The following is a 72,089-nucleotide window of genomic DNA, read 5'->3' on the forward strand; positions in this document are numbered from 1 at the left end:
AAGTTCCATGATAAAAGGCCAAGATTCAAAGAGAAAAAACCTTTCTAAAGCCCGGTCAAAGCTGAAAAGTTAAAGTCAATACTGGCAAAAACAACGCATAAAAGTCAGCAGAACTTTCGAAGGCCGTATCTTTGGACTCATACTTCGGAATTGGGCCTACCTTATGTCAAAATGACCGGCTCAGAAAGTTCTTTCCAATGGTCTAAGCCTTGACCCAAGAAGAGTAGCAGAAGTTGGTGAAAAGTCTGTGGAATTCAAATCCGGTGAAAGGCCTCTGTGGACTGAAAAAATTGGGTTTTGGGCTCGATTTTTCGGCCCAAAACATGGCTCCTCAGCCCATGCACGAAAAAGTGGATCTGGTCTCCTCCATTTGTATGGAGAAGACTTAACTATGAAGATACCTAGATCTAGATTAGAAAATTAGGTTAGACTCCATTAATTAGTTAGAATAGCTTGTTTTAGATCTAGTTTTTACCTTCAATTAATTAGTGTTAGAACAAAGTAGATTATTATTTAGAATCAGTATTAGTTTTATAATAAAGTATTAGTTTTCATTTCAATTTAGTTATTGATTAAATTCTTATTTAGTTTTAGTTGTTTTAAATTCATAAATTAGGTTGTCTTCATTTTGATTCTTAGACTATTGTTAAAATTAGATTTATAAAGTTTAAATTAGTTATTAAATTATGACTTGTTATTATTGTTCTTGTGTTAGGAATGATTGTATACTGATATTAGGCTAAAACCTCCATTAGAGGAGGTTAAGGAAGCAATGTGAGGATGATTGCTTGTTAGAATAGTTGTTATTTAGAATAGAAATTTCACATCTCATTACTCTCACCATTATTCCTTGTGTTTGTTCAATTGAATTTGTTTAAGTCTTGAGAGTTAAGAGTGGAACGAATCTGTACTCTATATATATTGCATGAATCTATATGTGAGAGTAGGAAATAAAATAATTGATACCGTAAGAATGAAGTTAGAGTAATCTAGTTGAGTTTTTACGGGTAATCAGTCCCCTGGGGTTATATTACCATTACCCTGAATACTTTTTATTTCGAAGGCGGTGTTTGTTGACGTAGGATTAGGCACTGCTTGACCTGGAAACACGCCTATTTGGTTATTATTTTGGTTAGGAGACATGTCAATAACCTTTTGGCACAAAGACTGCATCATTTGCATTGTTTGTTTCATCATATTAAAGTTTTGATCATGTTGATCTTTCATCAAGTTGGAGTTTTATTGCATAATTTGATTTTGTTTTTCTAACAAGGTCACTACTACTTCGTCTGTAGATGGTTGAACTGGAATTAAGGCTTGTTGAGCGTTCATGTCTTGATGTTGATAGTTTTGAATCATGGGCACTAAACCTCTATTCTGGTTACCTAAGTTTCCTTGTCCTTGAGGTTGAGTTAACTAGTTGAAGTTTGATGGTTGTGGTGGTGATTATGCATAGATAAGAGGACAATAGAAGTTGGAATACTCAAGACTAAAACAGACATTACAACGAGTAGAGTTAATGTTAATGACAGGAGTAGGTTGTTGTTTAACAGAGATGGCATCTACCTTTTTAGTCAGGATCATGTTTAACCTTAAGAGAAGAAGGAGAGGAGCGGGAAGAGTCGTGACCTCCACAACTGTTGTTCCTCTTGGTTTGATCTTCTAAGAATTTATAAGCCTCCAAGGCTCCTTTACTAAGAAAACTATCCCAAGTCATGATATCAAGAACCTCCTTATGGCGATGTAAAAGCCCCTAGAAGAAGGCATGAACAAGCATGTCTTTCGTAAGATTATGATGCGGGCATTCAATGAGAAGATCAGTGAAACGATTCCAGGCCTCTGAAAAGGATTCATGAGGATTCTGGCGGAAGAAATGAATCTTTTGAAGCATTTCATCTGTCTTCAATGGTGGGTAAAACTGTTCCATGAACAATTGAACAAGATTAGCCCATGAGTCTACCGAGTTTGGCGTTTAAGCAGTTAACCAAGACACCGCCTTGTCGGCTACGGTGAAAGGAAACACCCTAAGTTTAACTTGATCTGGACTTTTGCTAGGATGATGGAATGTAGTGAGAACTTGTTCTATCCTACGCATATGCTGGTAAGGCTTCTCGTAGTCTAAACCATGAAAAACCGGTAACAAGTTAAATATATTAGGGGGAATTCGAAAATCCCCCACTAGGTCTGCAAGAACGATGCACGACTTAGGGCCATCGTTTAAGGCTTTATAAAAATCAGAGAGAGGAGTCTCTTGTTCTTTAGCCATTGATGCAGGTGTAGTGTGTGAAATTCTACATAGGCGTGTGGTATTTATGTTTAAGAAAAACAAGCCTGATTATACTAGAATTAAACTCCTCTGACAGAAGAAATGAGGAGTGAAAGAAGGAGTACCTGAATGTCTCCTTGCTACACGTTTGAATAACATCTTGTTTACGCCATCTCAGTGTATTCAAGAAGATAGAAACACTGAATAACTTGAACAAATGAAAGTTTGTACTAACCTGTGAAATCAGGCTAATTCAGAAGAGGGTGCGGGCACGCTTGGAATTGGCCTATAAAAGGCGCGGGGAGCACTCTTGCTTGACTCGAAGTCCAGGCGCTTGAGGGCGGGGCGCGCTCTTGCTTGACACAATGTCCATACGGTTGAGCGCGGGGCGTGCTCAAGAAATAGGCTATCTAGGGCATGGGCACGCGCTCCAAAAAATTTGAATTACAGTAGCTTGCTAAGACATCCAGTAAGTAGCCTGTTAAATTTCAGAACAATCGGAGCTATGAAAGTCCTTCTACTACCATGTAAAGTTTGTGAAACAATTTTTGGACACAATACAAACAACTGAATTGTTAACCAATCAAAACAGAGCCTAAAATCGCCAAAATTTACTGGAGACTCCTGACAGATCATGCGTATTCGTGTAAACATATTAGTGCAATTGGAGTTTTACAAACCCTCCTTATCGGCTGTTGTTCCAGAAATTAAGTGTTGCAAAACCGCATAAACACACTGGAAACAATCTACTAGTTAGGTGGTCAAAACAAATAAAAAACTCATCAAAACAATCCACAGAAAACTCCTGTTTTATGATAGATACTCCTGTAAAAAATTTAGAATTTTTAGAATTGCCTAAGTAACCTTACGCGTCAGTCTTTCTTGGAACTTACTGTTTGGAAGCTGAAATGCTGCACTATAAAGATGGTATTAGTTCACAAGGTAAAACAATTAGGAAAATTCTAAAAACATTCTAGTAAATCAATAATACCTTATATATTATACCTGAAAATTTTCAAAATTTTTAGAAATTTAAAAATACCTTTACCACAGTATTCTTCACTTTGATTCCGCAGACAGAAGGGAGGGCGGGCGCGCTCTGAACAAGGCAAAATGGAGGGTGTGCGTCCCTGTGTTTAAAATAGTGAACAATAACGAAAATATGAGAAAAAGGAAAGAAAAATGAAAAGGGTGGGTGGGTAGAGAATGGGGGATTGCCCCTTGGATTCAAGCAATTGAATTATTGTCCTAAAAGAGTTTAAGATGGCAGCAGTGCCATTTGATATTTACATATTTTTGTTAAACTAACTATCTATGTGTAAACAAAATAATCAATTAACTAAATAATTGTTTAGATCAAAATTCCTACTCTCAATTCATTATGCAATATATAAAGTGTACGGATTCGTTCCACTCATAAACCATCAAGACATAAATAGAATTCAACTAATCAAACAAAAGGACCAATGATGAGAGTAATGATTTGAATAAGAAATTAACTATTATGATGATACTATGGATTTATACTAAATTAACTAACAATATAATGATGTGAATCAGAGATAGAGAATGTTAGAGAGAGAATTAAATCTACTTTTAAATTCCTAGAAGTGTTAGAATAGATTGTTAAGAGACCCTAATCTTTATATTTAACCCAATTGGGTAAATCCAAGACTTTCAATTCTGGTAGTGTTACTGTAGCATGCATTTTCTCCAACTTATGCTTCTTTGATCGAGTCAAGGCTTGGACAATTGGAAAGAGCTTTCTGAGCCAGTCATTTTGATATAAAATGAGCCTAATTCCAAGGTCTGAGTCCAAAGATATGATCTTTTGAAGTTATGTTGACTTTTCTTCAACTCTCTAATCCAGCTTGACTTTCACTTAATAGTATTGACTTGAGCTTTTTAAGGGCTTTTTCTCCATTAAACTTGGGCTTTCTTCATGGAACTTCTCTAGCAATCACTTTAGCTCCGTTTAGTGCCTAATTAGTAACGAATTGACATTTATTCAACTCCGAAGCCTGAAATACTCAAAAGCACGTAATTAGTGATAAACCTATATTATTAATAACATAATTGGCTAAATAGAAATACTATTAAAGGGTTTAAACTATAGTTTTGGGCCCTTATCATCAAACCTAGAGAAAAAGTCAATTTGGGTACAAATGATGACCCAAAATTTGTCTATGTAGGGGCTGATTTAGACCCCAAGGTCAAGTAGCAACTTGTTAAATTTCTATTTCTCAATAAAGATGTTTTTGCTTGGTCGTATATCGATATGCCAGGAATCAACCCTCAGGTCGCTTGCCACAAATTAAATGTAGATCCAACTGTAAAGCCTATCAAACAATGACCTAGGAAACTAGCACTCAAATTTCAAAAAGCCATCAACGAAGAGATAGAAAAGCTCAAAAATGTTGGATTCATCAGAGAAGTCGAGTACCCGACCTGGTTAGCTAACATTGTAGCCGTTTCCAAGAAAAATGGCCAGGTACGACTCTGTATAGACTTCACCAATGTCAACAAGCATTGCCCAAAGGACAGTTTCCCCCTACCAAGAATTGACATACTTTTAGATCAAACTTGCGGACATGAACTTCTATCATTTATGGACGCATATAGTGGGTACAATCAGATACCACTTGCAAAGGAAGACCATGAAAAAATATCATTCATAACCGAACAAGGAACGTTTTGCTACAACGTCCTACCTTTCGATTTGAAGAATTCGGTCGACTTACCAAAGGCTTGTCACAAAGATGTTCAAAGACTTGCTGGGCTACACTATGGAAGTTTACATAGACGACATGATAGTTAAAAGCGAAAAGGCTGGCGATCACATTTCTCAACTGGAAGAAGCCTTTGAAAGATTGCGCCAAAACAAGATGAAGCTCAACCCAGCAAAATGTGTATTTGGGGTAGCCTCAGGGAAATTCCTAGGATACCTCGTCTCGCAAAAAGGCATTGAAGCAAACCCATAACAAATTTGAGCTCTCTTTGAAATGCCAGAACCAACTTCCAAGCAACAAATTCACAAGCTTTTTGGCATTGTTTCAGCCCTCAACAGATTCATCTCAAGTGCATCTGACAAATGCAGACCATTCCTGCAAATACTCAAGAAAGGCGCAATATTCACATGGACAGACGAATGCCACAAAGCTTTCAACGACCTAAAAGCTTACTTATCAAATCCGCCCGTCCTATCCAAACCAAATGAAGGAGAAACACTGGGCCTTTACCTTGTGACTACCGACTTTGCCATCAGCTCGGTCTTCTTTCGAGAAAGCGAGGGAATCGAAAAATCAGTCTATTTTACCAGCAAGACATTGACAGATTCAGAAAAGCACTACTCTCTAATTGAGAAAACAATGTTATCTTTGTTATACTCTACTCGCAAATTTCGACCTTACTTCCAAGCTCACAACATCAAGGTCATAACAGATGTACCCATCAAAACCTGACCACCGATAAACTAAGATAACTCATATATTGAACTTTGACTACTTTTACAACTTTTGGTGCTATTTCATGCAAAATCCAATGGTTTTCCATTACTTTCCCTGGTGACAAAGGACAATTAATATGGTCCCTGGTGCAAGCCCTAGAATTTCAGTGTGGGCCAAAGACCCTTGAAATCATAGAAAAAAAGAGAAAAACTGATCTCCTACTAGTGATGTCCTACTAGTGATGTCTAAAGTAGATGATGCTGTTGCAGGTCAGCTGGGAGGCAAGGGTAAGAATAAAACAAATTATCCAGAAAGGGATGTCATGGTCTAGTTAGTCCAAAAGGAATTTGGTGCAAATTGGTGTGCGACCAGATAGAGCACACACAGTAGCTTGAATATGATAAGAGAAAATTTTGATTCAACTTTTAAAGTGATAGGATATTTATAATTGTAAATTGAAATGTATAAATGTGTCTATAGTGAAAGGACCTAAAAGTGTCTATGTACCTTAAAGCTTAGGTATAGGTATGAATTAGTCTTTAGTGAAAGGAAAATAAGAAGTTTAAACGTTACAAGTTAAATCTGATAGATAAGATGGGAAGTGAGAATGATCGACTTCAGACAGAACAATTTCATGGCATAGACCCATACTAGTGAACTTGTGCTCACCAAAAACTCATTTTACTTTCCTTTGTTATTGTTTATATTTAGATCAACTACTACGACAGGCCTTCAAAGGACCTTGGACCCATACCCTTTAGGCATTTCCTTAGTATGGGGTGTTTACACCTGACTGTAGTTTGGGTTCATTTGGGGTTTGATGTGTGTGGTTGTCATATTCATGACCTAAGAGGTTAGTGGTGACAAGGGGACTGGATGCGGTATAGTACGGGGGAATATGCTGCATGGAATCAGATCCGCGATATCCTAACCATTTTGGAACCGACGCGAGACGTGGAAAAAGGGAGCGGAATCCTAACTGCAAGGTAACTGCCGTGAAACGTGGAGAGAGAAGAGACTACTAGATGAAAGGGAGATCAACGAACCAGAAGAAAGAGGAGGTTAGGAAAGAAAAAAGAGATAAAGGAGAGAGTGAGAGAGAAAAAGAGGGGGAGAAAAACGAGAGAAAAGTAAGGACTTGAGAGAAGTAATCTTATAGGTTATAATATCAGAGTATACATTTTGGTGCCGTCTGTGGGGAACAGTAAGAAAATGGCCACTATAGCGAAAAGAGGAGTAGGAAGACCTAAGAAAGTAGCAGTTAGAGAGGCGGTCGAGGAAATAAAGAGCGCTCAAATGGAAGGGGTAAGAGAGGAAGAAATATCAGACATGGCGGAAAAAGCTACCAGACTTCTTCAGGAGGAGATAGTTAGGCTAAGAAATGAGAATGACGAGTTAAGGAAGGAGAAGGAGACTACACATGGTGAAATGGAGTGGGGAGACCCTCAAGGCAGCGAAGTGGAGGGGGAGAATGAGGAGTACCCGCCACCGAACGCAGAACCAACGGCGGGCATCACTTTGGAGGTAGTACAGGCTATGATTAAGAAAGATAAGGAATGGAATTGCGTAGCAGAAAGAGCGAACCAGAGCGCTGCACAGAAGGAGGTTAACGAGCCTCAATAAAAATCCGCTGGCAGATTCGATATGGAATTCGGAAGTGCCTAAGAGGTTATCCCAGCCTAGATTTGAAAGATATGATGGGAAAGGAGATCCTACTGATCATTTGCACCATTTTCGACAACAGATGTCGTTATGGCAGGAGAGTAAGTATGATGGACTCCGCTGCATGATGTTCCCCGCCAGTTTTAAGGGGGGAACATCTGATTGGTATTACTGGTTGGCTTCGCGGAGCATCAAGGGGTTTGAAGAGCTGGGGCGCGCTTTTGTTGACCACTTCATACACCAGAAAAGAAGAGTGGTTGATATCGCGGCTCTATTCAACATCAAACAAAGGTCCGCAGAATCGTTAAGGGAGTTTTTGTGTAGGTTCAAGGAGGAGACACTGAGAGTGGAAAATATGGAGGAACATACAGCTGTCATAGCCTTCCAACACGGCTTGAGGTCGGGAACTAGAGTTCATGAGTCGGTTTCCAAAATCGAAATCACTACTTTGCACACTCTGTACCCGAAAGTAGAAAAATACATACAATATGAGGATATAATGCAAAGGATTGCGAAGGAACAGAAGAAATCAGTGAAGGCAGTGTAGGCAGTTGACGGAGATGACCGAAAGGGTAAAGATAAGATAGAAGAAAGAGAGAAAGGATCATAGAGAAGAGAAAACCGAGGTCCAGAGAGGACTGGGGATCGAGGTAGAAGGGATATCCGAGAGAGGAAGCCATACCGCAAAATAGAACAGACTCCTCTCAACAGGCCCTTAGAGGAAATCTTGCCTTTAATTAAGGGGCAACAATTTTATAAGGGTCCGCGGAGTACACCAAGTGAGATAGAAGGGAAATCATTCTGCGCGTATCATCAAATCAGGAATCATGCCACTAATGAATGTTATGCTTTGAAGTGGTTAGTGGAGAGAATGATTGAAAAGGGGATGCTCTGGGAGTTTGTCGCAGAGGTTCATCAGGTAGAGAGAGTGCCGGTGCCGGCTAGAATTTTAGGTACTATCAATGTCATCTTTAGTGGAGAAATCCTGGGAAGGAATGCACACAGAGACAAGATAAGAAAGACAGCGAGTTTATAGCAGGTGAATGAGATGGTGAGCACACCGCGGCTAGTTAGTGGAACCACGATAAGAGAGGAAAGCATAATGTTTAGTCCCAAAGACTTAGAGTCAGTAATTTCACCACATGAGGACGCATTGGTGATTATTATAGCGATGGGTAATTATTTGGTAAATAGGGTGTTGATAGACTGCGGTAGTTCAATGGATTTGCTATTTAAAGGGGCCATGGAGGAGATGAGCATTAGTAGAGATCAGTTAAAAGCTCCTCAAACCAATTTATATGGGTTCAACGACAATATGCCAGATCCCATGGGGGAATTGGTGTTACCAATAACAACAGGTCTGACAACTGTATTCACTCGGTTTATGGTGGTGGACACTAGTTCCCAATATAATGCAATTCTAGGATGAAGATGGATCCACGAAATGAAGGCCATTCCGTCAACATTTTACCAGGTGATTTGCTTCCCCACTAATGGGGGGACATATGAAATAAGGGGGCAAAGTGGCCGCGCAGAATACCTATCAGGTAACTATGAAGGGAATGGTCTGAGGAAAGCAAGGAGAGGGGTCATCACCTAAACAAGAATCAGCATAGCAATTACAGGAGGCGGCGATAATAGAAGTTTACGAGCCTCCGTTGGGACCAGAAACTTTGGATGAGATTAAAGTAGTGAACCTAGGGGTGGGAGACGAGGAAAAGTTTACATCAGTTGGGTCTAACGAGGAATGGAAAAGTAAGCTAGTGCAGTTTTTGACAGAAAATACAGATATATTTGCATGGGTGATTGAGGATATCACGGGTTTAGACCCAGAGTATGCATGTCATCACTTGCATATGTATACAGATGTTAAGCCGGCAAGGCAAAAGATGAGAAGTGTAAGACTTAAGTACGCGGAAGGGATTCACGAAGAGGTTATACGACTAAAGGGGGCTGGAATAATAAGGGAAGTAAAGTTTACAGAATGGCTGTCAAATGTGGTCACGGTACCGAAAAAGAATGGCAAAGTTAGGATGTGTGTTGACTTCACAGATGTGAACAAGGAGTGCCCGAAAGATTGTTACCCTATGCCCCGAGTGGATAAGCTAGTAGACAGAACGATGGGTTACAAATTATTTTCCTTCATGGATACGTCCATAGGGTACAATCAGGTCACGAGGTTCGCGCCAGACCAGGAGAAGACAACCTTTGTAGTGGAGGGTGGTACTTATTGTTACACAAGGATGCCATTTGGTTTAAAAAATGTAAGGGCTACCTTTCAGCGGTTAGGAGAAAAGATGTTCAAAGGAAAGATTCGAAAAGGGATCAAAATCTACATTGACGACATGGTGGAAAAGAGCATGCCGGAAGAGGAACACTTAGAGGGCTTATAGGAGACTTTTGGCATACTGCAAAAGCATAAGCTGAAACTCAATCCCGAGAAATGCACATTTAGGGTAACCTCAAGAAAGTTTCTGGGATACATAGTCACTCACCGCGGAATAGAAGCGAATCCCGAGGAGATTCGGTCATTAATTGAAATGCCATCCCCGCAGAATGTGAAGGAAGTACAAAGGTTGGCTGGGAGGGTTGCGACACTTAATAGATTCATTTCCAAGTCGTCGGACAAATTCCATCCTCTAAATCGTTTGCTGAGAAAAACACCAGATTTCTATTGGACCGCAAAATATGAAGGGGCATTCCAGGAGTTGAAGACTTATCTAGGAAAGGCACCTTTGCTATCGCGTCCGAAGCAAGGAGAAAAGTTGTATTTGTACCTAGGAGTTACCGAGTACGCGATAAGTTTAGTCCTGGTCAGGGTGATCGATAAGATAGAGAAGCCAGTTTACTTTTAGAGCAAAACAGTGCTGGATGCCGAAACCCGGTACAGTAGGATTGAAAAGTATACTTTGGCCTTGATATTTTCAGCTCTTAAGTTGAAGCCTTACTTTGAAGCACATTCAGTGGTGGTAGTGACAAATTTGCCTTTCAAGCAAGTGTTGAAAGCCGAAAAGTCAGGTAGAATGTTAAAATGGGCGGTAATACTAAGTTCTTATGAGATCCATTACCAAATCAGAACGACATAAAAGGCGCAAGCCATGGCGGAGTTTCTGGCTGAATTTCCTGCAGAGGACCCACTTGGGGAGAGAAAATGGTAATGGAATCTGAAGGGGAGGATAGTCGTGACCCTTTGGATCTTTGGGATATTCGCAATGTGTGGAGAGTGTTCACAGATGGTTTTGCTACTAATACAGGAAATGGAATTGGGGTCGTGTTAGTGACCCCGAGAACAATTGTTAGAATTATCTATGAAACCGGGATTCGCGGCTTCAAATAATGAGTCTGAATATGAAGCAGTGATAGCTGGATTGGATTTGGCCAAAGATTTGGGGGTGAGCGAGTTGTCTGTTTTTTCAAATTCTAATTTGGTAATTAGTCAGGTGAATGGAGGGTTTGCGGTCGCTTCCCAAGGATGGCGAGATACCTTGAGGTCCTACAGAGAAAGGCAAGCAGGTTCAGCAAGATAAAGTTCGCCCATTTGGGACAAGGAGAGAATAGACATGCCGATGCCTTGGCATATGTGGCAGCAGTTCTTCCTGGTATAGAGGGTCGATCTATTGAAGTGAGGGTGTTAAACAAGCCAAGTACATCAGTGGAGGAAGGGGTTTGGTTAACCATGGAGAGTGATCAGGGATGGATGGAACCCATAAAAACTTTCTTGAAGGGGGTAAAAATAGAAAATAAGCATGAAAAGGGAAGAATGGAATAGCTGAGTCAAAGATACACATTACTAAAAGGAGACTTATATAGGAGAAATTTCAGTGGACCATTACTAAAGTGTGTAGGTCTGCGACAGTCCTAAGAATTTCTTGCAGAGGTTCCCGAAGGTGATTGCAGAAGTCATTTCGCTAGGCGAACAACAACTCACAGGTTGCTATCGTAGGGGTATTTTTGGCCCTATATGAAGAGAGATGCCACAGAGTATGCCAAGAAGTGTGAGAAATGCCAGAGATTTGCACCATTCATACATTCACCAGCTGAGCCATGTGGGGATTGGATATTGTAGGGCCTCTACCCATGGCAAGCGGTAAAAGGAGATTTATGTTGGCCGCTACTGATTATTTTACCAAATGGGTGGAAGGCGTGGCTTTGCAACAGGTTAAGGAAAACGTGAAAAAGTTATTGTGGGAGAATATCATATGTAGATTCAGGCTGCCACATACAGTCATCGTAGATAATAGGACTCAGTTTACAGGGGGAAAAGTGTGAGAGTTTCTTCAAGCGTTTAGGGTAAAGCAGGGGTTCTCAGCCCCCTACAATCCTGAAGGGAATAGACAGGCAGAGGCATCTAACAAAATCATAATGGATAATTTAAAGAGAAAGTTGGAAAAGTGGAAGGGTGCATGGGCAGACGAATTAAACCACGTGTTATGGGCTTATCGTACCACACCGCGAACTGCCACTAATGAATCACCATTCGTAATGGCGTACGGAGTAGAGGCATTCATACCAGTGGAGATGATAGAGTCCACAACTAGAACACAGGCTGTTGAAACAGGAATGAATGAGAGGATACTATCTACTAATTTGAATCTCATTGAAGAAAGAAGAGAAATAGCCCGCATTCGGTTAGAGGAGTACCATCGGGCTCTACAGAGATAGTATGATAAACGTGTGAAACCGCAAAGCTTTATGTTGGGTGACTATGTACTGCGACGAGTTACCCCTGCCACCAAGAAAGAAAATGAAGGAAAGTTGGGTTTAAACTGGGAAGGACCCTATGTCATCAGGGAGAAGGGTACATCTGGAACTTATGGATTACAGACTACGACAAGGGGAAAAATTACAAAAGTCGTGGAGCATTAGAATGTTGAAAAAGTTCCATGATTAGTGTCTTTGTTTAGTCTTCTAAGTGTGGAGTAATTTAGATAGAGCTATGTGAACAGTGAAATGATATTTTGTATTCAATATTATTATGTCTATGAAATAAAGATACACTTCCTTTAATTGTATCATGAAATAGGATAAGAGAGAATCAAACTTGGGGGCAACCCCTAACAAGCTTCACAAATGTGAAAAAAAAACAGGGGGGACTATGTGTCCGAATCAACTTGGGGGCAACCCTAACTAGCTTCACAGCTGTTAAAAGAGAGCGGGGGATGAGCCCTTCGCAGACTGTGTGTCCGAATCAACTTGGGGGCAACCCTAACCAGCTTCACAGCGAACTAAAAGAGAGCGGGGGCAGATAATCCCTTCGCAGACTGTGTGTCCAAATCAACTTGGGGGCAACCCCAACCAGCTTCACACCTGATAAAAGAAAGCGGGGGGGATGAGCCCTTCGCGGACTGTGTTTCCGAATCAACCTGTGGGCAACCCTAACCAACTTCACAGCTAATAAAAGAGAGCGGGGGGGATGAGCCCTTCACGGAATGAGTGTCTGAATCAACCTGGAGGCAACCCTAACTAGCGTCATACCTAACTAAAAACGTGCGGGGGATGAGCCCTTCGTGGCCTCTACGTCCGAATATACTTTGAGGCAAATAAAGATAGCCTCATCAGAGCTTCCTCGATTGAGAAACAGGGAATCGCCATAAAATTTCTGGAAGATTAAATGGCTTAAAGTTTGACTTGGAAGAACTGTGAAGTATGAAATTGTAACATGCGGGAAATTAGAATGCGGATTGAAATATAAAACAACTTTGATTAAGACCTATTACACAAAGCTATTTGTTCAAACACAGGCAAAAAGATATTTGTTTAAACATAAGTTATACAAAACATCCGAAGGGTAAACTGCAAAGAAAGAAAGCCAACATAAAAAGTTACTGGTGCTCAACATTCACTTCTTCCTAAGGGAGATTTGCCGCCTCATCCACAGCGGTGCTGTTATCATCGTCCAAGTCAACGGGGGAGGTGTCAGTGCTAGGAGTGGAAAGAGGTAGATCAGCTGTAGTAGTCTCAGGAACCGCAGACGATGGGACTAAAGCGGGAGTATCAGGTACTGGAGGTGGTGGGGGAAGAAGACGGCCAGCTGCAGTAAGTTCATCAAGTTGCTGCTTTAACTCACGGGAAATCTTCTTCGCAGCTAGACTTCGGAACCGCTCCGCTGTTTCCTTCATAGCCTTGTCTAAGGCATCTTAGGAGGCAAGTTTCTCCATTTCTTTCTGGCTTTCCAGTTTGGAAGTGACCCCCGCTACATAGTTGCGGTGTTTGTCCTCGGCCATCTGGAGGTCTTTTTGGGCCTTGAAAGCCACGATCCGCAGTGTAGGAACCGTTATTTCAGAATGAATATTTCTACAAACCGTGAAAACCACGCACAACGGAATTAATGGTAATCACAATTTGGGATTGGAAAACATACCTGTAAATCAGCTTCTTGATAACTCCGAGAATCCAATAGCTATGAAATCCAAAATCAACCTCTTGATCTTCTGTTGTATTCCTATGCACAGAGTGGACGTTGTGTGGGCAACGATCTACCAACCTCTCCTTTCTCACTTGGCCTCTATCACTCACAAAATTGGATCCGATTTCTGGATCTATTTTTCTTGAACAAAACCTTGATTTTCTTGTGTAGAAGTCGGCCAGAGAAAGAGGTTTTCTTTATATAGGCTACAACAGGGACCATGAAGAGAAATTAAGGTTGGGCCTCCTGACGGGCTTGGGCTTCCCATGTTCACCCAGAACACATGGCCCAAGTCCGTCAACAAATGGCTCATTCCACTAAAGGCCATTGTTGCACTACCGCCCTAATCCCAAATTACGTGTCAGAGTTTATGGGCTCCATATTATATGCTCGTTGATCTCCCCGTGTTTAAGATATCGAATGTCCGTTAATTAAGTCAAGTTACTGACAACTATATTAATCAACTTCTTATGTCCTTGAGTAGTACCACTCAACCTCATTGTCATGTCGAAATAAATCCACCTGTAGGGTTTACATGACAATCTTTTTGAGCTCCTCAAGGGGACATCATCAACCCGACTTCCTGTGGGTCACAGATTCATTCTATAATCAACAACACACCTTACATACAATGTCATTACCCAATCCATCGAGTTTGTTGACTCACAAATGAATCTCACTCATTGATGATTTAAAGCAATATACAATGCACATAAGTGCCCGTTATTATATCCGGATTAAGAGGACAAACATCCATAATAACAAAGGTGTTTGTTCTCTTATATAGTCAGTATAAAGAGAAACAACCTCACTTGGTCATGTTCAATACACACAAAGTGTACTAGTGTAATCCTATAGTCAAGATAGACTAATACCATATTATACTACAACCGTACCAATGGTTTGTCCAAATCCATCTAGGTTGTGAACGATTACTTATACTTTTAAAAGATGCGATGGTATGATCTTCTGTGTGTTCACACCATATCATCTACAACATAAAGTATTAGACACATGCATATAACTAATAACATATATAATATGCATAACATTTGCCCATATGATTCTAATTCAAAATATAAAGAATTAGAGTTATTACAAAAGTAATGCTTTTAGTATATAACCCTATCACTGCAGATCATCCCTTTCCTTCTCCAGCCTAGCATTCTTAGCTTTCCAGCCATCAGGGCCATTAATCTCCTACTTCACAACATCCAGAGCCTCCACAGTATTGTTTAGGCCGCGCACCACATAGCCAATATCCAGGCTCAGCTGTAGAGACATGATTGTTATCAAATGTAGTAGGAGAGAAATGAAAAGGCAAAAGTAATAACAAACATAGCCTTTCCCAACCAGTATAAAAATGGCAGCCCTGTGTGACGCGAACGTGCCAGAGTCTCCATAGGCTTGATCCCGAGGGAGATGAGAGCTGAAAAACAAAGAACCTGCGACAGCTTGGTTGTCCAGGGCTAAGTCACGGGTTGTAACTTCGCGATCTCTAGCCTTGAATTGGGGATGCCAGACTTCGACTAGACAAGATGATAAGGGGCCCGCCAGTGTTGGATCCTATCTAGGGCGGCGTGAGGGAGCCAGAGACTGCGAAGTCTCAGCGCGTATACTGGTGTTGGGATGAGAAGTAGTGTTGGCCTTTTTCGTGGGAGGACTCTTATTTGAAACTTCGATGGGCGCATTGACATCAGAGTCGCTGTCCCAGAGCTTATATTTGTTAACATCCATACCCGCGGTAGTGGGAAGAGAGGAAGTGTTGGCAAAATAGTCTTCCCAGTCAGCCACCCGAGAATACGAGGGAGGAGGTCAGAGGTAGAAGTTTGCGCCTTGGAGGCAGCTGCACGTTGGGCAACAGCTCGAGAATGAGAAATTTTGGTAGTGTACTTGAATGACTTGTGAGCTTGGCGTTTCCTTTTTTGGAAGGGGAAAGTTTTGTCTTTCTTTCTTTGGGGGGCGGTAGGCGGTAGAGCGGGCCTTGGTATTTGCCAATGTCTTTTAGAGAAGGGTCAAGTAAGAGAGGATTGGCTTTATCGGGAACAATGCCGAGGACTTCACACTGGGCACTACCCAATTCGCAGAGGGATTGGAAAATCTTTGAAGAAATGCCTGTGTATATCTGTGATCGCAAATCTGTTTTCCAACCTGGATCACCAAAAATAAAGACAAGTTCCAAACAAGTTAGACAGAAACACTACGACTCAAAATGTCTTACTTACCACTTGTAAGGAAATGGAGATGCCTCAGAGAAACTTCCGAAGGAAGGTCCGCGGATATAAAACTCCCAGACACATACAACGGATAATGGTTCCACACCTTGTCAGAAGTGGTGATGTGGAGAATAAAAGACTTCTTCTGCGGACGAGTACAAAAGGATTGATATCCCACACTCCCAAGTTTAGTGCTCTTCTTTATATAATAATGAGCGATTATATTGTGGAGTTGGATTTTAGGGGTGTGGGTTTCGTTGTAATGATTGGCGGCGTACATAATACGCCAGAAGTTACCTATGCCTTGATATGGCGGAATGTTAAAATGGTTACATACCTCAACATCAAGAAGAGTTAAGGGAAAACGCAAACCAGCCGCTATCTATCCTACAGTAGTGACGAGATAGCCAGGTCGCAGTGTTACCAAATGAGGGAAGTGGGTAACGCCAGATACGTGTTCTAGAACCACGTCATTAGGTATGCCATAAGCGGCTTTAACTGCATCTAAGTTGGGTCTGCGATAGTAGGACGGTGGGGGAGGAAGAGAAGATTCCCTCCCAGAAGTATAGGAACAATAATTTTTGGATCGGGCGAGCCGCGGTTCGGGGGATTCAGATAGGTCTGCAGAATGGTTGCTAGATCTGGGGGTAGAGGATTCAGATCTATCGGATTTGATGGCAGAAGTATCCATCGGTTCCAATCCCGACATGATGAAATCAACGCTAAGATAGGAGTTTTACACAAAAAAGAAAGAAAGATGGTGAAAGAGTACCCCAAAATTTAAGGAAAAAAAGGTGGAAAACAAAAACGAGGGATTTAGCCAAGAGTACTGGGGAAAGGTTAGACACATGGAATCAGAAAAAAAGAGGAAATTTGAAAAAAGTGGAATCTCCCGAGAATTTTGGCAGGTTCGATGCGCGATGGGAATGCTATTTTTTCCACGTGGCAATAAAGGTGGAGCACGTACCTTGAAAATGAAAATGTGATGACAGAGTAAAATACTATGTGATGACAGTGCAAAAGAAGAGAGATATACCGCGAAGGGTATATAGAATGAGGAAATGTTAGCTCTCGGCCCCATCACTGTCTGCGGACCATCAATACAACCGAGAGAGGGCATCTGTGGTGCTCATATTCATGACCTAAGAGGTTAGTGGTGACAAAGGGATCGGATGCGGTATAGTACGAGAGAACATGCTGCATGGGATCAGATCCGCGATATCCTAATCGTTTTGGAACCGACGTGAGACGTGGAAAGAGGGAGCGGAATCCTAACTGCAAGGTAACTGCCGCGACACGTGAAGAGCGAAGAGACAATATATGAAAGGGAGATCGACGAACCAGAAGAGAGAGGAGGTTAGGAAATAAAAAAGAGATAAAGGAGAGAGTGAGAGAGAAAAAGAGGGGGAGAAAAACTAGAGAAGAGTAAGGACTTGAGATAAGTAATCTTATATGTTGTAATATCAGAGTATACAATGTGTTTTCTTGAACTTTTCCTTCCCTTTATAACAAAATTTCTTTGGGTGCCGGAGGAAGCATGCGACTTTTTTTATTCTTCGAGGAATAAGTCCTTTCTCAGGTAAAAACAAAATGCTGAGAATGGTTCTAAGTTGTTTTGACATTCGGGTTTTTTCATTAAGTAAGGTGGATTAAGTATCAAATGTTGCATACGGTGATTTGAATAAACAATAAAGGCAGGGGTGATCTTGGACACACCCATAAAAACACTCCTGTACCGATAGCTAACTTAAATTTTTGTCATACCCCAATAACTGCCTCAATCCAATAATATCTCCTAAATTAATTTGGGATATTTCCAATAGGGAAAAAAACATTAAAATAATAATAATAATAACACATCTTTTGGGTACTCGTTCTTTTGAAAAAAGAAATCAATAACATTTTTTTTTTCTTTTAAAAGAAGAAGAAGATGAACATATTCTTTTTCAATTACAAGTGAATAACGTAAAATATCTAGAGTTTAGTATGGAGTCCCACCATGTATATTAAATAAATGTCTTGTTTTGTTTTGGGTACATCTAATAAAAAAATGGTAATTTAGGAATATAAATATGTCTAAAATAATTTTATTTATTTATTTTGAAAGTTGGGGTACCAGAGTGTTTTTATGGGTGTGTCCAAGATCACCCTAAAGCAAAATAGATGTTAAAAATCAATGTCTAAGTAGGCTACCAACACTTATGCTTCAAGGCAAAGTGCTTGTCTCAAATTTGAAATATGAAGGACCTAAAAGGGTATCAAACGAAGTTCAGCTGCACAATGGAAAGGGGTAACCAAACCAGATTTAATTTTCCCTGTTTTCACTCATATTCAAAAAAATCGGTGAACTCGCTTCTTTTGCTGCCAGTCTGCCACACAACATGTCATCACTAACAGTCAGCAAAACTGTGGTCGAAAACATAAGTTTCTCTTATGAAGTCCACTATTATGTTCTTTTTCTATTTTTGTCCCCTTAGCACTCAACAGGGGCTAGAAAACACGTTCAAATGAAACACAAAACATTTCTAGTGTAAGGCGCACATTGCTACTAATTATTATTCAAGCAACATAAAGGATACTTAAGCCGGCCAAAACACAAATAGCATACTAGACTAGGGATACTAAATATCAAGATAGCAAAAAGAAAAAGTGAAGAACACACCAAAAACAGTACTAAATACTGATATAATGAAAAGGTAAATGTATGAACCAAAAATCTCCTTTTACAATCACTCCTCTCTCCGGTTTTTCTTTTTTCTCCTTCTTTTATCTTTCTTTCTTTCTTTCTTTTTATATCCCCCTCTTTTTTTCCCTCTCTCACTCCTGTCCCTCGATCTTCTTTCTTCCGTTCTCTCTCTTCTCTCCACGTGTCGCGGCAGTTATCTTGCAGTTATGATTCTGCTCTCCCTCTCTCCACGTCTCGCAGCAGTTCCAGAGCGGTTGGGATACCATGGATCTGATCCTATGCAACCTGTTTCCCTCTACTATACCGCACCCGGTCCCATTGTCACCACTAACCTCCTAGGTCATGTATACGACCCATACAGATGCCCTCTCTCGGCCTTATTGATGGTCCGCGAACAACAAACGGGCCGAGAACTAACATTTCTCATCTCATACACATTTTGCGGTATACTTCTCTTTCCTGACCCTGCCACTCTGTCCCCCTATCTTCTTTCTCCCAGCACGTGTCCCATGTGCTCCCTCTGTATTGCCACCTGGAAATACGGCGCACGCGCCTCGTACTTTGAGTTTTCGAAAATTAAGACTCCACGTGTCTCCCTTTCCTTGGTTCTTTTGTTGGTTAATACCCTTTTGCCCCTGCCCCTTCAAATCCCGCTCAAACCTCTCTCTTCTCTCAAAACCCCCAAAACAGCAAACCCTCACCATCTTTTCAACTTCCTTTTCTTCAAACTCTTCCCACTTCTTCCCCCTGTTATTTCCTCCGGTAGCTCTCCAGCATGGTTCGTGTTCTTGACCTCCATTGCCTTGGCTCTCTCTCGTTACAGGTTTGTCTTCCCCTTTAATCTGTTTTCCTTTCCTCTCATTATTTGTTTTATTCGCTTTTGAGGGTGTTGCTTCCTCACTTTCTTCCTTTCTAAGATTGCATATCTATCTTTTTGTAAACTCCCCTCGTAGCACCGACTCCATCATGTCTGTATCGGAATCGGAGGCTACCTCAACCACCCAATCCTCCGCCACCAAATTCGATAAATCTGCATCTTCTACCCCTAGATCTAGTCACCACTCCGGGGACCGATCTGAATCCCCGACTTCTGATTTTACTGAGCCCATCGCCGTTCCCTCTACTTCCGGGAGGAAACCTTCTCTGCCTCCCCCACCATCCTACTACCGCAGACCCAACCTAGACGCCGTTAAAGCCGCTTATGGCATACCTAGTGACATTATTCTAGAACACGTGTCTGGCGTCACCCACTTTCCTCACTTGGTAACACCGTGCTCTGGTTATCTCGTCGCTACTGTAGGACAGATAGCGGCCGGTTTGCATTTTCCCTTGACTCTTCTTGACATCGAGGTTTGTAACCATTTCAACATTCCTCTGTGCCAAGGCATAGGTAATTTTGGCATGTTATGTATGCCGCCAACCACTACAATGAGACTCACTCCCCCCAAAATCCAACTCTGCGATATCCTTGCTCACTTTTATATAAAGAAAAACACTAAACTTGGGAGTGTTGGATATCAATCCTTCTGCACTCGTCCACAAAAGAAGTCTTTTATTCTTCACATCACCACTTCTGGCAAGGTGTGGCACCAGTATCCGTTGTATGTGTCCAGTAGTTTTTCATCCGCGGACCTCCCTTTGGAAGTTTCTCTGAGGCATCTCCATTTCCTAACAAGTGGTAAGTAAGCCATTTTGAGTTCGCAGTATTTATGTCTCGCTTGTCTTTAATTTGTCTTTATTGTTGGTGATGTAGGTTGGAGACCCGATTTCGCGATCCCAGATATACAACGGCGTTTACTCAGAAATTTTCCAATCCAGCGAACTAGGGGAGTGCGGTCGCGGACGCCCACCGGCATTGATCCGAAAAAGCCACTCCTCTCTTACTCGACCCTTCTCTAAAAGACATTGGCAAATACCAAGGCCCCCTCTATCGTCTGCCGCCCCCCAAAGAAAGAAAGCCTAAGCCATCCCCACCTCAAAAAAGAAAACGTCCGGCTCACAAGTCCTTCAACTATACCACCAAAATCTCTCATTCACGAGCCGTTGCCCAACGTGCCGCTGCTGCTAAAACTAAGTATACTACTGCGGACACCCTCACTCCTTCGTACTCTCGTGTGGCTGAGTGGGAAGACGATTTTGCCCATACTCTTACTCATACTTCTACTCCCCCGCCTGCTACCGCTATGGATGTGAACAAGTACAAGCTTTGGGACAGCGACTCTGATGGAGATGTGCCTGTCGAAGTTTCAAACAAGAGTCCCCCCACCAAAAAGGCCAAACTTACTTCTACTGCTCCTCCTCATAATACTGGCCGCAATGAACCTTCGTGGTCTGTTATATCTTCGCGCCGCCCCAGACAGGATTCCTCTTCAGCTGGTCCTTTAACATCTGGCCCTGTCAAAGTTTGGCATCCCAAGTTCAGGGCTAGGGATCGCGATGTCACTACGTGAGACTCAGCTTTGGAAAATCCAGCTGATGCCGCCTCTTTGTTTTTCAGCTCTCATCTCCCTTGGGATCAAGCCTATGGAGATTCTGGTACCGTCGCTTCCCATAGGGCCTCCATTTATACTGGATGGGAAAAGGTGTGTGTTATTAACTTTACTTGATCATTATCCTTTGTACTACCCTTTATACCCAATATGTCTTTGCAGCTGAGTCTAGATATTGGCTATGTGCTGCGTGGCCTTACCAGTACCGTGGAGAATTTGGACGCGGCGAAGCAAGAAATACATGGCCTTGATGGCTGGAAAGCAAAATATGCCAAGTTGGAAAAGGATAGGGATGATTTGCGGATCACGGGAGTCAAGGCCCACAAGGAGCTCCAGGTGGCTGAGGACAAGCATCGTGACTACGTAGCGGGGGTCAATTCTAAACTGGAAAGCCTCAAAGAGATGGAGAAACTTGCTACTCAAGCTGCTGTAGACAAGGCCGTAAAAGAAGCCGCGGAGCGATTCCGGAGTCTCGCTGCGAAGAAGATTGCTCGTGAATTACAACAGCAACTCGATCAGCTTAGCGCTGCAGGTTGACTTCTTCTAGTGCCTCCTCCCATTGCAGATACACCATCTGTGGTATCATCGACTATGCATCTAGCTTGAAGCTGCCAAGACCACTACCCATGATGTGACTCCTCCCGTTACTAATGCTGACCCTTTTCTAGCGGAAATGAACGTAGACATCAGCACCGCTGCCGGTGAAGAGGAAAATATTTCTCATGAAGAATTGAATACTGATCCTCAGCAGTAACACATTTGGGCTTTCTTTCTTTGCAGATTTCTTTGTGATTGTAATTTCGGTGTTGAACAATTATCTTTTGTATGTGTTTGGACAAATGTTTCATCGACACACTACATTTGCATAGTATGTGTCAATTAACTTGCGATGTACTCTTTTTGCACTGTAATTTCCTATCTGTCACACTTTCCGATTTTGGGGTCTTATGATTTGTTATGCATTGAAGCCATGGATCTATATGGAACTTTGATTCAATATCTTTTTCATCATATTACCAGGAGCTACTGATAAGAGCCCAAAACTGTAGTTTTAACCCCTTAATAATCATACTGTTAGACCAATTATGTGAATAATAAGTAAGAGTTAATACTGATTACGTGTTTTTATGCATTTCAGGCTTCAAAGTCCATTATGTGCGAGAAATGTGTCACTTTAGCGAGATAAAGGAGCAAAAGTCGTGAGAACTTCGAATTCCATATCTTTGGACTCGGACCTCGAATTGGGCCTACCTTATGTCAAAACGACCGGCTCGGAAAGAGCTTTGCAATGGTCTAAGCCTTGACCCAATCAGAGGAGCAGAAGTGGACAAAAGTCTGTTGAAGCCGAATCTAGTGAAGAGGCCTTTTGAATTTGAAAGAATTGGGTTTTGGGCCCGATTCTCGGCCCAAAACATGGCTCCAAGCCCATGCACGATTTTTGGATCTGAAAACATATAAAAACAAAAGCTTAGCTCTGTTAATGGTAGATAGGTTAGAGTAAAAAGTAGCCATTAAAATAGCTTCTAGATCTAGTTTTATTTAATTGTTTTGATTAAGTGTAGTTTAAAAATCCAATTATTGTATTAGATTAAACCCTTGAATCTTGTTCTTCATTTTGATTAGATCAATAAAGTAGTATTTCTATCAACTTCGATTTTTGTCATTTCCATTTCTAGATCTAATTTAAATTCTGTCCTTATTGCATTTTAGTCATTAAATTAGATTTCATTATTGTTTAATTAAGTAAATTTCAATTCTTTATATCATGTTTAGTTTAAATTTAATCGGAAATGATTGCGTAATGATTCTCGGCTAAACCTCCATTAGAGGGGGTTGAGAAACCTTGATGAAAGCTTGATTCCGATTAACGTAGATTCGTCGTAATTTCCTTTCCACTCTAGAAAGCGTTTAGTTCACCATGAGAATGGGTTTTAATCGTTCACATGCTAGTTATTAATTGGTAGAAATGCCATGTGTAATTAGGGATTAGGAAGAACCAATTGTTTCTGGGCGAGTTCAATTCGGATTCTGACGATTAAGTAGTTAATAGGATTAAGTCGAAGTTAAGGTGGAATCAATTCCCCTCTAACTCCTTATCATCGAATCAACGTAGCATTCCCTTAGTTATTCCTATCGTCGACTAGTTGCATTTAGGTGGGTAGTTGCATCGTAGTCTAGTTGCCTTTTAAGTAAATCTCTCATTAGACTTTAAGAAGAATACTTACACGTGAGAACACAGCATGCGGAAGGACTAGGAGTGGAATGAATCACTCTACTCCACTATATCTCATAGGATTGAGAGTAGAATCTTTGATAAACATAGGCTCGCTCATAAGTAAAGTTTTAGTTTACTTACGTTTTGAATTCATCGTTCATTTCGTAGGTAAACTACTCATTTTACATTTATCAGCTACCTTGATTTTAACCAAGTTATTTGCAACCCTTTCATTTGCAAACTTAGTTAGTCGTGACCCTAGCTAGGGTTGCCCCCATGTTGATTCGGACATACAGTCCGCGAAGGGCTCTCCCCCCCCCCCCGCTCACTTTAATTGTTGTGAAGCTAGTCCGGGTTGCCCCCAGTTTGATTGGACATACAGTCCGCGAAGGGCTCTTCCCCCCCGCTCTCTCTTTGTATAGCTGTGAAGCTAGTCAGGGTTGCCCCATTTTGATTGGACTTACAGTCCGTGAAGGGCTCTTCCCCCCCGTTCTCTGTTTGTATACGAGTGAAGCTAGTCAGGGTTGCCTCTAGTTTGATTCGAACTCACAGTCCGCGAAGGGCTCTTCCCCCCCGCTCTCTCTTTGTATAGCTGTGAAGCTAGTCAGGGTTGCCCCCAGTTTGATTCGGACTTACTGATAGTTCATGGGCGGCTCTTCCCCCCTCGCTCTCTCTTTGTATAGATGTGAAGCTAGTCAGGGTTGCCCCCAGTTTGATTCGGACGTTAAGTCCGCGAAGGGCTCTTCCCCGCTCTCTCTTTGTATAGCTGTGAAGCTAGTCAGGGTTGCCCCCAGTTTGATTCGGACATGAAGTCCGCGAAGGGCTCTTCCCCCCCAGCTCTCTCTTTGTATAGCTGTGAAGCTAGTCAGGGTTGCCCCCAGTTAGATTCGGACATATAGTATGCGAAGGGATTTTCCCTCCCCCTCTCGCTTTGAACCGCTATGAAGCTTGTTGGGGCAACTATATCCGTCCCTTATTTTATTTCTATTATCTACTGCTAACTCGATTGGAAGAAGTGCATGTTTATTTCATAGTCATAATAATAACAATACAAAGAGTGCGTTATCAAATACGAAAAGACTAAACAAAGGTCCTAGACATGGAACTTTTTCAACATTCTGATATTCCACGGCCTCTCTATCTTTTCTCCTGTCGTAATTTGTAATCCATAAGTTCCAGATGTACCCTTCTTACTGATGACATATGGACCTTCCCAGTTTGGCCCCAACTTCCCATCGTTTTCTTTCTTGGTGGCAGGAGTAACTCGTCGCAGCACATAGTCCCCCACCTTGAAACTCCGTGGCTTCACTCGCTTATCATACTGTCTCTGCAGAGTCCGATGGTATTCCTCCAACCGAATACGGGCTATCTCTCTTCTCTCTTCAACAAGATTCAAATCCGCGACTAACATTTTCTCATTCAGTCCACTTTCCATAGCCTGAGTTCTGGTCGTGGATACTATCATTTCAACTGGAATGACGGCCACTACCCCGTACGCCATTGCGAACGGTGATTCATTAGTGGATGTTCTTGGTGTAGTTCGATATGCCCACAGCACATGATGTAACTGTTCAGCCCATGCCCCCTTCCGCTCCTCCAGCTTTTTCTTAAGGTTATCCATAATGACCTTGTTTGAAGCTTCGGCCTGTCCATTCCCCTCCGGATTGTAGGGAGCTGAGAACCCTTGCTTCACTTTGAACGCTTGAAGGAAATTCCGGACTTTCTTCCCAGTAAACTGTGTCCCATTATCCGCGACAATTGTATGTGGCAATCCAAACCTGCAAATGATATTCTCCCATAGAAATTTGTTCACATTCTCTTCCTTGACTTGTTGCAGCACCACTCCCTCCACCCACTTGGTAAAGTAATCTGTTGCTACTAACATAAACCTCCTTTTACCGCTTGCCATGGGCAGCAGTCCAACTATATCCATTGCCCACATGGAAAACGGCCACGGGCTGAGCACACTGTGTAATGGCTCAGCGGGCACATGTGTCATCGGTGCAAACCTCTGGCATTTTTCGCATCTTTTGGCATATTCTATGGCATCCCTCTTCATGTGTGGCCAAAAGTACCCCTGCGAAATCAAACGGTGTGTGGTTGTTCTCCCCGCTGAATGACTTCCACAATCCCCTTAGTGCACTTCGGCCAACACTTCCTGAACATGCGGCGGACCTATGCATTTTAACATTGGTCCGCCGAAACTTCTTCTATATAGACTCCCGTCTATTAAAGTGTATCTTTGGCTCACCTGTTCCATTCTACGCCTCTCCTGTGTGTTATCAATCTCTACCCCCATTAGGAAAGTCTTGATGGGGGTTATCCAACCAGGATCAATCTCCGTGGTAAGACAAACATTCTCTACTTCCGTGGTACTAGGCTTGTTCAACACCCTTATTTCAATAGATCGCCCCTCCGTTCCTGGTAATATTGCCGCAACATAACCCAATGCGTCGGCATGTCTATTTTCTCCGCGATTCAAATGGGTAAACTTAATTTTATTGAATTTGCTCGCTTTCCTTTGTAGGACCTCCAAGTATCTTGCCATCCTTGGGCAGCGAGCCACAAATCCCCCATTCACTTGGCATACCACCAGGTTAGAATCAAAATAAACAGATAATTCGCTCACGCCCAGATCTTGAGCCAAATCTAAACCTGCTATTACTGCTTCATACTCTGATTCATTATTTGAAGCCGTGAATCCCAGTTTCATTGACAACTCCAGCCTAGTATTCTCAGGAGTTACCAGGACTACGCCTATTCCATTCCCTGTATCTATAGCAGAGCCATCGCGAAAACTCTCCAACCGTTCCGTGCATCCCATGGGTCCAATGGGTCGCGGTTAGGCTCTCCTTCATGGTCCATTACCATCTCCTCTCCCCACGTTGGGTCCTCGGCTGGGAACTCTGCCAATACCTCCGCCATTGCTTGTGCTTTTTCTGCGGTTCTGATTTGGTACTGAATTTCATAGCAACTGAGCATTACCGCCCATTTTAGCATTCTTCCTGACTTTTCTGCCCTCAATGCATGCTTGAGAGGCAGATTTGTTATTACTACCACTGAATGCGCCTCGAAATAAGGTTTCAACTTTAGGGCAGAAAACACCAAAGCCAAAGCGTATTTTTCAATTCGGCTAGATCGGGTCTCGGCGTCTAACATGGTCTTGCTTTGAAAGTACACTGGCTTTTCTACTTTATCAACAACTCGCACAAGACCGAACTCACCGCGTACTCCGAAAGCCCCAAATACAAATACAGTTTCTCCCCCTGTTCTGGTCGCAACAATAAAGGCGCCTTCCCTAGATAATTCTTCAATTCTTGAAAGGCTTCTTCACATTCCGCAGTCCATTTGAAGTCTTGTGTTTTCCTCAATAATCGATACAATGGTCGACATTTATCCAATGACTTCGAAATAAAACGATTAAGTGCCGCGACTCTCCCTGCTAAACTTTGCACCTCCTTTACATTTTGAGGGGACGGCATTTCTATCAGCAATCTGATTTGTTCAGGATTCACCTCTATACCGCGGTGTGTAACTATGTAACCCAAGAACTTTCCAGAAGTTACCCCAAAAGTACATTTCTCGGGGTTGAGTTTCAGTTTATGCGTCTGCAATATATGAAAAGTCTCCTGAAGACCTTCCAAGTGTTCGTCCTCCGACATGCTCTTTTCCACCATATCATCAATATATATCTCCATCCCCTTTTGAATCTTCCCTTGAAACATTTTTTATCCGAATCGTTGGAATGTCGCCCCAGTATTTCTCAAACCAAAGGGCATCCTGGTGTAACAGTATGTGCCGCCCTCCACTATGAACGTGGTCTTTTCCTGATCCGGGCCGTGCATAGTGACCTGATTATACCCCATGGACGCGTCCATGAAAGAGAACACTTTGAATCCTGCAGTTCTGTCCACCAACTCATCTACCCGAGGCATTGGATAACAATCTTTTGGGCACTCCTTGTTCACGTCCGTGAAGTCAACACACATTCTGACCTTGCCGTTCTTTTTCGTAACCGCGACTACATTGGACAACCATTCTGTGTATTCTACCTCCCTTATTATCCCCGCCCCTTTCAACCGTACCACCTCCTCGCGAATAGCCTCAGTATATTTGGGCCATACACTTCTCATTTTTTGTCTAACCGGCTTAGCACTTTCATTCATGTGCAAATGATGACATGCAAACTCTGGGTCTAAACCCGCGATATCTTCAATCGCCCATACGAACACATTTGAATTTTCTGTCAAGAACCGCACCAGCTTCTTTTTCCATTCTTCTGGCAAGTCCGTCCCTATGGATGTAAATTTATCTTCAACTCCCACTCCCAGGTTAACTACTTCAGTCGTATCCAACGTCTTCGGTCCCAACGGCGGCTCGTACCCTTTTGTCACTACCGCTTCCTGTAGTTGCTACGCGAATCCTTGTTCCTGAGATGGCCCTTCCCCTTCGGTTCCTCGGACCAATCTTTTCACCGTGATCTGATGGATGTTCTGCGCTGCCACTTGATCCCCCCTGATTTCATATGTTCCCCCCTTCGTGGGGAAGCGGATTACTTGGTAATATGTCGATGGAATGGCTTTCATTTCATGAATCCATTTTCTCCCTAAAATTGCGTTATACTGCAACCCAGAATCCACCACCATGAACCTAGTGAATACCGTCGCCGGACCTGCAGTCACCGGCAGCGTTACCTCCCCTATGGGCTCTGTCATACTACCGTTGAACCCATACAAATTGGTTTGAGGAACCTTCAACTAGTTTCTGTTGATGCTCATCTCCTCCATGGCCCCTTTAAACAACAAATCAACTGAACTGCTGCAGTCTATCAACACCCTCCGAACTAGATAATTTCCCATTGCTATGGTAATCACCAAGGCGTCTTCATGCGGCAAAATTATCGGTTCCAAACCTTTCGGGGTGAACATAATGATTCCGTCGGCCGTCGCGGCTCCACTAACTAACCGCGGTACACTCACCACCTCATTCACTTGTCGTAGGTTTAATGTCTTTCTTACCTTGTCCCTATGTTCATTCCTCCCCAGAGTCTCTCCACTAACGATGACATTGATCGTACCCAAAATCCTAGCGGGAGCTGGCACTCTCTCGGCTTGATGCACTTCAGCAACAAACTCTCTGAGCATTCCTTTTTCAGTCATCCTCTCTACTAACCACTTCAAGGCATAACATTCGTTCGTGGCATGGTTTCTGATTTGATGATACTCGCAAAATGGTTTCCCTTCTATCCCCCTTGGGGTACTCCGCGGCCCCTCATAATATTGGTGCTCCTTAATTAGAGACAAGATCTCCTCTAATGGTCAGTTAAAAGGAGTATGTTCCATTTCCCGATATGGCTTCCTCTCTCGCACCTCTCTTCTGCCCCGATCTCGTGTCCTCTCTGGCCCTCGGTTTTCCCCACTGTAAGATCCTCTCTCTCTGTCTTCCACTCTACCTTTACCCTTTCGATCATCTCTCTCAACCTCTTGCACTGCCTTCCCCGACCTCCTCTGTTCCTTTGTCGTTCTCTGCATTATATCCTCATATCGTATGTATTTCTCTACCTTCGGATATAGAGCATGTAGTGTAGTAATTTCAATCTTAGATACCGACTCATGAACTCTGGTTCCCGATCTTAAACCATGCTGGAAGGCTATGACCGCCGTATGTTCATCCAGACTTTCCACTCTCAGCGTCTCCTCCTTGAATCTGCATAAAAACTCCCTCAATGATTCTGTGGCCCTTTGTTTGATGTTGAACAGAGCCGCGATGTCAACCACCCTTCTCTTCTGGTGAATGAAGTGATCGACAAATGTGCGTTCCAGCTCTTCAAACCCTTTAATGCTCCGCGAAGCCAACCGGTAATACCAGTCCGAGGCTCCCCCCTTAAGGCTGGCCGGGAACATCATACAGCGGAGCCCATCATACTTACTCTCTTGCCATAATGGCATCTGCTGCCGAAAATGGTGCAAATGATCAGTGTGGTCCCCTTTCCCATCATACCGTTCAAACCTAGGCTGGGAGAACCTCTTAGGTACTTTGGAATTCCATGTTGAATCTGCTAGCAAATTTTTATTGAGGCTCACTACCTCTTACGTCAAGGCCTCGGTTCGCTCTTTTACGCTACGATTCACTTCCCTATCTTTCTCGATCATAGCCTGAACTACCCCTAAAGTAATGCCCACTGTTGGTTCGACGTCCGGTAGCGGGCACTCTACATTCTCCCCTTCCGCTTCACTGCCCCTGTGATCCCCCTGTTCCATTCCACCCCGTGTAATCTCCTTCTCCTTTCTCAACTCATCATTCTCATCTCTTAACCTAACTATCTCCTCCTGCAGAAGTCTGGTGGCGTCCGCCGCCACATCTGATACTTCTTCCTCTCCTACCCCTTCCATCTCAGCACTCTGTACTTCCTTAATAGTTTCTCTGACTGCTCCCTTCTTAGGTCTTCCTACTCCTCTTTTTGCTATAGTGGCCATTTTTCTCCTATGCTTCTCCACAGACGGCGCCAAAATGAATGAACCAAAAATCTCCTTTTACAATCACTCCTCTCTCCGGTTTTTCTTTTTTCTCCTTTTTTTCTTTCTTTCTTTCTTTTTATATCCCCCTCTCTTTTTCCCTCTCTCACTCCTGTCCCTCGATCTTCTTTCTTCCGTTCTCTCTCTTCTCTCCACATGTCGCGGCAGTTATCTTGCAGTTATGATTCCGCTCTCCCTCTCTCCATGTCTCGCAACAGTTCCAGAGCGGTTGGGATACCGCGAATCTGATCCTATGCAACCTGTTTCCCTCTACTATACCGCACCCGGTCCCATTGTCACCACTAACCTCCTAGGTCATGTATACGACCCATACAGTAAACACCAAAGATAATGCACAAGTATTAGTCTAGAAACCTAGAGAGAACATTGACATTGGTGACAAAAACAGAATTTGGTAACTAATGAATTGCTAAAAAGAACAAGCAATAAATAGAAAAACGACAAAAATAAAAATAAATAACAAGTAAAATGTTTACCTTGGCATAATCAATGCCTCTCAATTTTTCCATTGGACCTCTTCCCTGAGAAGAGGTGCTTTGGTTTCATATTAGGAATGACACGATCGGCTTCTCCCCTACGAGCACTCTTGTCCCGCTTATTGGAGGATTTCTTAGCAAGTTTTAGGGCTTTGATCTTCTGTTCAGAGTCCTTGTATCCCTCTCCAGGAACAACTTCACCTGGAGGTCAAGAGAGAAACCTGGGTCGAGATAGGGACCTCGACCTGGGACGCAGCTTCTTGTACGAGTTGGGGACATCAGAGTCCGTAGCATCATCTCCGAGCTCAATTCCTCCGATGACCTTTCCCTTTTCCATCATGTCCGAGAGAGGGACCTGCTTCGAGCGGGATGAATAGCTGAAGTAGGGTCGTATCCTAGTGCTGAGAGCTGCCTCCCCATTCTCTGTGATGAGAACTTATGTTCTTTGTCAAACTTCCTTGGTACGGTGGGCCATTTCGATGCAGTGCTCTTCTTCATCTTGTGTCGCAGAATGAGCAAACTCTTCTTCTTCCTAATCTGGGATAGGTCCTTCTGTTCGGATGTGGTCAATCCATTAACGTCCATTTTGGAACCATCAGAATCTGTGTCTTCCTCTAGTAGGCTTTCCAAGATGTGTGTTAGTTTTTGTGCAATATCAAGATCACAGAAATCAGAGACGATGTGGCCGTCAAGAATTTCAGGCATTATATCATGTTTCCATTCATCATTAGATAGGATGTAGTGCCTAGTGAGGCTAGAAGAGTAGACACCAGGCCCACCATTCTGATCCTCCAAATCCCTTTCGAATTGGGGATTGTTGGGTAAAATTACCAGTGGACTAGGTATATATGGTGGCCTTTCCTTGTGATCTCGCGACTTTGGAATGGCAAGATGAAACCTGTTAAGACAATCCCCAATTTTCTTCGACTTTGATCATCTTCAAATCCACCCTTTGATTAAGTAACCTCTCACAAGCAGCACTTTTCACAGCAATCACTCCAGCCTCGGTCAAAGTACTCATAGTGAAGAGAACTTCCTCAGTCGTGGGGTCTCCCAAGCCAATCATATTCTTAGCTGCTTCAGATTTTATCTCCATCACCAACTTCATATCATGGTCAAACAACTTATCCAAAGGCTGCAAATCAGTCTTATTGCATACAACAATCAACGATTTGTTCATAAATAGTGACTTAATACTGTGAAACAAGGCCGCCTGTTGAGCAATGGTGTACCCGCAGGAGCCAAAAATGTCAAGAAAGAACAAGACAGAGGCTCTAAGATCAAGGCAGTAACACTACACATTTCTATGATATTCCGATCTTCAAAAGGTCTATCCAATATCTCAAGGGTATCAATAACTTGGTACCTCAAATACTTATAATCAGTATGGCCAACGAAGAGAGACTTGGTAGTAAACGCATAAGGCTGGACATCGACATCAGCTCGAGTAATCTTATTCATAAAAGAAGACTTGCCAACATTTGGAAATCCACAGATAAGAAGAATCCTGGTATTGGGATCAATAGACGGGAGTCGAGCCATGTGCTGCCTAACTTGCTCCAAATAAGCTAAACTAGGAGAAACTCGGTTAATGACAGTGCACATTCTACCCAACACAGCCACTTTCAAACATTTGCAGCGATACAAGGAGTTGCTGTAATTTAATAGCTTGACGTAGTCGTTGGAGATTTTGGAGATGAGATTCCTAGCAGTGTTGATTTGGCCTAGGGTGAGCTTATGGTGAACCTTGTTGTAGAGAACGTGGAGAAGATCTTCGTAGAAAGGATGGATGTTTTTGCTGGGGAAAATGATACCAATCGATCCCCATTGAGATAACTTGCTCTTGGACAAACTACTACTCCAGACAAAAATATAATCTTTCACTACAACCAAGAACCACAATCCTAAACTATGGATATAACTATCACTAACAGGCAATAGAAATATAAAGTAAGTAAAACATACCACAACACAAGATGTAACGTGGTTCGGCCAATGATGCCTACTTCCACAAGAGCTAATCCATTTATAAGTTTGGGAATGAAGATTATAATCACTACTCTCAAGTCTCTCCACCTTACTAGATCACGCCTCTCTCCTTACAAAGCTTTTCTCTTTATAAGGGTTTTCTCTCAATATTGATTGCTCTCAAAATTGGGTTTCTTATAGATTTGGGTTTTCTAAAACCTTATGATAAGAGTCCAAAACTGTAGTTTTAGGCTCTTAACAATAATACTTTTAGACTAATTATGCAGTAATAAATAAGAGTTAATACTGATTACGTGCTTTTATGTATTCTATGTATTAGAGTTAATTATGTGTAGAAATGTGTCACTTTTGCGAGATAAAGGAGCAAGGGTTGGTTGCTAAGAAGTTCTATGATTAAAGGCCAAGATTCAAGGAGAAAAAACCTTTTTAAAGTCCGGTCAAAGCTGAAAAGTCAAAGTCAACGCGGGCAGAAACAGCGCACAAAAGTCAACAGAATTTCCGAAGACCGTATCTCTGGACTCAGACCTTGGAATTGGGCCTACCTTATGTCAAAACGACCGTCTTGGAAAGAGCTTTCCAATAGTTCAAACCTTGACTCAATCAGAGGAGTAAAAGTAGATGAAAAGTCTATTGAAGTCAAATCTAGCTGAAAAGACCTCTGCGGACTGAAGAAATTGGATTTTGGGCTCGATTTTCCGGCCCAAAACATGGCTCTAGGCCCATGCACGAAATTGGGGATCTCTTTCTCTTCTTAAAAGGAGGAAAGGAAGCAGACTCATTAGCTAGACTGAGATCAGAAATAAATTAGCTTAGACTCCATTTTTTAATTAGTGATTTACTTGTTTTTAATTTAGCTTATTGAATCATTGATAATTCTTGATTAGATTAATAAAAGTAGTTAGTTATTCATAAATTTAGTTTTGGTTTCTTAAATTACTTAGATCTAAATTCAGTTATTAGTTGTTAATCATTTATTAATTGTTAATTCAGTTGTGAATCCTTGATTAGATCAATTAGTAAATTTATAATCTTTATATCATGTCTTTCTTAAATTCATATAGAAATGATAGTTTAATGATTCAAGGCTAAAACCTCCATTAGAGGGGTTTGAGGAAGCTTTGATGAAAACTTAATTGTGTTAGCTTAGAAATCGTTGTGATAATCTATTCAATTCTAGAAAATAATTAGTTCACCATGAGAATAGGTTTGATATAGCTTCACATGCTTGTTATTATTTGGTAGAGATTGTCATGAATAATTAGGGATTATAAATACCAATTTGTTATACGAAAGCATTGCAATTGGAATTACGACGAATCTTTGTTAGTTAATTTAGTCGAGTTAAGGTGAAATCAAATTCCCCTAATTCCTCCTTATATAGTCAAATTAGCAATTCCGTAGTTTGAATTATTGTATCCTGATTAGTAGTTTCCCATTGTAGTATAATCCTATCGTTACTCTCATTAACTTTGATAGACTGATAATCGTAGTTAACTTAGAATTCTAAAGAACTAGGAGTGTAACAAATTTTCTATTCCAACTATATTGCAATAACATCGAGAGTAGAAAACTTTGATAATATAAGCTAGAGAAAAATGACCGTTTAGTACTATGAACTTTGGTGGTTTTATCAATTTGGGCCAAGAACTTTTTTTTTTTAGCAAATTGGGCCATGACCTTTCTTTTTTGTATCAGTTTGGGCCACCAGCGTATTTCCGTTAGAAAATTTGCCTATGTGTACAAACGGCTGCCTATGTGTACTAACGGAAGATGTGGTGTCGGTATTGAAATGGACAACTAACGTATATTGATGTGGCACTTACTTGACAAGCACCTGAAATTTCAAGGGTGAAATTTCAAGGGTTTCAAGGGTTAAATTTCAAGGAAGACTGCTCGTGATTTTTTTTTTTCTTTCTAAATCGCCATCTCTCCATTTTTTTTGTTTCTGGACTTGTGAACATGAAGAAATAACCCAATCTCCTTCATTTGTCTCTTAAACAAACCCCATCTCCTTCATTATCTCATAAGTGTTCTAGTTGGTATTTTAATTTAGGGTTTTGATTTTGTGCAATTTCGAAAATGTCAACTATTGGAAATCTCTGTAATAGGTGTGGTGAGTCAAATCATTCGTCTAACAATTGTTGTTGGTTATCGACACCATGTTGTTTTCGAAAATGTGGCGGAAGTAGGATCCTGAAACAGTCTCGCCAAAACCATTCTCTTGGGCAATTTTTTTTGACATGCCGCGTTTGCCGAGACTTCCAGTGGTTGGAAGACGCTAGAGCATTGTCAATGGTATCTTTGGAGAGTCTAAGATGCAGAAAGGCGAATTGCCTAGGGGTTAGAAAGGTTAACACATCAAAAAGAAAAATGTAAATGAAGGCAAGAAATTTGTGAATTGCACCAAGTGCGGGAGTGATTTCCAATGGTATGAGGAATTGTTAATGAACAACATTGAGTCAGCATCGACTTCAAGCTCTTCCCCAGCCAGCTCTTCATCATCTTCAAAAATAGATGAAATCAAAAGAGATAAAAAAGTCAAGATTACATTTGAAATTGAGGACGATGGTTTGGCGAAGGAGTTTCAGTTTCATTGTAAAATTAGATGAGTGCAACGTGATTTCCAGTGGTATTGTAGTGGAAGGAGTTTGAGTGCACTGTCATTTCCGGTGGTATTGTAGTAGTGGAAGATGTTTGAGTTTCAGTGTTAATTTAGTTTGAGTTGTTTGGTATTGTAGTAGTGGAATGAGTATGTATTAGTGCACTATTTGTACTAGTGGAAGGAGTCTGTATTAGTTCTAGTTGTTTGTTAATTTAAATGAGTGCACTATCTGTAGTAGTGGAAAGAGTCTGTATTGGTGCTTGATCAGTTCTGACAACAAAGATTAGTTGTTTCTTTCTTATTGCTTGGTGCTTGTTTCTTAGTTGTTTCTTAGTTGTTTCTTAGTGCTTACAATAACTGAAAGAAAGTTAGAAAATACACTGCACTGAACAACACAACATACAAAAAACCTAAATATAAGCACTAAAGCACTAAACAACACAAAATACACTGCATACAATAACTGAAAGAAAGTTAGAAAATCAATGTTGTACATAACATGACACTAAACCACAAAAAAACCTAAATATATTGAACCTTGTTTCTTAGTCAGTGATTGTTTGAAAGCAGTTGCAGAAGCTTGTGCAGAAGCAGTTGTCAATGATTGTTTGGAAGCAGTTGTTGAAACTTGTTTAGATGCACTTATTGAACCTTGACTACTACGTACTTGAGCTTCACTTGAAACTTGATTTGACTGTAAACCAATCACTGGAGCTTTACTAGATCATCTGGGAAGTGGAGGTCTACCTTTTCTTTTGTTGTTCGCCCGAGAAATCTTGGCTTCATTTATAAAAATAGGTGCTCCAGAAGCTGACATCTTTCACAAGAAGGACAAAAGATTAGGTTATGTTTATGAAGTATGTAAAACAACTACCTCATTTCAAATGGAAATCTTTCAAATGCAAAGTAGTTTGTAAAATAACATTACCTTCAAGTAAGAGTTTCCACTATCAGCTGTAAAAACTCCAACTCCCTCAGGTACATGATCCTTTCTTCCTTTTACTCCTGTGTTCCTCTTTGAAGCTCCAACTCCCTGAGGTACATCATCAGCTGCCCTTTTACCTCTCTTTGACACAATTGGCGTGCCCTCACCTATATTAGATGAGGGAGCCTTATTCTCCCTCCTCACCTATATCAAAATTCAAACTTATTTCATAAACTTAAAAACTTTTATCTAAAACTTATGATTTCAAAACTTAGAAAAAAACTTATTGAACAAACTTGTTTCATAAACTTACAGTGGTGGCAGCTGCTACTTGGTTGGCTTCATTGCTGACTTCAGTAGTCCCGTCAGCTGCCCTTTTACCTCTCTTTGACATAGTTGGCGTGCCCTCACCTACATTAGATGAGGGAGCCTTATTCTCCCTCCTCACCTATATCAAAATTCAAACTTATTTCATAAACTTAAAAACTTTTATCTAAAACTTATGATTTCAAAACTTAGAAAAAAACTTATTGAACAAACTTGTTTCATAAACTTCTGATGGTGGCAATTTGCTACTTGGTTGGCTTCATTGCTGACTTCAGTAGTCCCGTCAGCTGCCCTTTTACCTCTCTTTGGCACAGTTGGCGTGCCCTCACCTACATTAGATGAGGGAGCCTTATTCTCCCTCCTCACCTATATCAAAATTCAAACTTATTTCATAAACTTAAAAACTTTTATCTAAAACTTATGATTTCAAAACTTAGAAAAAAAACTTATTGAACAAACTTGTTTCATAAACTTACAGTGGTGGCAGCTGCTACTTGGTTGGCTTCATTGTTGACTTCAGTAGTCCCACTCGTAGTCCCACTCTTAATGGTCTATTTACCCTTCTTTGTTGTCCCACTCTTAGTCCCAGGTTTCTCAACAGCTACCTCCTTACCTCTCTTCCTCACCTATATCAAAATTATAAGAATTATAAAATGCTTATTTTCAAGAATGCTTAATAGTTTCAAATGATTTCTAAAACTAATTTCAAATGCTTAATATATATCTTAAAAGCTTTCTTGTTAATATATATTGATTGAAGGCTATCACTGAAGCTTAAAATCTAATTTCAAAATCTATCACTGAAGCTTAAAATCTATCACTGAAGGCTATAGGTCTTTAAGGGCTGGACCATAACTGGTATAAAAAACAGGATCTAATTGGCCTATAAACCCTGAAATTCTAGTACCCTATAAGTATCAATTAACTTTCCAAATAAACTAAATGAAGCAGTACTTGAAGGAGTGTGGGTAAGTTCTCAAGCACATAGAAATGAAAAAACAAAACAAGGACAGTACTAAAAAGCAACCCTTATACACATCAATCCAAACTAAGAAGAAAAAAGAAACTCTCCAGAAACTTACAGTGGTGGATTGTGGTACTTCCTGGGCTACTTCCTGGGCTACTTCCTGAGCTACTTCCTCGGCTACTTCCTCGGCTACTTCCTCAGCTACATTGTTGGTTCCACTGTTGACTTCTTTGCATGTTCTCTTATTATGACCATACTGAAGGCAGTTTGAACACCTCATTTGGACTCCTTTTCTACTTAAGGTTCCGAACTTCCTTGGATCTTCATGCATTTCTTTCCTTCTAAGTTTGCTTGGCCTCCCAGGCATCCTTCTATAAGGTGGAGGCAGGAATACCTCTCCAGGAGCCTTTGGCCACAGCTTTTCACCATTAAGTGGCTGCAAGTAATGGTCATAAGTCTTTCTAAATGTTTCCACCTTGTACCAATGATCTACATAATCATCTGGATTGTGCTTACACATATAAATGGCAGCTACTACATGGGCACATGGGATACCAGAAAGCTGCCACATTCTACATGTACAAGTCTTATCCTTGATATCAACTTTGAAACCTTCATCACCATATCGGCCTCAAAGCGTTGACCTCCACAAAAGAAAGACTCAAAAACCCGAGTCTAACTTGTTCTTCTCTAACTTGTCGGCCAATAGTTGGACACAAAGTGCCTTGCCACTTGGGTGACTTACCAATAAATCTTTTCTCTTCAGATCCTTTCTCATCATGGCAATCCTTATTTCCCTCAAGCATTGCAATGATGTGCTTCTCTCTTGCATCAAGAATTGTACCATTAAATGTTTCACATATATTGTTTTCTCCGCATCGTGAACTTGTGTAAAATTAGAAGAATGCTCACGGACGGAACTTGGGATTTTGGATATGTAACATATAGTCATTTCTTGCATCACATACCTTTCTCACCTCATCAATAACACGATGGAATTCTTCTGGTGTTCCACTTTTGCATGCTTTCCAGAATAAACCCTTAAGTTGTGCACCTGTTCAAATAATATAGCTACATTACATATGAATATTAAATCACATTTAGAATACAAATAAAAAAATAGACAAATTAAGTTATATACTAGAAAATTTCTTCCTGAAGTTAGCATAGATGTGCCTTGCACAACATCTATGCTCTGCATTAGGTAATCTTTCTTAAATGACTTTGAGAAGACCATTTTGTTGGTGCGTAATCCTGTCAAACCAAGCCCATCATCCACATTGAGATCATTAAGGAGCAAGTTCAAAACCACCTCCAACTTTTACGTGTTTTCACCTTCAACAACTGCCCATGCAATAGGGTACATCGGTTATTTCCATCCCTCCCATTGCGCAGTTAACAATTCCCTTTTTGCAAAAGATTTAAGAAAACAACCATCAAGACCAATGACCCTTCTACACCCAGAAAACCAACCCTGCTTCAAGGCATCAAAACAAATGTACATTCTCTGAAAGTAACCTGGCTTATCTATCACTGGCCTTTTAACATCAATCTTACATGTGCTTCCAGGGTTTGACTTCAGTATCTCAGCTGCATAGTCTCTCACTTTGGCATACACATCCTTTAAAGAACTATGAACTAGACTCAAGGCTTTCTTCTTAGCTCTGTAACACTGAAGTGGTGTCACCTCCAACTTTAAATTATGCAGTATCTCTCTCTTGAAATCCCTTACCTTCCACTTAGGGTTGTCTATGATCCTGTCATTGTAATAATCAGCCAACCATTGGGAATTAGCTAATCTGATTCGAAAATGTCTCTTACACTTATGCTCAGCCTTGAAAGTCTTAATTTGCATAATGTTTTCACTTTGCATGTAACTTGCATACAGAAACCAGCTACACCCATCACCAACACACACAGCTTCAAATCTTCTAGCAGCATTTCTGTTAAAATGAATTGGATACCCATTATGGACTGCATATTTCTTTATACATTATTTAAGTTGCTTTGCATTACCAAACCTCATGCCAAACTCAATTTGGATATTGGACATCTGAACATTGGGGTTCAAAATTGGGTACATCCTCTTTTTAACCTTCAAATTCCTCTTCCTCTCCTTAACAGAAGCAACATCCTCATCTTCTTCTTCACTAGATTCGGGACTTAAATAGTCATCAGATGCAGCATAGTCTGACTCATCATCTCCAACACCACCAATATCCTCTCCAGCACCACCATTATCCATCTCATTTGGTAGTTCATTTGCTACATCACTTGCTTGTTCAATGGCTGCTTCACTTCCTTCTTCATGTGGTCCATCTGGTACTTGATCAACTTCTTCAGTACCTGATTTCTTCTTCTTATACTTGATTTCTATATTTTTTTTTCCTAACTTCAATCAATTCTTCATCATCTTCACTAATATGATCCAGAGTTGCTGCTTCAGATGCAGTCTCATACTCAGACTCAAACTCAGGCTCACTCTCTATCAAACAATCACCCACATCAACCTCTTTGTCATCTTCAGACTCTTCAACATCATCACCTTGCTCATGTTCAACATAAACAGCTACCCTCTCATTTTTTGCCATTTTCATCATTTCTATAATATCTTTATCATCATTGACTATCCTAAGCCCAATGTCTAGAGGCTTATTAGGATCAGTATAGAACATCTTAACCATATCTTTCACATGACATTCTTGCTCAATCACCCTTCAACTCAAAATATGACATTTTATCTGGATCGATGTTGTAAAAGTATTGAACTCTCCCACCCTTCTAATACAAGATATGCTTTGTAAACCACTTATACCCATCATACAACTCAGTTGGGTCTCTCTGAAATTTCCCACCAAAGAAAAGTTCTATACAGTAATGATCCATGCTTAATTAGTTGTTTGATTTTGTGGATTGGGGATTTGGTGGATTGGGGATTGGGGATTGGGGTTTAATTAGGTTTTTTAATTCATTTAAGAATTTGGGAATTAAGGAATTAGGTCTGAATTTGGGATTTCTATCAACTAAGTGCGAGTTTGCCCCAAGGTTCGAAACACTTTGAAATTTCTGTGAAATTTCGGGTTGGAAACACTTTGAAATTTCGATGCCACGTCACCGGTGATTAGGTGGGCACTTCAACGATGACACATGAGCATTTGGTCGGACACATATACATCCGGCAAGCCACATAAGCATGTGAAGTAACGGAATGGTAACGGTGGCCCAAACTGATACAAAAAAGAAAGGTCATGCCCCAATTTGCTCAAAAAAAAAGTTCTTGGCCCAAATTGATAAAACCACCAAAGTTCATGGTACTAAACGGGCATTTTTTCTAAGCTAGAAAATAGTTCTAGTTTTACTTGCGTTTGAGTTTTGTCGCTTATGCATAGGTAAAACTATCATTTTACATTTTATCAAATGGCGTCGCTACCATCTTACTTCCGTTTAGAATTATTTTCATTAATATTGTTAGTCTTCCCAAAGTCCCATTAAACCCACCCACCCTTGTTTGCTACTAACAGTGATTGTTTGGTTCAGAAACTAAAAAAATTTCAAAGAACAAGCCTGAGTGTAACCCGCGCCCACACAAGGCTAACTTTGAGTGCCCCTAGCGCTGAAGCACCTAGAACTCCAATTGGACTTAAGCACGACCCGTGCCCTACCAAAGCAAAGTTCGAGCGCCCCCGTCGCTGAAGCGCCTGGAACTCGAGCTAGGAAGGAGCGCGACCCGCGCCCTCTTCTAAGCAGCCCAAATTTCACTGGTTCGTACAAACTTCCATTTCTTCAAGTTATTCAGTGTTTCTAACTTGTTAAATACACTGAGCTCGCGTATACAAGACGCTATTCATAAGCAAAGCAAGGAGGCATTCAGGTACTTCTTTCTTCCACTCCTCGCATCTCCTATTAGAGGTTTATACTAGCATATCAGGATTGTTTTGAGGTTGTCGTGTTTAGTTAAGATTGGTCTTAGCCTTGCATGAGATTAAGGTCAGGTAGAAGAAAAACTCCTAATGTAATCAAACGTCAACGTCAACAAACACACCTTTCTAGTATACCACTCACTACACCTCTAGCTAGTATATCACACACTACACCTGAGATAATGGCTGAAGAAAGAGAGTCTCCTTTCTCTGACTTTTACAAAGCCTTGAATGATGGCCCAAAATGTTGCATCGTTCTTGCAAATCTAGTGGGGGATTTACGAATCCCCCCAAATATATTTAATTTGTTACCGTTTTTCATGGGTTAGACCATGAAAAACCTTATCAGCATATGCGTAGGATTGAACAAGTCCTTACCACATTCCATCATCCTACGGTTGGTGCTAAACAAATTAAATTGATGGTGTTTCCTTTCACCCTAACCGATAAGGCGGCGTCTTGGTTAACTTCCCAAGCGCTTAATTCTGTGGACTCATGGGCCAAACTTGTTCAACTTTTTATGGAACATTTTTACCCACCACTGAAGATAGATGAAATGCTTTCCAAGATTCATTTTTTTTTTTGACAGAATCCTCATGAATCCTTTTCAGAGGCTTGAAATCATTTCACTGACCTTCTTATAGAGTGTCAATATCATAACCTTGTGAAAGACACGTTAGTTCGTGCCTTTTTCAAGGGATTGCTACACCACCATAAAGAGGTGCTTGACATAATGAATGGGGGTAGTTTCCTCAGTAAAGGAGTCTTAGAGGCTTATAAATTTTTAGAAGATCAAACAAAGCATAATAATAACTGGGGGGGTAGTGATGATATCTCCCGCTCCGCTAATTCTTCTACAACAGTTAAGGCCACCGGTATGTTTGAGATTAAACCCGATCTTGAACTAAAAACTTTAATCGAATATCTCACTAAAAAGGTAGAAGATATTTCTGTTCAACAAAAGCATATCCCTGTCAGGAATGTCAACTCTAATCCATGTAATTTCTATTTGAGTCCTGAGCATCCCGACTCCTATTGTCCTCTCGCCTATGAACAACAAACATTACAACAAGATAATGTTTGCTCAATTAATAGCTATCCTATTCCTAACGCCCCTTAGAGACAACATCTTAACTACAGTTGGAGAAATAATCAACAAGTTACACCTCCAGGGTTTAATAATCAAAATGTTAGGCCAACAAACAATTACAACCAAGCTCCACCACGACAAAGACAAGGTCAAGGTCAAGGTCAAGGACAAGGTCCGGGTAATTATAATAATTATAACAATAATAATTATAATGCTAATAGAGGTATCGTTCCGGTTAATTATAACTATCACAACCCACATGTTAATAATCAACGTGACATGGTTCCTGTCACACAACCTGTAACAAACACTCCTCCACAACCGGATCGCTTTGACGCCTTTATGCAATCCCAACAACAGATTTTACAAGCCATCCAACTTTTCTTGCAGTAGTGAGCACAAGAAAAAGTACAACCCAAAGGTGTGTTTCCAGGTCAAGCGAAACCTAATCCTAAAACAACAAACATAGCCTTTGAGATAAATGGTAATACTAGTAAGGATAATGCAAATGTAGGTGAGCTAAATGCCATCACCACTCTCCGTTCTGGCAAAGTGGTTGATAACAAAGTAACTATGCCTATAGTTACCCCACCAGTAGTATAGATATTGAACTAGATACCGAAATAGAAACTGAATATCCTACCCCTGTAGAGGTACCAGTTAAACCACAACCTAAGAAACAAAAAGCCAAGGTTAGACATCTTGTTAATCCATACGTGAAATATAGAAAGAAACCACCGTTTCTCTAGAGATTAGCAATGTTAAACAGGGATACAAACTTTGACAAAATTAGGGAAGTTTTCAAAAATCTAACGATAAACCTACCCTTTCTTGAAGCAATTAAAAAGTTGCCTCACCATGCTAAGTTTCTTAAAGAGTTGTGCACTACTAGGCGTAAGACAAATATTCCTAAAGACGCCTTTCTAACTGAACAGTTTCCAACTTTATCAGACCACAATGGAATTGTTAAGTACAAGGATACTGTACAATGCACCTTAGGAGATTCCCACACAAACACTGCTTTATTAGACCTGGGGGCAATGTTAACTTACTCCCGTATTATCTATACACACAAATAGGTCTACAGGAGATGCAACCTACTAAAATGACGTTGGAATTAGCGGATTGGTCTATTAAGTATCCTAAGGGTGTGGTTGAAAATGTGCTTGTTAAGGATCAGGATTTCTATTATCCTGCTGATTTTGTTATCCTCGATACGGAAGTCGTTAACGAATTTGTTCCGATCATCTTAAGGCATCCCTTCTTGGCGACTGCCAACGTGCTTATAAATTGTTGCGATGGTTTGATGTCCTTGTCTTTTGGCCATCTTTCTGTTAAGATAAATGTTTTTAAAATAATGAAATTGTTACTAGATTGGTCTGTATATGGGGAGGCTAGCATGATTGAAAGCTTAGCTCAAGACTATTTTAATAACACGTTTCCCAAAAACCAGATGCATAAATTCTTTTCTTTTGGAAGTTCAGATTTTGCTGATAACTCCTACTTAGAGGAAGTCAACACCATCTTCGAGTATACACCTATCGTAGACCCTTTTGTTGCTCTATCTATTGAGTTTGAAGATTTGATGCCTAAGCAAGTTTTCACTACTCAAGATGAGGACCCTCCCGAAGCATTTATCGACATTCCTTCCACCCCGGTGCTTAAACCTCTTCCTTCTGAGTTAAAATATATTCAACTTGATCCGGATGGTAGTCATCCGGTAATTATATCTTATCTGTTATTTAAGGATGAAGAGTAATGTTTGGTTCGGGTGATTAGGGAACATCATTCGGCGATTGGTTGGTCCCTAGACGACATTAAGGGAATTGACCATGATAAGAGCCCAAAACTGTAGTTTTAACCCTTTAACAGTCATACTTTTAGACCAATTATGTGAGTAATAATTAAGAGTTAACACTGATTACGTGTTTTTATGCATTTCAGGCTTCAAAGTCCATTATGTGCAGAAATGTGTCACTTTAGCGAGATAAAGGAGCAAAGGTCGGTTACTAAGGAGTTCCGTGATTAAAGGCCAAGTTTCGAGAAGACAAAGCCTTTCTAAAAGCCCGGTCAAAAGCGGAAAAGTCGACGCAGAGGCTAAAAAAGACACACAAAGTCAGTCAGAGAACTTCCGAAGGACATATCTTTGGACTCAGACCTCGGAATGGGGCCTACCTTATGTCAAAACGACAAGCTCGGAAAGAGATTTCCAATGGTCTAAGCCTTGACCCAATCAGACGAGCAGAAGTGGACGGAAAGTCTGTTGAAGCCAACTGCAGCTGAAGAGGCCTTTTGATCGAAGAATTGGGTTTTGGGCCTGATTCTCTGGCCCAAAACATGGCTCCAAGCCCATGCACGATTTTTGGATCTAAATGTATAAAAACAAAAGCTTAGCTCTTTGTTAAGGAGAGGTTGTTAATGGTAGATAGTTAGACCTAGAAATAGATTAGATTAGTAGCCTCCATTAATGAATTCTAGATCTAATTTTTCATGTAGATTAATTAAGTTTAGTTCCATTTCAATTATTGTATTAGATTAAACCCTTGAATCTTGTTCTTCATTTTGATTAGATCAATAAAGTAGTATTTTTATCAATTTCGATTTTGTCATTTCCATTTCTAGATCTAATTTCAATTCCTGTCCTTATTTCATTTTAGTCATTAAATTAGATTTCATTATTGTTTAACTAAGTAAATTTCAATTCTTTATATCATGTTTAGTTTAAATGTAATCGAAAATGATTGCGTAATGATTCGGCTAAACCTCCATTAGAGGGGTTGAGAAGCCTTGATGAAAGCTTGATTCGAAATATCGAGAATCGCCGTAATTTCCTTTCCACTCTAGAAACGATTAGTTCACCATGAGAATGGGTTTAATCGCTCACATGCTAGTTATGAATTGGTAGGAATGCCATGTGTAATTAGGGATTAGGAAGAACCAATTGTTCTGCTGGCAGTTCAATTCGGATTACGACGATTCGTCGTTAATAGGATTAAGTCGAAGTTAAGGTGGAATCAATCCCCTCTAACTCCTTATCATCGAATCAACGTAGCATTCCCTTTAGTTATTCCCATCGTCGACTAGTTGCATTTAGGCGGGTAGTTGCATCGTAGTCTAGTTGCCTTTTTCAGAAAATCTCTCATTAGACTTTAAGTTTAGAGTACTTACACTTGAGAACATAGCATGCGGAAGGACTAAGAGTGGAACGAATCACTCTACTCCACTATATCTCATAGACTTGAGAGTAGAAACTTTGATAAATAAAAAGCATCATAAGATAGTTTTAGTTTACTTACGTTTTGAGTTCATCGTTCATTTTGTAGGTAGACTATATTCAAATTTATCTTTTATCAAATGGCGCCGCTGCCATCTTAGTTTCACTTTCGTATTGTTTTCGTAGTGTTAGTACTGTTCTTAAAGTCCCATTACACCCACCCACCCTTGTTTGATTCATATTGTGGTTGTCCATTTCAGAGTTGAAAAATTCCGGGTAAAAATTAAACCGATGCTACGCTTTCCTTGAGCTGAATTCCACTCTATAGCCGGAGCAAGAGCAAGAGTGGAATGACCCTTAAAAAACACTATAATTTGAAAATTACCCGGAGCGACCGCGCTTCTATCCGAAAGCTACCAGCCTTAACAAAAATTTTTTCGATTTTGACAGGTTTTGATTCGAACTTTGATCTTTCATATTTTTCAGTGTTCTAACCTGCTATATACACTGAACAAGCGTAAACAAGATGCTATTCATAAGCGAAGCAAGGACGCAATCAGGTATTCCTTTCTTCCACACCTTGCTCTCCTGTTAGAGGTTTATACTAGTATATCAGAATTGTTTGGAGTGTTGATATGTTTAGCTAAGTTTGGTTTTAGCCTTGTATGAGATTAAGGTCTGGCCAAACAAAACACCGAACGTCATTACACAACAACGCCATCAAACAAGTCTATCTAGTATACCACCCACTACACCTCTAGCTACTATTTCACACACACATCACCGACCACAATGCCCGACGAAGAAGAAGAGGGCTCTCTCTGACTTCTACAAAGCCTTGAGCGATAGCCCCAAATCTTGCATCGTTCTAGTAGACCAAATGGGGATTTCCAAATCCCCCAAATATTTTAATTTGTTACCCTTTTTTCATGGATTAGACCATGAAAAACCTTATCAACATTACGCGTAGGATTGAACAAGTCCTAACAACATTCCACCATCCTACGGTTGGTACGGAACAAATTAAATTAAGGGTATTCCCTTTCACCTTAGCCCGATAAGGGCTGCCTTGGTTAAGCGCCCAAACGCCTAATTCTGTGGACTCGTGGGCTAAACTTGTTCATTTGTTTATGGAACATTTTACCCACCCCTAAAGACGGATGAGATGCTTTCCAAGATTCATTTTTTCGACAAAATCCTCATGAAACATTTTCGAGGCTTGGAATCGTTTTCACCGATCTCCTTATAGAGTGTCCACATCATAACTTAGCGAAAAGACACGTTAGTTCGCGGCCTTTTCAAAGGACTTCTACACCACCATAAAGAAGTCCTTGACATAATGAATGGGGTAGTTTCTTAAGCAAAGGAGCTTCGGAGGCTTATAAATTTTTAGAGGACCAAACTAAAGCTTAAATAACAACTGGGGGTAGTGACGATTACTCCCCGCCTCCGCTAGTTTTTCTTCAACAGCTTAAGGTTACCAAGATGTTTGAGGTTAAATCAGATCCCGAGCTTAAAACTCTAATGAATCCCTCACAAAAAGGTAGAGGCCATTTCTCGTACAACAAAAGCCAATCCCCGCCATGAATGTAAATTCAAATCCATGTAGTTTCATTTGAGCCCCGAAAGCATCCGACTCCCATCGTCCCTATAGCCTATGAACAGGCTTGTTCCATTAATAGTGAACCTAACGCCTTTGGAGACAAAATCCCAACTTCGGTTGGAGAAATAACCAAAAAGTCACACCTCAAGGGTACAATAACCAATATGTTAGGCCCACGCGACGGCTTTTAACCAAGCCCCCACTATGACAAGGATGTGGTCGGGGGAATTTTAATAATTATAACAACCAAGTGCAACCTCGACAAGGTCAAGCACAAGGTCAAAGTAGTTATAATAATTATAATGCTAATAGAGGTATCGTTCGTAAGAAATAATAACTACCAAAATCCACCCATAAATAATTCACGTGAAATAGTTCTCACACACCCAGTGACTACTACACCCACACAACCGGATCGCCTTGACACCTTCATACAAGTGAGCCAAAAACTTTTCCAAACCATGGCTCAATCTAACCAAGCGGCTTCTACAACCGTTAATAATTTAACCAAACAGTTGGCTCAAGATAAAGCCCAACCCAAAGGTGTGTTTCCAGGTAACGAAATACCTAATCCTAAAACAACAAATACAGCCTTTGAGGTAACCGATAATACTAGTAACGAGTATGAAAATGTAGGTGAGCTAAAGGCCATCACCACCCTCCGTTCTGGCAGAATGGTTGATAACAAAGTAACTATGCCTATAGTTACCCCACCAGTAGCCCCTACACTTGCTATATTACTAGATACCGAAATAGAAACTGAAGAGCCTACCACTGTAGAGGTACTAGTTCCAACACAACCTAAAAAAATAGGAAGCCACGGTTAAACACCCAGGTAATACCATTGCTAAATATAAACAGAAACCACCGTTTCCACAAAAATTAGCCATGTTAACTAGGGATACAAATTACGAGGAGATTAGGGATGTTTTCAAGAATCTAACTATAAACCTTCCCTTCCTCGAAGCTATAAAAAAGCTACCACACCATGCGAAGTTTCTTAAGGAATTGTGTACTACTAGGCGTAAGACCAATATACCAAAAGACGCCTTTTAACATAACAATTCCCAACTCTATCCGAACATAATGGAATTGTTAAGTACAAGGACCCCGGTCGCCCCATCGCATAAATGCACCTTAGGAGATTCCTATACGACGACGCGTTATTAGACTGGGGGGCTAGTGTAAACTTACTCCCGTTTTATTTGTATAGACAAATAGGTCTAGACGAGATGCAACCCACTAGAATGACGTTGCAATTAGCTGATCGGGTCTATTAAGTATCCTAAGGGTGTCGCCGAAAATTTTCTCGTAAAAATTCAGGATTTTTACTATCCGGTGATTTTGTCATCCTCGCATACGTAAGTCGTTAACGACTGGGTCCCGATCATCTTAGGGAAGGCCCTTTTCGCAACCGCCAACGCGCTCATTAATTGCCGTGATGGTTCAATGTCCATGTCTTTTGGCCATATTTCTGTTGAAGTCAATGTTTTTAAAACAAAGACACAGTTACCCGATTTGTCTATGGATGGAGAGGTTAGCATGATCGAGAGCATTGCTCGAGATTATTTCAACAACACGTTCTCTGATAATCATATGCCCAAATTTCTTTCCTTTGGAAGTTCAGACTCCAACATTTCCATCCCTACACTAGTCGATACACATATTATGGATGAGGATGAGATAGATGACTTTCTCAAAGATGTAGAGGACTATCATAGTAACAAGGATATGACCAATCTAGATGAGCAATTCGATGAGTTTCTTTGAGCAAGTGATGAATCACCCTATCAAGAACTACTTTACACAACATCCACCTCGATTCCCCTCCTTCCACCCTTTCAAAGGAATCTCGAGTTTGCACTCGATCCTTTTGTTTCTCCCGTGCTCCATAATTTTTTAAATCCACCTAGTAAACAAATACTACAGAAGGACAAACCACTTGACACCTTCATTTTCAGAATTGAGACAGTCCCTACACACACAATGAATGAGTTTTGTGCTAAAACCACATCCTCATTGTTTACAGGCTATCTTTCTACAACTTATCCATATCCACCATATTCTTCACAACCATTCACTTTTCCACCCTTATTTACTAGAACACCCACTCATTCAAAAATGAAAAATAAGGTGCATGATAGGTTACATAATAGGGTTATCCGACTTCGCTTTCATTTCACTAGGTTGAGTCATAGGAAATCTTGGTGCTTGATTGTGTTTGGATATGTTTTCTGTGATATTTATTTATGGAATGATCCACAATTATTTTGGTTGTTGATATATGATAAACTGCATGTTCATACATACGTCTAGATAAAGTCTCGAGTATCTGACTATAAACGACTCAACTTTTGTGGTTGGTGCATTTTCTTTCATTTCCATATATTGGTGAGTGCACCATTAAGGTAACCGGGCCCTCTCTATGGAGTGTTTGGCTGTAAGTACCGAAACCTAAGTCCACGTTTAAACATAATTCACGTTTTCCACTCTTGCATGTTTTCTCGGACTTTTTGAGTCATGTTTCTCTATGGGGTGAATTATGTCCTTCTTGTTTATTGTTTTCTTTTTAAAATTAAAAATAAATATATATTAAAGAATAAGCATAGTAACCTAGGAAGTCTCGAATCGACTTTAAAAGACCATCGCTAAAACAAATTTTCTAAGCTTCTTTGTAAAAATTTGTTTGGGGGGTGGGGTGTTCGTGTTTCCGCATACTAAATATTTATGTCCCATTAGAGTTGCTTAGGCCGTTTTATTGTATTACGATTCGGGTTGACATAATCCATGAATTTAGAGTTAATTGTTCGCGAGGCGTTTTCCACTATCTTATATGTCATCCATACGGTCGGAATGGAGTGTTTTATGGATCATTGGATTGGAAATTCTCTCTTGATCATTTCCATATCTCATTTCAAAAAAATCGGACCCGTAACGGCGGCAATTTTGATTTGAAGTTTCGCGAAAAATAAAAAAATCACAAATTTCGATTTTGGCTTTGGGCCCAACCCTTCACCGCCATAGCGACCGCGCCTTTACCTTTAGCAAAGATCGGGATCTTCTTCTCCATCCGCCATTAACGCGAAGCTCCAAAACCTAAGAAAACAAAACCAAAATAAAAAGAAAACTAAAATTAACCCACGCCCCAAATCAAATCCCAACCCAAATCGATTCCAAACACCACCGACCACCACCACTACCGAATTACATCACCAAAAAATCCACCAAAATACCAAATTTTGGTCTTTGCCCGCCACCACCACACCACCACCACCATTTTTTATCAGTGAGTCGTTCCTCATTACTCCTACACCTTCTACAAACACCAAATCATATCCAAACTTCCAATGGCTCAACAACGCCGAATTTTGCCGGAGCAAGCTTTTATCGCCGACCACTTCGCGCCGTTTTACGGTGACGAGATGATCAGTCAAGACTGGAACAACTTGTGGTACTCGAATGAAGAATATTACCACGAGGACTTAGTCCGACGGTTCTATGATACGAGGGAGTTGGAAAGGACTAGGATTTTTGTTGTTGCGGGCTTAAGAGGCGGAAGGAAGTGAGGATCTGGTTTGTTGGTCGAGATTCTAGGCATTCCCCTAGAATCCATCCGATGTCACCTGCTAGGAGTCCCAAAGATAATGGGGTAGAACCATTGATGCACGAGACAGTTATTGGAGGGGACTACAATGCAAGATCGCGATTGTGTTCGACAAAGCTTCCCTTAGGACCAACCAACCGGCTACATTTCAGTGGATTGGTCGAACGCCCAGGGAAGGGGAAGGTCAGCCGATATCGGCCTGAATCTGCGCCTACATATCTAATGGATACTCCAGAGCGGAAGTATGAGACTTCTACATCTTAGAGTTTTTTACTGAGCATGATTAGGGGAGTAGGGAGGTCTGTTGCCCCTCTCCCTGTGTTGATAACAAAGATCATGCTCAAGTTGAGAGCAGCTCAGGCGACTGATCGAACATACATCACTCTCCACCGTAACCCTCGCATCTATAAGGAGTATGTCCAATGGGTTTGGAGATTGGTTGAGGATAGAGAAGAAGAAGAAGAGGTTGGAGGAGCTGAGAATGCCGAGGAGGCTGGGGGACATCAGGATGCCTCCGAGGATGAGGAGGACTTGACCTGTTTTGACGCGGATGCCTTGGAGAGGTGCTGGACAGATGCAGAATGCATGGCTGTGATCCATCGAGGCATGCGTTCGCTTAACACTATCTGTGAAGACCTCCGGACTCGACAGGCAACGATGCATCACAACTTCGAGCTCCGTACCCAGAGAGAGGACGAGAGGTGGGAACAGATGAGCGCCGAGCTAGAAGCTCAGCACCAGTTCTGGGACGAGTTGCTAACACGATTCCCACCTCACGGGGACTCTCCTTCTGAGGACACACCATCCAGGCACGAGCGTCGTCACCGAAGGGATCTAATGGTGCCGGGCTCTTCAGAGCTCGGGAGCAGATCCGGAGCATGTTCCCTCCGCCACCAGTTCCGGAGTAGCTAGGGATAGTATAGTTTTATGTTTTATGTTTTATTTGTAATTTCTTTATTGTTATTTATTTTAATGCAAGTTTATTTCCGTAATTTGAATTTTGTAGTGTAATGTACTCCGAATGAAAATTTTAATATAAGGGGTTATTTTCAGTATGCGTGGTTGTTTCATATTGATTCCACCTTCCCAACTTGTTTGGGGGTGGTTTTATCAATTCAAGCATTATTTTTATATAACCCTCGTATTAGAATTTATTGCGGAGTCAAGGTGAAAATATGGCCGTTTAGGCATATCTATGATTAAGTATCATTGTAGGATGAAATCTAGATTAAATAGGTACATTCTATCATAAAATCAACCTAAAAGATCTTTGGGTTTGAATTAAAATCAAGGATATGAGTTGTTTTACGTTTTGGATTTGGAAATTTTAGGATTTTCGAAACCGCCGAATTAGTTTTGGCAACTTCCCCGATCCATTTTAGCAACTTTAAACCTATATAAACTTGATACAATCTATCCTCACAACTCACACTACACCTAAACTCCATCACTCACCTTTCACTCCCGCGATTCCCTCGTTTTGGCTCATTTTTCGAAGTTTCTCGCAACTCCGCGCTTTTCGCGAGCCCCCTCTGAGGCGACTCAAGCGCTCAGATATTTTTCTGAGTTTTTGTCGAGCCGACGACCAGCTCAAACACCGGAAATTTGACTTTCTTGAAATCGGTCGCTCTTCTATCGAGCGACTTTCGGCTACCGACTTCCGATGGACCGAAATTTTCCAGTTTTTCGGCGTAGTATCCGGATCATTCGCAGCTATTCCAAAGCGTAATTTTGAGATGACATCTCCAACATTGATACGGAACAGTCTTTCGAAGATTTGTTCCAAAGCACTACTTATGGTGCTTGGTTTCGTGGGTTTATCACTTTCGTTGGTCGGGAGCCGCTTATGGTAAGACGGATGCACTTTATTCCCCAACACTAGCATCTTATTTTTACGATAACTGCATTTTCTTTGAAAGACCGGATGGAGAACAAGTGTTCTCCATCAACATTGATAATGAACCAATGGAAATTACCGTGTTCTTGCTAGCATTTGTTCTTGGACTTGCTATGCCGCTGAAATACAAGACCCATGGTGCTATTGGATCGATAATATGTATGTCTACACTTACGAAGTTTTGCATGAGTTGTATGGCGGGCATTTTCCGTATTGAGGACCAAGGGGAATATAACGTCGCCTTTGGTAGCCTTCAATCCATGAACATAGGAACTGTTATGTTTTGGATCATGCTAAACATTTTAGGGAATGGCGTTTTTCTTACGTGAATGATGCCACTTGCAGCGTCTTCCTTGTTTTAGCCACGGGGACGATGTGTCACGACCTTCCCGAACCTTGATGTCTAGTTTAGCTCGATCCCATAGCATGAGGCATAAGTACCTTCTTATGCCCGCTCTAGTTTTCGTATTATGCTATGTTTCTTTTCCCGCTTTTTGTACACGCTTCACGGATTGGATTACGGCCGACACTATACGACCCACCAATAGTATTATTCGATCTTTTCCGCGTAATGACTTGGCAAAGGTGGAGGATAAACCTCATCTGGTTGCACCCTACACCCCGCCGACCAAGTGGCTCTTAATAGGTTAGCAATAATAGATGATAAATGGCGAAGCCCGGCAAATTATCATGGCATGGCAGACGCCGAAGGAACCTCACTTCTTTATGGAAGAAGAGAATGAGGAAGATGACGTAAGTAACGGGGGATAAGGTAAGTTTTCATTCTAGTTAGTGTCTGCTTATGTCCCAAGCAATTTCATTCTTGTTAACCCCATAATGGGTAGAACTCGTATAGAGTTGTGTCAGTTTTTATTTCTTATATTAGTACGTTATAACCTTGTTTTACAGATGTTCCTGAATTTCAAGCGCTTCAATGGTACGGTATTTTTCCTACCCTCTTTATTTAAATGCTTTGAGGACAAAGCATGCTTCTTGTTTGGGGAGGGGGGGGCATAGAAACACGTGTAATTAAGGCATCTGTTAGGATATAGATAGAGTTAATATGCATTTGTTCTCTAGTTAAAATTTTAAAAAATTCAAAAATATAAATAAATAAGTTATGCTATACACTTAGGAATATTGGTATTGTTTCTTTCTCCATGCTCTTAACAATCTAGAAGTCTCACGTAGTTGTTGCATTAGAATAATTGTCAGAAACTTAGGTTAATATGTAGATAATAATATGTGTATCTATCTATAAATATATTACATGAGTATCTATGATTGTTAGCAAAGAAGTTTCGAAATCTAGGCTAGAGTACTTATTCTACAAATCCCTGTGAGAATATAGCCTAAAGCCTTATATGAGCGAAACATTTGAGAAATGACACAAGGGAGAAGTAAAATCCGGATAGAGAAATCACACGTCCACTTGCTTGATCACTATGTCATATCCTAAGCGAGAATTTAGGCCCTTTTTGGATCGATATAGCCAGAAATTCAAACCTATAAATTATTTTCCGCTAGTCGCCCCTCTGAGCCTTTCTTTAGCCTTCCATAAACCACAAATCCCTTTACCCTGTTACAAAAACAAAAACAAAATAAAAATAAATAAATCAACCTACCCAATTTTGAATAAGTCTGAGAATAGAATGAGGAAGAAAGAAGAAGAGAAAAACCTGTGTAAACAAAAGTTAGTTAATTGCTTCAGAAAATAAAGAAAAGAAGTTTCCATCCAAGGAAAGAAAAATAAAAATAGAAATAAAATAAAAACTCCAATAAAAGGGAGTCAAAAAAAAAAAAAAAAAAAAAAAAAAAAAAAAAAAAAAAAAAAATAAATATATGGCCAAGGATGGAAACAAAGTGTAGAAGCAAAAGTAAATAACAAGGTTTTCTCTAGTTACATAATATGAAGACTCTATTATCTCAGACTTGTCCTTTTTGAATATCCATTTCCTTCCTTCTTAAACCATCTCCTAATCCCCGCAACACCTAATAAAGAACTTTAGCTCAATTAGGAATAGGTTAGTGTGAGTGGAAAAATCAGAGTGTTATATCTTGACTATTATTATGAGAACCTAATTAAGGACGCTATTCCGAGTTTCAGAAACGGACCTGCTAGATATTTCATAGTATTACTCATTGTATATATGTTTATTATAGATGATTGATTATTATGCATATATTAGCTTAGGTTTTTGACTTGGTTATTCTTGTTCATAGCTAGTGAGATGTATAGATAGTTTGGAGCATGAATAAGGAAACAATAGTTTTATTTCTTAGTCGTTGTAGTATAGATGAAGTTTGTGAGTATCTTCACTGGAAAACTCTCACGAGGCTATAACTCGTCCACTAGGGAATTCCTAGTGGTTTAAGCGCCTTGTGCGTAGATATGGTCAATGCAATCGCGACTCTAAAAAACGGAGAAGAGATAGAACTCCATTTTTGGTCACTTATGTTAATTTCTCATCTTTGCTTGAGGACAAGCAAAATGCTGTTTGGGGGTGGTTTGATAAGAGCCCAAAACTGTAGTTTTAACCCTTTAACAGATCATACTTTTTTAGACTAATTATGTGAGTAATAATTAAGAGTTAACACCGACACGTGTTTTTATGCATTTCAGGCTTCAAAGTCCATTATGTGCAGAAATGTGCCACTTTAGCGGAGATAAAGGAGCAAAGGTCAGTTACTAAGGAGTTCCGTGATTAAAGGCCAAGTTTCGAGAAGACAAAGCCTTTCTAAAAGCCCGGTCAAAAGCTGAAAAGTCGACCTTGGGCGTAAAACAAAGACACAAAGTCGTGAGAACTTCGAAGGACATATCTTTGGATTCAGACCTCGAATGGGGCCTACCTTATGTCAAAATGACCGCTCGAAAGAGCTTTCCAATGGTCTAAGCCTTGACCCAATCAGACGAGCAAAAGTGGATGAAAAGTCTGTTGAAGCCAACTGTAGCTGAAGAGGCCTTTTCGATCGAAGAATTGGGTTTTGGCCTCGATTTCTCGCCCAAAACATGGCTCCAAGCCCATGCATGATTTTTGGATCTGAATGTATAAAAACAAAAGCTTAGCTCTTTGTTAAGGAGAGGTTGTTAATGGTAGATAGTTAGACCTAGAAATAGATTAGATTAGTAGCCTCCATTAATGAATTCTAGATCTAGTTTTTCATGTAGATTAATTAAGTTTAGTTCCATTTCAATTATTGTATTAGATTAAACCCCTGAATCTTGTTCTTCATTTTGATTAGATCAATAAAGTAGTATTTTTATCAATTTCGATTTTGTCATTTCCATTTCTAGATCTAATTTCAATTCCTGTCATTATTTCATTTTAGTCATTAAATTAGATTTCATTATTGTTTAATTAAGTAAATTTCAATTCTTTATATCATGTTTAGTTTAATGTAATCGAAAATGATTGCGTAATGATTCTCGGCTAAACCTCCATTAGAGGGGGTTGAGAAGCCTTGATGAAAGCTTGATTCCGAATATCGTAGAATCGTCGTAATTTCCTTTCCACTCTAGAAACGATTAGTTCACCATGAGAATGGGTTTAATCGCTCACATGCTAGTTATGAATTGGTAGGAATGTCATGTGTAATTAGGGATTAGGAAGAACAAATTGTTCTGAGGCGATTCAATTCGATTACTGACGATTCGCCGTTAATAGGATTAAGTCGAAGTTAAGGTGGAATCAATCCCCTCTAACTCCTTATCATCGAATCAACGAAGCATTCCCTTTAGTTATTCCCATCGTATTAACTAGTTGCATTTAGGTGGGTAGTTGCATCGTAGTCTAGTTGCCTTTTTCGTAAATCTCTCATTAGACTTTAAGTTTAGAGTACTTACACTTGAGAACATATCTTGGAAGGACTAAGAGTGGAACGAATCACTCTACTCCACTATATCTCATAGACTCGGAGAGTAGAAACTTTGATAAATAAAAGCATCATAAGATAGTTTTTTAGTTTAATTACGTTTTGAGTTCATCGCTCATTCAGTAGGTAGACTATATTCAAATTTATCTTTTATCAGACCCTAATGTTTGCACTCATCGTGATCCATTTGGAGGATAATGATATACGTAAAAAGAGAAGTTTACCTACGAAATGAACGTTAAACTCAAAACGCAAGAAAAATAAACTAAATTACGAAAAGCTATCAAAGATTTCTATACTCTCAATTCTATCGAAATAAAGTGGAGTAAAAAGTTCGTTCCACTCTCAGTTCCTTAGTATTGAAGTTTTCTACAATTGACTAGTAATCCAAAGTTTAATAAGAGCAATGGTGGAGGTTTTATACTACGACGTGAATTCAAACGACAAGATACGAATAACGAAATGACATATATAAAGATGTGAACTTTACTACTTTTAATTAATCAATACTTCAAATCTAATTAATGACTAAGAATTGAATAAGAACAATTGAAATTAGATCTAATAAATTGAAATGACAAAAATTGAATTGACAAGAATAACTATTTTATTTATCTAACTAAATGAAGAACAATGATTCAAATGGTTAATCTAAAACAATGAATTGAAACTAATTAATTTAACTAATTGAATTCAAATAAAACTAGATCTAGAAGCTATTTTAATGGCTACTTTTTACTCTAACCTATCTAACCCTCTCTAACTTAAGAGCTAAATCTTATTTTATACAAAGGAGGAGACCAGATCCACAATTTCGTGCATGGGCTGAGGAGCCATGCTTTGGGCCGGAAAATCGAGTCCAAAGCCCAATTTCTTCAGTCTACAGAGCCTGTTTAAGCTGGCTTCGACTTTAGCAGACTTTTCGTCCACTTTTGCTCCTCTGATTTGGTCAAGGCTTAGACCATTGGAAAGCTCTTTCCGAGCCAGTCGTTTTGATGTAAGGTAGGCTCAATTCCGAGGTCTGAGTCCAAAGATATGGTCTTCGGAAGTTCTACATACTTGTGCACTGTTTCTGCCTGTGTTGACTTTTCAGCTTTTGACCGGGCTTTACAAAGGCTTTGTCTCCTTGAATCTTGGCCTTTATCACATAAATTCTTAGCGACCAACCCTTGCTCCTTTATCTCTCCCAAGTGGCACATTTCTGCACATAATTTACTTCACTGCCTGAAATACATAAAACACGAATCAAGATTAACTCTTATTTATTACTCGCATAATTGGTCTAAAAGTATGATTATTGAGGGGTTAAAACTACAGTTTTGGGCTCTTATCAGATAACACAAAGACTTCTCGAACCTTTTACGCTTTTGAACCCTGCCATGAAAGAGTTGGTCAGGGAAGAAGTCTTACGGTTACTCGATGTGGGTATCATATACCCAATCTCTGATAGCAAATGGGTAAGTCCCATTCATGTAGTTCCTAAGAAATCAGGGATTACCATAGTACGTAATGCCAAGGGTGAATATGTTTCCACGCATGGTCCTATGAAATGGAAGATCTGTATTGATTACAGACGTTTAAATACCATGACACGAAAGGATCATTTTCCTTTACCATTTATAGATCAGATGCTCGAACGTCTAGTTGGTCTTGCTTTTTATTGTTTTTTGGATGGCTACTCTGGCTATTTTCAGATTATTATTGATATTGATGACCAAGAAAAGACTACCTTCACATGTCCGTTTGGAACATATGCCTATAAACGGCGAATGCCTTTTGGCCTTTGTAACGCTCCTGGTACCTTCCAGCGGTGTATACTTCATATATTTAGTGACATGGTAGAACGCTTCATGGAAGTTTTCATGGATGACTTTTCTATCTATGGAGACTCTTTCAATCGACCACTGCCTAACCTATTTAAGGTTTTAACACGGTGTGAAGAGAAGAGTCCGGTTTTAAATTGGGAAAAATGTCATTTCATGGGAAAAAAGGAATAGTGCTAGGGGCACATTATATCTAGTGATGGCATCAGTAGATAAGGCCAAAGTAGATAAGATAGCATATCTACCTATACCACGGACTGTCCGTGATATTAGAGTATTTCTAGGACATACAGGTTTTTATAGGCGTTTTATCAAAGATTTTTCAAAAATAGCTAGGCTTTTGACTAATTTTCTTTTAAAGGATGCCATCTTTGATTTTAATTTTATCTGTAAATAGGCTTTTGAAACTTTAAAAGCCGCCTTAACCTCTACACCCATTATACAGCCTCCGATTGGTTTAAACCTTTCAAACTCATGTGTGATGCTAGTGATTATGTTGTTGGTGCTGTCTCGGGACAGAAACTAGATAATAAGTCCACTGTTATTTATTATACTAGTAAAACTTTAAACAATGCTCAAAGGAATTATATAACTACTGAAAAAGAATTCTTAGCTGTCGTTTATGCGTTAGATAAGTTTCATCCTTATTTGGTTAGTTCTAAGACTTTAGTTTACACGGACCATGCAACCCTTAGGTACCTTCTCGCAAAGAAGGATATTAAGCGAGATTAATCCGATGGATTCTTCTCCGCGCAAGAGTTCACATTAGAAATAAAAGGACAAAAAGAGGGTCGAAAATGTAGTTGCCGACCACTTATCTAGATTAACAAATGATGATGATAGTGATTCTGAGTCCATATCGAACTCTTTTCCTGATGACCATCTGTATGCTATTTTTTCTGGACCATGGTATACTGACATTGTGAATTATTTAGCGTCTGATATTATTCTTGATGAGTAGTCAAGAAATGAACGTAAGAAATTCTTGGCCAGAGTTAAGGTATACTACTGGGATGAGCCCTACCTTTTTAAGTATTGTGTGGATCAGATTATTAGTCGTTGTAGTCCCCAGTGGGAATATAATGAGGTTCTATCATTCTGCCATGACAAAAAGTGTGGTGCTCATTTTAGTGGTATGAAAACAGCTGCTAAAATTCTTCAATGTGAGTTTTATTGGCCTACCCTTTTTAAAGATGCCCAAGTGCATTGCAAGACGTGTGTTCGTTGCCAATAACTTGGGCGAATCATAAAACGTAATATGATGCCATTAAATCCAATCATGGTGGTAGAAATTTTTGACGTATGCGGCCTTGATTTCATGGGTCCTTTTCCTATTTCCCACAGTTTCATTTATATTCTAGTTGTCGTGGACTACATGTCTAAATGGATAGAGGCTATGGATTGTTGCATCTCTAGTCAAAAAGTATGGAGTTACACATAAGGTAGCAACTCTGTATCATCCACAAACTAGCGAACAAGTAGAAGTTTCTAATAGGAAATCAAAAAAAAAAATCTTAGAAACAATCAGAAATCGATAGGAAAGATTGGTCTAAGCGCCTAACCGATGCCTTATGGGCGATGGGACTTCTTTTTAAAACTCCTATAGGTATGTTGTCTCTCTTTAGACTTGTATTTGGGAAACCTTGTTATTTGCCCGTTGAATTGGATCACCGTGTTATGTGGGCTATAAAAAGCCTTAACTTCAATTTTGATGAGGCGGGTGTCAAACACAAGTTGCAATTGAATGAGCTTGAAGAAATCCGTAGCGATTCTTATGATCTCACGAAGGATTATAAAGTTAACATGAAACGTGTTCATGACAAGCAAATCTTGCGCAAAGTGTTTGTGGTAGGTCAAAAGGTCTTGCTTTACAACTCCCATCTACATATTTTTCCAGGGAAATTAAAAACCCGTTGGTCTGGTCCTTTTTTGGTTACTAAAGTCACCCCTTACGGGGCAATCACCTTGGTAAATCCCAAGGACAACAATACCTTTCAAGTCAATAGCCAACGGTTAAAACATTTTCATGAGCTAATGTCCCCTGATGTGGAGGAACTCCTTTTACAGGACCCTGTCTATGAGGACTGACCTTTGTTGCTTAGTGTACTTCCTTTCACTTCCATATATTGATAAGTGCACCATTCAGGTAACCGGCCCTCCCTATGGAAACGATCGGGGAGATGGAAAATGCTCCGGTTATATGGAAACGATCGTTTCCATATCTCATTTACAAAAATTAGACCGATAACTTAATCGGCAATTTTAGTTTGAAGTTGCAAAAAAAATCAGAATATTTCGAAATGGAATTGGGCTTTGGGCCCAAATATCGCGACGCGTCGCGTACACGCGTCGTCTCCTTCCTCAAAACAAAACAATTTGCGATTTCTATCTTCTCACTTACGCCATTAACGATTTTAATGAATAGTTTACCTACACTAAATGAACGATGAATTCAAAACGTAAGTAAACTAAAACTGATCTTTTAATCTCAATTATCAAAGCTTCTACTCTCGCGCTAATTGCACTAAGTGGAGTAGGAAGTTCGCTCCACTCCTAGTTCCCTAGCATGGATTGTTTTCTAAGTCTAAGAAATCAGTCTTAAGTCTAATGAGAGCTTTTACTTAAAATGTTATGCTAACAAGACGCTTAATTTAAATAACAAGATATAATAAATAACAAGATAAAATATAAACTAAAGTTAATCTATGAAAGCTACGGAAATACGATTGTTTGAATCTAGATAAAGAAATAGAGGGGAATTAAATCCACCTCGAATCCAACTTAATAACCTAGTATAGATTGTCGATCTCGATTCTTACGTTTTCACGCGGCAAGAATTTCGAAGTCTAATCCCTAGTGTTCATGGCATTTCTACCAAGTACTAACTAGCATGTGAGGTCACACCCATTCTCATGGCTTAAACACGACCTTCTAGAGTGGAATAGATTCTACAACGATTCTATACTAAACAACTAAGTTTTCATCAAGGCTTCATCAACCCTCTAATGGATGTTTTAGCCTTGAGTCATCAAAACATCATTTCCCATATTATTATAACTAAACATAATATCAAGATTCGAAATCTACTTAATCTAAACTAAACAATGATTAAATTCTAATTTAACAACTAAGAAATGGTAACCAACAATAATTAAAACTAGATCTATAAATTGAAATACCACAATTCAAACTTGCTAAAATAACTATTTTTTATTTATCTAATCAATCAAGAATAATGATTCAAAGACTTAATCTAAAACAAGAACTGAAAATGGAACTAAAACTTAAATTAATTAATGAAAACAGATCTAGATTTATCTATATTATTTTAGGTCTAACTAGCTACCATTAACAAAGAGCTAAGCTTTGGTTTTTATATGTTCCGATCCAAAAATCGTGCATGGGCTTGGAGTCATGTTTTGGGCCAGAGGATCAGGCCCAAAACTCAATTCTTTCAGTCCAAAAAGGCCTCTTCAGCTGCAGTTGGCTTCAGCAGACTTTTCGTCCACTTCTACTCCTCTGATTGGGTCAAGGCTTGGTCCATTGGAAAGCTCTTTCCGAGCCGGTCGTTTTGACATAAGGTAGGCCCAATTCCAAGGTCTGAGTCCAAAGATATGGTCTTCGGAAGTTCTCATTGCCTTTGTTGTAATCAAGCTTTTTCACCGCGTGGACTTTGACTTTTCATCTTTTGACCTGTGCTTTACAAAGGCTTTGTCTTCTTGAATCTTGGCCTTTAATCACCGAACTCCTTAGTAACCAACCATTGCTCCTTTATCTCATCAAAGTGGCACATTCCTGCACATAATTGACTTTGAAGCCTAAAATACATAAAAACACGTAATCAGTATTAACTCTTACTTATTACTCACATAATTGGTCTAAAAGTATGATCAAGCTAAGGGGTTAAAACTACAGTTTTGGGCTCTTATCAACCACCCTTAAACAGCATTTTGCTTTGTCCTCAAGAAAATATGAGAAATTAGCATAAGTGACCAAAAATGGAGTTCTATCTACTGCCTGCCTCACTGAGTGCGACAGATTGACCATATGCAACAAGGCCTTAAACCACTAGGAATTCCCTAGTGGACGAAGTTATAGCCTCGCGGAGAGTTTTCCAGTGAAGGTACTCACAAACTTCATCTATACTACAACGACTAAGAAATAAAACTATTGTTTTCTCATTCATGTCTCAACTATCTATACATCTCACTAGCAAATACATAAGAATAACCCAAATGTAACCCTAAGCTAATATATGCATAATAATCAATCATCTAAAAAAATAAACATATAACAATGAGTAATACTATGAAATGTAATAGCAGGTCCTTTTTCTGAAAACTCGGAATAGCTGGCCCTTAAGTAGGTCCTCACATAAATGTCAAGACAAAACCACTGGATTTTTCCACTCAAGTTTCATTTACTCCAAAAGTGCAAAAGGGCACACTTTACCTTACAATCTCAATGACACACAAGGAAGCTGGAGTCGATCAAACACATCTACCACTTACTATCACACTAACCTATTCCTAACTGAGCTAGAGGTCTTTATTAGGTGTCATGGGGATTAGGAGATGGTTTAAGAAGGAAGGAAATGGATATTCAAAAGGACAAGTCCGAGATAATAGAGTCTTCATATTATGTAACTTAGAGAAAACCTTGTTATTTCTTTGCTTCTATACTTTGTTTTCATCCTTAGCCATATTTTTCTTTTTTTTTTTTGGCTTTTGACTCCCTTTATTATTATATTTGGAGTTTTTATTTATTTCTATTTTTTTTTTTTTTTTGGATGGAAACTTCTTTTCTTTTCCTCAAGCAACTACTAATTTTTGTTTACAATGTGTTTTTTCTTTTTCTTTCTTCCTCATTCTATTCTCGACTTATTCTAAATTGGGTAGGTTGATTTTATATTTTATTTTGTTTTGTTTTTGTAACAGTGGTAAAGGAATTTTGGTTTATGAAAGGCTAAGGAAAAGGCTCAGAGGGGCTTAATTAGCGGAAACTAATTCATAGGTTTGAATTTCTGGCTATATCGATCCAAAGAGGGCCTAAATTCTCGCTTTTAGGATATGGTTTAGTGATCAAGCAAGTGGACGGTGATTTTCTATCCGGATTTTACTTCTCCCTTGTGTCATTTCTCAAATGTTTCGCTTCATATAAGGCTTTAGGCTATATTCTCACAGGATTTGTAGAATAAGTACTCTAGCCTAGATTTTAAACTTATCGCTAACAATCATAGATACTCATGTAATAAATTTATAGATAGATGCAAAGATTATTACCTACATATTAACCTAAGTTTCTAACAATTATTCCGATGCAAAAAGCTATGTGAGACTTCTAAATTGTTAAGAGCATAGAGAAAGAAAACAATACCAATATTCCTAAGTGTATAGCATACTTTTTTTATTTATATTTTGAATTTTTGAAATTTTAACTAGAAAACAAGTGCATATTATACATATCTATATCCTAACAGATGTCTTAATTACACGTGTTTCTATGCCCCCCAAATAAGAAGCATGCTTTGTCCTCAAAGCATTTAAATAAAGAGGGTAGGAAAAATACCATTAAAGCGCGGAAATTCGTGAACATCCGCAAAACAAGGTTAAAACATACAAATATAGTAATATAAAAACCGACGAACTCTATAAGAGTTCCACCCATTATGGGGTTAATGTAATGAAATTGCTTTGGGACATAAGCATTACACTAACTTAACTAAAAACTTACCCGCACCCCAAAGATTTACTCGCCATCCTCCTCTTCTATATGAGGTTCTTTCGCGATCCCGCCATGCCATAACAACTTGCCACGCCTTCCGCCGTGGTATCATCAACTAGTGCTAACCTCTCTAGTGTTACTTGGTCCGATGGTGTGTGTGGGCAACCAAATGTGGTTCAGATTCCGCCATCCCGCCAAGTCATGGCTCGAATGATCTTACCACACGATTGGTGGGTCTCATGGTTTCGACCCTTTCCCAACTGCGGTAATCGCGGTACGAATATGGGTAGGCAAGCCGCAAGATAATGCGGTAAACCAAGACATGCATAAGAAGGTACTTATGCCTCAAGGTATGGCCTCGCTTCAGAGTAGCAACTAAAACGGGAATGTCATACCGACGACGCCCCTCGCCTAAAGCAAGGAAAACGCCACCAGCCGGTATTATTGGCGTATAAACCGCCGTTTCCTAGAATGTTCATCATGATGAACAACATGGTCAGGCCTACATTCAGCCGATAGCTACTCAGTATTATGTTATATTGGTCTTGGTCCATGATATTTAAACACCCTCCCCCATAATACTCATGGAAATAGGCATATTCATATAGGTATGAGTTATCCGTCATATATCCCCACGCGGTGCATAGTGGTCGTAATGGCAAACCCCAAAACCAAAGCTATCAATTGCTTATCAATTCCATAGTCGCGCCATCAATAGTAAGGGAAAATTTTGTTCTCCTTCTTGGGTACAAAAAAGTAATATTATTATAGAAGAATTCAGTTAGCTTAGGTGAAAAGAATCGCCATCACTCACCGTAAGATGCGCTTATCCTAATCGCACGATCCGGCCCGCGGAACGATGCTCCATAGGTATCGGTTCCCATCAAGTCTTCAAATGACTGTTCAGAATCACTATAGAGGTGTCATCTCAAAACTACTCAGAGAACAGCCGCGAAAACCTGGAAGAAACCCTCAGAAAAATCGGAATTTCCCCGCTTTTACGGAGGATACGCTGGCTGGCCAGATAGATAGCGAAGTCGCGCCAGAGGTTTTGGAATTACAGTTGTTTGCTGGTCGGTCGCCGCTTTTTGCTGGCTTCGTGCGGAGATTTTTCGATTTATGTTGTTGTAGGGCGAAGTATTTAGTCGCTGGCCTGAAAAAAAAAATTTATAAAACAGTATAGTATGGCAGCGCCAGAAGCGCTGCGCGTGTAGCGCGTAAACCGAGTTTACAAGAAAACAAGAAGAAAAAGCTTGGAGTGAAAGGTGAGAGATGATTGTGGGTGTGTAGTGTGGGTTGTGAGTGTAGAATGATGGAAGTTTAAATAGGTTCTCGGTTTCCAAAACGAATCGGCAAGTTGCCAAATTGTTTTAAGGCAATTTCGAAATAGAAAACGCTAAAACCCGAAAACGAAACTAACCATAGTTTTGATTTCCTAACAACCCTGGTATCTTTTAAACTTGGTTTAGAATAGTAACTTCTAAACTCTCCTACATATCATACCACCACTACAAAAAAAAATCATAGATATGCCGATATCGCCTAATTTTCAACTTTTACTCCAAGACAACCTTACTTAAAGATGATCAAAATAAATTATATTAAAATAATATGAAATCCAAGCAATCTAAAACAAACAACTTAATATTTAAATCTAACTACTGAAATAAAATTCCACTAACAAAACAATAAAAACAATGAAATAACAGACACAACCGATGGTGAACACCTAGGCGCGGGAAGAAGATGGTCCCCGAGATGGAGACCGGTTCTCAGGTGAAGAATGGTTTGAGCCATCCGGCCCGGGGCGACGACGCCATGCCCTCTCGACTCACCGAGATGACTCATCCACGAAAGTGGCATACGTCAGAGCATCTCTATCCCGAACAAGCTACGTGCTTCCATCTCGCCTTTGAGTAATCGTGATAATCGGGCTTGGGTGGATTTGGTGGATAATCTCCAATTTAGACAAGATATCTTCCCGACCCCTTTCGAAAGCATTTCAACAACTCGCCCGAAAGTTCGCTTTGCTTATTTCAATTACAATTTGTCTATGTCGGATATCTTCACAGATACGATAACCGCGATCGCAAAACCAGCTTTAAAAGATTATCATTCATTCTAAATTAGAAGTATGACTATCGAAATTATCCTCAACCAACCATGTCATATCTTCCCTTCATTATCCGAATCAACTTCATCCTCTCGCAGACAACGCCAAGTCTCTTGGATGCATTCCTTATAAATACTTGCATTAGAATACAATTTGATCTTAATAGGAGCAGATTTTGGCGATGTACTCTAAATGAGAGCATGATCTTAGTAATCAATACACGGGAAGAGGTGCCATGCTCTTTTCCCACTCCTCCAATCACATTCAAAATTAAACCGAGGATGCAGAAATTACACTCATTCGCTTGCAAAATCCAGAGAACGAACGCATTAATCGAAGTCCGATGTCACGACTTTGTCTTTCCCGAGGATCGCTCCTACCAATCCACCGAAGCTACAGCCCGCTGATTGGTTCTCGTGGTCGCCAGCTTAACGAATGAGATATCGATTGTATTCACCCTCTATGACCGTGATCTTTCATCAAAGCAGAACTCCAAAGATAATCGATTCCCGAATGGTCGATCTAGGTTGGTTAAAGCGTGATTCCTAATAGCTCACCAACAACCGCCTCTCGCATTTCCTCCTCGCCTCGCTATCCTAATGAAAATCCTATTTCCTCCAATTCTCGCTTCTTATAAAACTGTTCTACCAAATCATAGTGATAGAACTCCTCGTCCGAACCACCAGACTGTTCCAACCCTCTTAATCATATCAAGGCCAGAAAATGGTGCGAAATGGTCGGCCTCAAACGCTAAGGTTCCCAAGAACATTCTTCGTCAGAAGCCATTGAAGTTTTTAGATAACTAATGGTTTTTGTATGGTGGGGAGGCGAAGTTTGATAAAAACAACGAAAAACAATGGTGGTGGCGGTGGTGGTTACGGTGGTTGTTTTTTCGAGTTGTAAAATTGTGGGGGTAGTTTGTGGTAATGGTTTGAAGAAGATGGTGTTTGATTGAATTACTTTCTATTTGGAGTGTAGTTCTATTTTTATTTTTATTTTTTTTTTATTTATTTTTTTTGGTTTGTTTTAAACCATGGTAAAAAGGAGTGGAATAGGAAACACCGCGATTTTTGGGGGAAGGAAGGAGACGACACAGGCAAGCGAATTTGGGCCCAAGCCCAATTTGAATTCGATTTTTTTCGATTTTTCGTAATTTCAAATTCAATTTGCCGCTTTGTTATCGGTCCGATTTTTATGAATGAGTTATGGAAATGATCAGAGAGAATTTCCAATCCAATGATCCATAAAACACTCAATTCTAACCATGGGTGACATATAAGAGTGTGGAAAACGCCTCGAAGCGCGTGTGTGACGTAAGTTATGCTTAACGAATGAACTCTAAATTAGATGACGCCAACCCCAATGAAGTATACTAATGGACCTAAGCAACACAAATGGAAAGTTCGAGCAATCCGGATGGAAAGATCGATTTTGACCCCCCAAACAAATTTTAAACACAAAATTTGTTTTAACATGGGTCGCTTTTAAAGTCGATTCCCAAGACTTGTTTGATTGTTAGTTTTATGGGTTTAGATATATATCTATATCTAAAAATGAAAAAAACAATTATTATTATTATTATTATTATTATTTTTATTTTTTTTTTATTTTTTTTTTTTTTTTTTGGGAAAAAACAATAAGCAAATAAAGACATAATTCACACCATAGAGAAACATGACTCAAAAAATCCGGAGAAAACATGCAAGAGTGGAAAACGGAAATATGTGAACCGTGGACTTAGGATCCCGTACTTACAGCCACACACTCCATGGGAGGGCCCGTGCCATTTTAATGGTGCACTTACCATTAAATGGAAGTGAAAGGAAGTACACCAATGACAAGGGTCATTCCTCATAGATGTGGTCCCCGTAAAAGGACTTCCTATATCGGGACAGAAGTTCGTGAAAATGTTTTAATCGCTGACCGCTAACTTGAAAGGTATCGTTGTCCTTGGGATTTACCAAGGTAATTGCCCCGTAAGGGGGTGACTTCAAGAACTTAAAAAAGGACCGCACTAACGGGTTTTAGTTTCCCGGGAAAATATGTAGACGGAGTTGTAAAGCAAAACCTTTGTCCCGACCACAAACTCTTTGCGCGAAGATATGCTTATCATGAACACGCTTCATGTTAGCTTTATAATCCTTCATGCGAGATCGTAAGAATCGCCACGGATTTCTTCAAGCTCATTTAATTGTAACTTCAAGGCTTTTTGACACCACTTCATCAATATTGAAGTTAGCTTTTTTATAGCCCACAGAGAGAGCGGTGCTCTAATTCAACGGGCAAATGACATGGTTTCCCAAATACAAGTCTAAAGGGAGACATACCTATAGGAGTTTTGAAAGCAGTTCTATATGCCCATAAGGCATCCGATAGACGCTTCGACCTCTTTTCCTATCGTGGTTTATCGTTGTTTCTAAAATCTTTTGATTTCCCTATTAGAAACTTCTACTTGGCCGCTTAGTTTGTGGATGATAAGGAGTTGCTACTTTGTGTGTAACTCCATACTTTTTCACTAGGGATGCAACAACTCAAGGTAAAATGTGTTCCACCATCACTAATGATGGCTTTAGGAATGCCAAAACCGACGTAAAAAATATATTCTTTAATAAAAAATACAACGGTCTTATGGTCATTGCTACGCAAGGCAAGCTAGGCCTATCCATTTAGACACGAGTCCACGGCAACTAGAATATAAATATAACCGTGGGGAAACAGGAAAGGGCCCATGAAATCAATACCCCAAACATCAAAAATTTCTACTATCAAGATTGGATTTAATGGCATCATATTACGCCGGATTCGGCCCAAGTTGTTGGCAACTAATACACGCCTTGCAATGCACTTGGGCATCCTTAAAAAGGGTAGGCCAATAAAATCCACATTGAAGAACTTTAGCGGCTGTTTTCATTCCACTAAAGTGGCCACCACACTCTTTTGTGTCATGGCGTAACGATAGAACTTCATTATATTCCCAATCGGGAATGCAACGATTAATAACTGATCCGCACAATACTAAAAAAAAGGTAGGGCTCATCCCAAGAGTATAATCTTGACTCGCCAAGAACTTTTACGCTCATTTTTGACCAATTATAAGGCATAACATCAGCCGCTAAATAATTTTTTATGTCCGTGATACCATGGTGATGAAAAAAAATAGCATACAGATGCTCATCGTGAAAAGAGTCCCGGATGGACTCGTAATCACTACTATCGCCATTTGTAAGTCTAGATAAGTGGTCGGCAACTACGTTTTGACTCTCTTTGTCCTTTATTTCTAATGTGAACTCTTGCAGAGAGAAGAATCCATCGGATTAATCTCTCGCTAGCATCCTTCTTTGCAAGAAGGTACCTGGCGGTCGCGATGGTCCGTGGTAAACTAAAGTTTTAGAACCAACCAAATAAGGACTAAACTTATCTAAAGCATAAATGACAGCTAAGAATTCTTTTTCAAGAGTTGTATAATTCCGCTGAGCATCGCTTTAATGTTTTACTAGCATAATAAATAACAAAGTGGACTTATTATCTAGTTTTCGTCCCCAAGACAAAGACCAACCGTGATAGTCACTAGCATCACACATGAGTTCAAAGGTTTAGACCAATCAGAGGTCAGATAATAGGTGCAGTGGTTAGGGCGGCTTTTAAGGTTTCAAAAGCCCGTTTACGCTTAAAATTAAAATCAAAGATTGCATCCTTCAAAAGCAAGTTAGTTAAAGGCCTAGCTATTTCGAAAAAATCTTTAATGAACTTTTATATAAACCCCCGCATGGCCTAGAAAGGTTCTTAATCTCACCTGACAGTCCGCGGGTTTAGGTAGGGTCGCTATCTTATCTAGTTTGGCTTTATCTACTTCGATGCCATCACTAGATACAATATGACCTAGTACTATGCCTTTTTTGACCATGAAATGACACTTTTCCCAATTTAAAACGAGGCTCTTTTCTTCACACCGCGGTCAAGACCTTAGACAAAGTTAGACAAGCATTCTGTAAAGGAGTCTCCATAGATAGAAAAATCATCCATGAACACTTCCATAAAGCTTCTACCATGTCACTAAATATATGAAGCATACATCACTGGAAGGTACTGTGGGCATTACAAAGGCCAAAAGGCATTCGCTTATAGGCATATGTTCCGGCGGACATGTGAAGGTTGTCTTTTCTTGGTCATCAATATCAATAATAATCTGAAAATAGCCGAGTAGCCATCCGTAAAACAATAAAAGGCATGACCAGCCTAGACGCTCTAGCATCCGATCTATAAATGGTAAGGAAAGTGATCCTTTCGCGGTCATAGCATTTAAACGCCTCAGAATCAATACAGATTCTCCATTTCATAGGACCTCGAGTGACAACATAGTCACCCTTCCCGCTACGCACTCATGGTAACTCCCCGATTTTTTAGAACTACATGAATGGGACTTACCCATTCGCTATCGGAGATTGGGTATATAATACCCGCGATCGAAAGTAATCGCAAGACTTCTTCCCTAACCACCTCTTTCATGGCAGGGTTCAAGTTGACGCCGAGGTTCGCGGAAGTCTTCGCTATCCTCCAAATGGATACGATGAGTGCAAACATTAGGGTCAATTCCTTTAATGTCGGCTAGTGGACCAACCAATCGCAGACCGATGTTCCCTAATCACCCTTATTAAACATGTCTCTTCATCCTTAGTTAACAGAGAAGATATAATTATCGGGTGACTACCATCCGGATCAAGTTGAATATATTTTAACCGGGAAAGAGGTTTAAGACCGTGTGGACGGAATGTCCGCTGATGTTTCATAAGTGTCCTTATTCTTATGAATGAAGACTTGCTTAGGTAAGCAAGTCTTCGTGAATCAAGATATGGAGCAACCGACGGTCTACAATTGGTGTGGACTCCAAGATGGTGTTGACTTCCTAAGTAGGAGTCATTTACAAAAATCAAGTTCCAAAAGAAAGGAATTTGTACATATTGTTTTCGTGAAACGGTTGTTAAAATAATCTTGAGCTAAACTCGATCATGCTAACCTCCCCATCTACGCATCTAATCCGTAATCGTTTCATCATTTTAAAACATTTACCTCGACGTAAAGATGGCCAAAAGATAAGGACATCTTTCCATCGCGACAATTTATAAGCCGCATTGGCAGTTGCCAAGAAGCGGGCGCCTAAGATGATCGGGTACAGAGTCATTAGCTTAATTTCTCAGATCGAGGATAACAAAAATCAGCCAGGATAGTAGAAACCCGAACCTTAACAAGCACGCTTTCCACTACACCTTTAGGATACTTTAATTGACTGGTCCGCTAATTGCAACGCTATTTTGTAGGTTGCATTTCGTAGACCCATTTGTTTATACAAGTAATACGGAGTAAGTTAACACTCACCGTGTCTAATAAGGCGGTCGTCGCGGTGGGAATCTCCTAAGGTGCATTTTACAAGAGGATCTAATTGTGGTCCTTGTACTTAACAATTCCATTATTTTCGGATAAAGTTGGGAACCGCTCAGCTTAAAAAGCGCCTTTAGGTATGTTGGTCTTACGCCTAGTAGTGCACAACTCTTTAAGAAACTTAGCTGGGTTAGGTAGCTTTTAATAGCTTCGGTGAAAAGGAAGGTTTATCGCTAGATTCTTGAAAACGCTCCTAATTTCTCAAAGTTTGTATCCCCGGTTAGCATGGCTAATTTTCGAGGGAACGCGTGGTTTCGCTTCTATATTTCGTGATATGGCTCTACTTGTCGCGGTAACCTTGGCTTTGGCTTCTTTGGTTGGATTTAACCGGGTACCTCTACCGCGGTAGGCTCCCTTCTATTGGGGTATCTAGTTCGATATCCGTGTAGGGAGTACCGATGGGGTAACTATAGGCGAAGTTATTTTGTTATCAACCACTCTTCCCAGAACGGAGAGTGGTGATGGCATTTAGGTCACCTACGCATCAGAAGTTTCGCACTAGAATTACCGCTTACCCCAAAGGTCGTGGTTTGTCGTTTTGTGGTTTGGTATCGCTTTGTCCCCGAAACACTTTGGTTGGCTTT

At 40.2% G+C, this 72,089-nt stretch overlaps 1 pseudogene; it reads right to left on the bottom strand.

Moving 5' to 3' along the window:
• Nucleotides 1-30,408: 30,408 nt before the first annotated feature.
• Nucleotides 30,409-35,806, bottom strand: LOC147525153 (nucleolar GTP-binding protein 1-like; annotated as a pseudogene).
• Nucleotides 35,807-72,089: the final 36,283 nt, after the last annotated feature.

This window comes from Coptis chinensis, chromosome 1 (assembly GCF_015680905.1).
Source record: "Coptis chinensis isolate HL-2020 chromosome 1, ASM1568090v1, whole genome shotgun sequence".
NCBI classification, from domain to species: domain Eukaryota; kingdom Viridiplantae; phylum Streptophyta; class Magnoliopsida; order Ranunculales; family Ranunculaceae; genus Coptis; species Coptis chinensis.